Source organism: Rhinopithecus roxellana, chromosome 6 (genome assembly GCF_007565055.1).
Source record: "Rhinopithecus roxellana isolate Shanxi Qingling chromosome 6, ASM756505v1, whole genome shotgun sequence".
NCBI classification, from domain to species: domain Eukaryota; kingdom Metazoa; phylum Chordata; class Mammalia; order Primates; family Cercopithecidae; genus Rhinopithecus; species Rhinopithecus roxellana.
The window spans coordinates 30,056,739-30,127,312 of NC_044554.1; the positions used below are offsets into that span (position 1 = coordinate 30,056,739).

Below are 70,574 nucleotides of genomic sequence, written 5' to 3' on the forward strand. Positions count from 1 at the left end.
GATTACAGGAGTGGGCCACCACACCCAGCTAATTTTTGTATTTTTAAGAGAGACAGGTTTTCATCATGTTGGCCAGGCTGGTCTCAAACTCCTAACCTCAGATGATCTACCCATCTTGGCCTCCCAAAGTGCTGGGATTACAGGTGTGAGCCACTGGGCCCAGCTGAACCCAGATTTTTTTTTTTTTTTTTTTTTTTTTTTTTTTGAGGCGGAGTCTAGCTCTGTCCACCAGGCTGGAGAACAGTGGCGCCATCTTGGCTCACTACAAGCTCCGCCTCCCGGGTTCACGCCATTCTCCTGTCTCAGCCTCCCCAGTAGCTGGGACTACCGGCGCCGGCCACCCGCCCAGCTAATTCTTTGTATTTTTAGTAGAGGCGGGGTTTCACCGTGTTAGCCAGGATGGTCTCGATCTCCTGACCTCGTGATCCACCCACCTCAGCCTCCCAAAGTGCTGGGATTACAGGCATGAGCCACCACACCCAGCCCCGAACCCAGATATTTTAACTCCGTCTAGTGTTCTAACTTGACTATACTCCTGGATTTAAATTGACTCTGAGTCTAGGAAGAAAGAAAAATTGTCACATGTAAGTATTTCTTTCTTAGTTCATGAGTTTTTATTTTTTTATTATTTATTTATTTAATTTTTGTTTTTTGAGATGGAGTCTTGCTCTGTCACCAGGCTGGAGTGCAGTGCCCTGATCTCGGCTCACTGAAACCTCCACCTTCCAGGCCCAAGCAATTCCCCTGCCTCAGCCTCCCGAGTAGCTGGGACTACAGGCACGTGCCACCACACCTGGCTAATTTTTTGTATTTTAGTAAAGATGGAGTTTTACCATGTTAACCAGGATGGTCTCAATTTCCCAACCTTGTGATCTGCCCACCTCGACCTCCCAAAGTGCTGGGATTACAGGTGTGAGCCACCGTGACCAGCCTGTTTATTTTTTTGAGACGGAGTCTCACTCTGTCACCCAGGCTGGAGTGCAGTGGCACTATCTTGGCTCACTGCAACCTCTGCCTCCCAGGTTCAAGTGATCCTCCCACCTCAGTCTCCTGAGTAGTAGCTGGGATTACAGCCGCGCACCACCAAGTCCAGCTAATTTTTGTGCTTTTAATAGAGACAAGCTTTCACCATGTTGGCTAGGCTGGTCTCAAACTCCTGACCTCAGGTGATTCACCCACCTCAGCCTCCCAAAGTGCTGGGATTACAGGTATGAGCCATTGTGCCCAGCCAGTTTATGACTTTTTAATATTGGTTATCCTCTAGCATGTCCAGGTCATCCTGGTTTTCTTGGTTTTAGCATTAAAAGTCCCATGCCCTGGGAACCGCCTCTGTCCCAGGCCAACTGGGATGGTTAGTCACCTCATTATCTTCCCAGGCTCTTATTTTTAAAGTGTCTATCATCCTGGTTTCTTCACAAGTCCATGGCGTGAAAACAAAAGTCGTCAAGGAGCCGTTATAAATTAAAAGAACCTTAAAGGCCTAACAACCACCAAAACACCCCAACCAACCAAATAAGCAAATCTTTACTGAGTTCCTGCTGTCCAGGCACAGCGCTTGTGCTGTTTCTAGGGAGACTCTTGCCTCCTGGAGCTCACTCTGTGCTTCACTGTGACTTTACAGGTTCAATGAACCATTGTTTCCTTTCCTCAAGATCCACATCCCCTTCCATCTCCCGCGAGGAATCTTCTCTTTTATATAGTGGTACCGCAGGGCACAGGGACTGTCCAAAGCCTTCGTGCCTGATAACCTCACTGGTCATGGGACAAGGCTGAGTTATTTATTTATTTTTGAGACCAAGTCTCACTCTGTCACTCAGGCTGGAGTGCGGTGGTGCAGTCTCGGCTCACTGCAACCTCCTGGGTTCAAGCGATTCTCCTTCTCATCCTCCCGAGTAGCTGGATTACAAGCACCAACCACCACGCCCGGCTAATTTTTGTATTTTTAGTAGAGACAGGGTTTCACCATGTTGGCCAGGCTGGTCTGGAACTCCCGACCTCAGGTGATCCACTCGCGTCGGCCTCCCAAGGTACTGGGATTACAGGTGTGAGCCACTGTGCCCGGCTTTGTTTTTATTTTTTAACAGCCTCCCAAAGGATTAGAAGTGTAAGCCACCTCGCCAGGCCCAACTGCCAACAATTCTTGGTGTTCTTCCGCTTGTAGCGGCATCACTCCAATCCCTGCATATGTCACCACATGGCCATCTTCCCTCTGTATGTCTCTGTGTCTCCTGGTATAAAGATACCACTCAGATTGGATTAGGGACCCACTCTACTCCAGTACAACCTCATCTTAATTCATTATATCTGCAACGACCGTGTTTCCAAATAAGGTCACAGTCAGAGGTTCTGGGAAGGACATGAATTTTGGGGAACACTTTAATTCAGGTGTAGGAAAATGGCAACACAGTATTTTAAAACTCACTCAGGCCGGGTGCAGTGGCTCACACGCCTGTTATCCCAGCACACTGGGAGGCTGAGGCTGGCACATCACGAGGTCAGGAATCCAGACTGATTTGCTCCAGACGACCACCAGAGTAAGTGCCAGAGAACAGGCAAGTAGGCAGGGTAAAAGAAAACTTTATTAACTAGCCAATGTGAAGGAGGGGCGAGGTTCACCGGTCTCCGGCAGCGGAGGCCGAGGAAGTCACTCCCGCGTTCTGGGGCGAGGTTCCTAGGTCCCGCGCACAAGGAGGAGCCGAGGAAGTTCGCACTGCTCGCCCGCCGGGAGCGGCTTTTATGTCCTGGGCCTGGGAGTGGGCGGGCAGTGGGCGGGACATAGGCGGGTCGGGGGCGGGGCGGTAGGCGCAGGTAGGTAGGTTTCGATTTTCTCCTGTCAGAGGTCAGACTGCGCCTACGCAGTCGACCGGTGTCTTTCCCGGGCGTGGGAAAGTTGATAATGAAGAACCCGGAAATGCGCCATTTTAGTCCCTTTGTTCTTTTGTTCCCTCCCTCCCTCCTGTCCAGACAGAGACCACCCTGGCTAACACAGTAAAACCCTGTCTCTACTAAAAATACAAAAACAAAATTAGCCGGGCGTGGTGGCGGGCGCCTGTAGTCCCAGCTACTCAGGAGGGTGAGGCAGGAGAATGGGGTGAACCTGGGAGGCGGAGCTTGCAGTGAGCCAACATCACGCCACTGCACTCCAGCGTGGGTGACAGAGTGAGACTCTGTCTCAAAAAAACAAACAAACAAAAATCACTCCGTGAATATAATGTTTGCGGAGGAAGACAAATGTACATTAAATAAAGACCAATTACAATAGCAAATAACGAGGCCCAGCGCAGTGGCTCACAGCTGTAATCCCAGCACTTTGGGAGGCCGAGGCAAGTAGAGCATTTGAAGTCAGGAGTTCGAGACCAGCCTGGCCAACATGGTGAAACACCATCTCCACTAAAAATACAAAAAAAAGTTAGCTGGTCATGGTGGTGTGCCTGTAATCTCAGCCACTTGGGAGGCCGAGGCAGGAGAATTGCTTGAACCTGGGAGGCGGAGGTTGCAGTGAGCTGAGATCATGCCACTGCCACTCCAGTCTGGGCAGCAGAGTGAGACTGTGTCAAAAAAAGCAAATAATGAAATGCCAAACATGAAAGAATTTAATGTGGGCTGGAATAACTGGGTAAGTCTTCAGGAATAAGGTGAAACTTGGGTAGGTCATTGAAGGAAAGTGAGTGCAGGCATTTTGAGGTGGAGCACAGTGAGAGTAACACATGGAGGTGAGGATGATCAAGGGCCAAGTGGGTGAACAGGCTGGTGAAGACTGGTCCAGCACCAGAGGGAGAGATATGCTTTTGAAACTGGCCCCACAGTCCCATAGACAGTTGTTTTTGGATAAACATAGAAATTGACCCTTTTGCCGGGTGCGGTGGCTCAAGCCTGTAATCCCAGCACTTTGGGAGGCCGAGACGGGCGGATCACAAGGTCAGGAGATTGAGACCATCCTGGCTAACACGGTGAAACCCCATCTCTACTAAAAATACAAAAACTAGCCAGGCGAGGTGGCGGGCGCCTGTAGTCCCAGCTACTCGGGAGGCTGAGGCAGGAGAATGGCGTAAACCCGGGAGGCGGAGCTTGCAGTGAGCTGAGATCCGGCCACCGCACTCCAGCCCCACCGACAGAGCAAGACTCCGCCTCAAAAAAAAAAAAAAAAAAAAAAGAAATTGACCCTTTTGCCCTTAAAAGCTTGAAACTTGTTTTTGTTTTATCTGAGTTCCTTCCTCAGAAAAGGACCTTCAGGAAGTATCAAATAACTGAAACTCACCAGATCATCACACCAGATGTCTCCTTCCCCTCCCTAGCTCCTGTTTTCTTACACATTGTTACATTTTTTTTTCCCGCTTATACATCAGTTGTTTTCCTAGTCAGAGAGATGGATTTGAGACTGAGCTCCCATCTCAGCTGCAGCACCCGATTAAAGCTTTCCTCCTTTGCAATGCTAGTTGTCTCAGTGATTGGCTTTCTGTGCTGTGAGCAGCAGGACCTAGACTAAATATCTGGTGTTTTGGTAACACTTTCAGACCAAGTTTGTCTCTTTTTTTATTTGTTTTTTGATGGGAGTCTTGCTCTGTCACCCAGGCTAGCCTGCAATGGCACGATCTCTGCTCACTGTAACCTCTGCCTCCTCGGTTCAAGTGATTCTCCTGCCTCAGCCTCCCAAGTAGCTGTGATTACAGGTATGCACCACCATACCAGGCTAATTTTTTGTATTTTTAGTAGAGACAGGGTTTCACTATGTTAGCCCAGCTGGTCTTGAACTCCTGACCTCAGGTGATCTGCTCGCCTCGGCCTCCCAAATTGGTGGGATTACAAGCGTGAGCCACCATGCCTGGCCCAGACCAAGTATTTAGAAGAAGCAAACTGCACCTCTGTGTGGCTTCCCAAATCAAACTCAGTGTCTTGTCAATTTGGCCAGACCCAGTGCTAGGAGGATTTCTTCTTAGGGAACACTGTGTTGTAGACCAGGGGTGGTACTAATTTAGGTGAGTATACTTTCTTTTTGTTAATTTTAGATTGAGGGGGCAGATGTGCAGGTTTGTCACATGGGTAGATTGCATGATGCTGAGATTTCAGCTTCTAATGATCCCATCACCCTAGTAGAGAACATAGTACCCAATAAGGTACTTTTTCAACACTTGGCCCCTTCACTGCCTCCCCCTTTTGGAATCCCCAGTATTTACCATTGCCATTTTTGTGTCCATGTGTACCAAATGTTTACCACTTACAAGGGAGACCGTGCAGTATGTGGTTTTCTCTTTCTGCAGAAATTCACTTATCATAATGCCCTCCAGCTGTATTCATGGTGCTGCGAAGGACATGATTTTCTTCTTTTTTATGGCTGTACATTTATTTTCTTAGGCTCTGTTTTTTTTTTTTTTTTTTTTGAGACAGAGTTTTGCTTTTGTTGCCCAGGCTGGAGTGCAATGTCGGCTCATTGCAACCTCCGCCTCCCAGGTTCAAACAAGTCTCCTGTTTCAGCCTCCTGAGTAGCTGGGATTACAGGCGTGTGCCCCCACACCTGGCTAATTTTTTTGTATTATTAGTAGAAACAGGATTTCACCATGGTGGCCTTGCTGGTCTTGAACTCCTGACCTCAGGTGATCTGCCTGCCTTGGCCTCCTAAAGTGCTGGGATTACAGGCATGAGCCACTGCACCTGGCCGTTTTCTTAGTTTTATCCATGAACTTTTCTATTTCAAACAGGTTGGGAATTAGTATCTATGGAAGACGATTCAACTATTCAGGCTTTTAAAATTGTCCCTGTTATCCTGGCAAAAATTCAAACCTGCATTTAGAGGCATAGAGACAGGTTGTGTTTTTGTTTTGTTTTATTTTTGTTCTTAAACATTTGGGGTATCTAAGGCTGATTTCCGAGAAGGAAAAACATTTGGTAATGTGTTGCAGTATGTCACATCATAAAAGAAGAGCCTGCAATGCATTATATCGGTTTTGTTTCTGCCTTCATTTTCCAGGGAGTAAATAAACCAAGACTTTTATACACATCACTAAATTTCTAATTATACCTTGGGAAAGAATAACCTTTGGGAGTACATAGTTATCTCCCCTTGTCTAAGACTAAAAGACATTGGTTTAGTCACTGATTTCATGAGATTTCTAAAGACTCTTTAAAGTAAATTTAAAAAATTACATAAGACACAGGGAATTTTAAAAATACTGTATTTTATGAGGTTGGGTGCAGTGGCACGCCTGTAATCCCAGCACTTTGGGATGCTGAGGTGGGTGGATCACCTAAGGTCAGGAGTTGGAGACCAGCTTGGCCAATGTGGTGAAGCCCCATCTCTACTAAAAATATAAAAATTAGCCAGGCGTGGTGGCGTGCACCTGTAATCCCAGCTACTCGGGAGGCTGAGGCAGGAGAATCACTTGAACCCAGGAGGCGGAGGTTGCAGTGAGCCAAGATCATGCCACTGTACTCCAGCCTGGGTGACAGTGAGATTCTGCCTCAAAAATAAACAAATTAATAAAAATAATAAAAATAAAATACTGTATTTTAGGCCAGGCACGGTGGCTCATGCCTGTAATGCCAGTACTTTGGGACGCCGAGACAGGTGGATCACTTGAGGTCAGGAGTTCAAGACCGGCCTGGCTGATATGACAAAACCCTCTCTCTACTAAAAATACAAAAATTGGTTAGGCGCGATGGCTTATGCCTGTAATCCCAGCACTTTGAGAGGCTGAGGCGGGTGGATCACGAGGTCAGGTGTTCAGGACCAGCCTGGCCAACATAGTGAAACCTCATCTCTACTAAAAATACAAAAAATTAGCTGGGTGTGGTGGCCTGTGCCTGTAATCCCAGCTACTCTGGAGGCTGAGGCAGGAGAATCGCTTGAACCTGGGAGGCGGAGGTTGCAGTGAGCCGAGATCATGCCACTGCACTCCAGCCTGAGCGACAGTGTGAGACTCCATCTCAAAAAAAAAAAAAAAAAAAAAAAAAAAATAGCTGGTGTGGTGGTGCATGCCTGTGGTCCCAGCTACACGAGAGGCTGAGGCATGAAAACTGCTTGAACCTGGAAGGGAGAGGTTGCAGTGAGCTGAGATTGTGCCACTGCACTTTAGCCTGGGAGACAGAGTAAGACTCTGTCTCAAAAAAAGGATATTTTTTTTAACTTTAGTTTATTTTGGCCTGAGCCACATAATTTTCTGGATTTCTTTTTTTTTTTTTGAGACGGAGTCTTACTCTGTGACCAGGCTGGAGCGCAGTGGTGTGTGATCTTGACTCACTGCAACCTCTTCCTCCCGGGTTAAGCGACTCTCCTGCCTCTCAGCCTCCCAAGTAGCTGGGACTATAGGCACCCACCACCATTCCCAGCTAATTTTTGTATTTTTAGTAGAGATGGAGTTTCACCATGTTGGCCAGGATGGTCTCGATCTCTTGACTTTGTGATCTGCCCGCCTCAGCCTCCCAGAGTGCTGGAATTACTGGCGTGAGCCACCCTACCTGACCAATTCTCTGGATTTCTGAATAAAACTATAATGTCCTAAACTAGGACACAATCTTTCATGTATTGTCTAATCTTAGACAAGTTTGAACTCTGATATGGTTCCTTTTCCTGTCCTCATTGCATAGTTTTTCTCCTGAATTTAGCAGTATATAGAAGTCTGATTTGTGGGAGGACAACAGCCTTTTCTTCGGGTGCAGTGGCTCACGCCTCCAATCCCAGTACTTTGGGAGGCCAAGGTGGGCAGATCACCTGAGGTCTGGAGTTCAAGAGCGGGCTGGTCAACATGGTAAAACCCCATCTCTACTAAAAATACAAAAATTGGCTGGGCCTGGTGGCGCATACCTGTAATCTCAGCTACTCAGGAGTCTGAGGCAGGAGAATCACTTGAACCTGAGAGGCAGAGGTTTCAGTGAGCTAAGATTATGCCACTGCACTCCAGCATGGACGACAGAGTGACACACCATCTCAAAAAAAAAAAAAAAAAAAGAATATATATCTTTCTGTAAGGCTTTTTATACAATAGCAATGAAGTCAGCTTTGATGAGAATTTATTATTTGTTTATGTTAAAATATGAAACACTTCCCGAATTTGTGTGTCATCCTTGCACAGCAGCCATGCTAATCGTCTCTGTACCATTCCAATTGTTTTTTTCTTTTTAGTATAGTGCTGCCAAAGAGAGCATGTGATAACAATTTAATGTAATGCACCTAAATAGTTATGTAGTTTAAAAAAGGGCACCGTAAAATTATTCAATATTAAAATATCAAGGAATATCAGACCTTTCTTTTGTTTTTTAAGATGGGGTCTTCAGGCATGGTAGTGCCTTCTTGGTAGTCCCAGCTACTCGGGAGGCTGACATGGATCCATCGCTTGAGCCCGGGAGGCAGAGGTTGCAGTGAGCTGAGATCGCGCCACTGCACTGCAGCCTGGGTGACACAGCCAGGCCTTATCTTAAAACAAACAAACAAACAAACAAACAAACAAAAAAAAAAACAAAAAAAAAACAGCTGTCGGCTGGGCACGGTGGCTCACGCCTGTAATCACAGCACTTTGGGAGGCCAAGGCGGGCGGGCGGATCACGAGGTCGGGGAGATCGAGACCATCTGGCAAACACGATGCGAAACCCCGTCTCTACTAAAAATACAAAAACAAAATTAGCCGGGCATTGTGGCGGGCGCCTGTAGTCCCAGCTACTCGGGAGGCTGAGGCCGAATGGCATGAACCCGGGAGGCAGAGGTTGCAGTGAGCTGAGATCGCGCCACTGCACTCTAGCCTGGGCAACAGAGCAAGACTCCGTCTCAAAACAAAACAAAACAAAACAAAACAGCTGTCATCCAGGCTGAAGTTGATGTGCTGCGGTGCAATCATAGAGCTAACTGCATCCCACCCTCAAACTCCTGGCCTCGGCCAGGCACGGTGGCTCACACCTGTAATCCCAGTACTTTGGGAGGCCGAGGCAGGTGGATCACTTGAGGTCAGGAGTTCAAGACTAGCTTGGCGAACATGGTAAAACCCCATCTATACTAAAAATACAAAAACTTAGCTGGATGTGGTGGCGGGAGCCTGTAATCCCAGCTACTCGGGAGGTTGAGGCACAATTGCTTGGACCTGGGAGATGGAGCTTGCAGTGAGCCCAGATTGTGCCACATCACTCCAGCCTGGGTGACAGAGCGAGACTCTGTCTCAAAAAACAAAAAACAAAACAAAACAAAGCCCTCCTGGGCTCAAGGGATCTTCTCATCTTAGGCCACAGATGTGTGCCACCATGCAAGGCTAATTTTTAAAAGTTTGTTTGTAAAATAGAGTTTATGTAGGGTGGAGGGTAGGGTTGATGTTGCTTTGTTGCTCCGCGTGGTCTCAAACTCCTGGCCTCAAGTGATCCTCCCACATCGGCCTCCCATCAGCTTGTCCTCATCACCCAGTGACCCCAAGACTTGCCTTCACTGAAAATGATTGTATCCTCAAATGGGTTTTATTTCCTATCAGTAGATAGTTCCATCAGATATGTCACCATACTTATGAGATTAAGGGCATGGGTCTAATCTCTCAGCTGGACCAATTTAGTATGCCAAGTCTATAGCTAGATCTGGTTTCTTTATATTGTTTTTTTTTTTTTTTTTTTTTTTTTTTTTGAGACAGAGTCTCACTCTGTCACCTAGGCTGCACTGCAGTGGTGCGATCTCAGCTCACTACAGTCTCTGCCTCTTGGGTTCAAGTGATTCTCCTGCCTCTGCCAGTCGAGTAGCTAGCATTATAGGCGCCCACCACTGCGCCTGGCTAATTTTTGTATTTTTTTTTTTTTTTTTTTTTTGTTTTTTTTTTGAGGAGGAGTCTCACTTCTGTCGCCCGGAATGGAGTGCAGTGGCCAGATCTCAGCTCACTGCAAGCTCCGCCTCGGGTTTACGCCATTTCCGGCCTCAGCTCCCGAGTAGCTGGGACTACAGGCGCCCGCCCACCTCGCCCGGCTAGTTTTTGTATTTTTAGTAGATGACGGTGTTTTCACCGTGTTAGACAGGATGGTCTCGATCTCCTGACATCGTGATTCCGCCGTCTCGGCCTCCCCAAAGTTTGCTGGATTACAGGCTTGATCCACCGCCCCGCCGGCCAAATTTTTGTATTTTTATTTATTTATTATTTTTTTGAGACAGAGTCTCGCTCTGTCACCCAGGCTGGAGTGCAGTGGTATAATCTCGGCCCACTGCAGCCTCCGCCTCTCGGGTTCAAGCAATTCTCTGCCTCAGCCTCCAGAGTTGCTGGGATTACAGGCGCCCACCACCGTGCCCAGCTATTGTTTTTTTTTTTTTTTTTTTTTTTTGAGACAGAGTCTCACTTTGTCACCCAGGCTGGAGTGAAGTGGCACGATCTTGGCTCACTGCAAGCTCCGCCTCCCAGGTTCACGCCATTCTCCTGCCTCAGCCTCCCAAGTAGCTGGGACTACAGGCGCCCACCACCACGCCCGGCTGATTTTTTTGTATTTTCAGTAAAGACAGGGTTTCACTGTGTTAGCCAGGATGGTCTCGATCTCCTGACCTCGTGATCCACCTGCCTCAGCCTCCCAAAGTGCTGGCATTACAGGCGTGAGCTACCGCATCTGGCTACTTTTTTGTATTTTTAATAGAGATGGGGTTTCACCATCTTGGCCAGGCTGGTCTTGAACCCCTGACCTTGTGATCCACTCGCCTTGGCCTCCCAAAGTGCTGGGATTACAGGCATGAGCCACCGCGCCTGGCCAATTTTTGTCTTTTTAGTAGAGATGGGGTTCCGCCATGTTGGCCAGGCTGGTCTCAAACTCCTGACCTCAAGTGATCCACCTGCCTCGGCCTCCCAAAGTATTGGGATTATAGGCGTGAGCCACCACACCCAGCCTAAATTAATTCTTTATGGGTTATGTCATCTATAGAATGTCTATTAGGTTTGAGAACTAAATTGCAACATTGTAAAAAGTTTCTCCCTGGGTTTATGTCCTGGATGAGTCCTGCCCCCCCACCGCCCCCTCAAAAAATGTCTTTAATGGGCCATCTTGGTTTTCTACTTTCCTTCAAGAAATGCAGGGTGACGGCACTGTTCCGCTGTAAGGAGTGCCATTCACACCGCGTTCTCTGTGGCTGAGATCCAGGGCTGGCCATTCACTGAGATTCCAACGTGAATGGTGCTTCCTGGAGCTGGGCAACACAGTGGCCCTGTTTCTTCATGACATCTTTATACACTTTCAAGAAAAGTAAATAAGGTGTATGTATTTACAAAGTGTCAGAGTTCATAGATTAAAAACAAGCATGCTGGAGTCAGACAGAAGGTTCCTGTCCCAGCTCTGACGATTAACAGCTACACAACCCAGGACAAGATCATCAGGCTTGCCAAGTCTCCGTCTGATTTCTGTAAAATGAAGGCAGAGGTAATACTCAGGTTATAGGATTACTGTGGGGTTTCAATAGAAAAAAATGTAGGTTTACATGCTTAACCACAATGCCTGTCAAATCATGTTCTGGGGTCACTAATTTCCCAAGATTATAAATTTCACAAGAGAAACGACAGTAACTGATGGTCACCACTATGTCCCTGGGCCTAATTCCACCCCTGCCCCCACAGGTGGTATCCAATCAACATTTGTCTTAGTGTGCTTCTCCCCATATCCTCTATCAAGAACATATGTGGCTCTGATACTATCAAAGTGTCAACTAATGAATTGTACACAACCAGTTACCAGGTTCAAATGGTTCAAATCTAGCTTTGCCAGTGCCTAAGTCTTCATTTCCTTGAAGATGCGTGTGCTCTCATATGGTTTTCCTTTCTGTCCCGTCAGTGACTGCTTAACTCAGCTAGATATTCGCCACAGTAACGAGGATGAAGTTCACCTCTCATCTCTGAGTAAGTGTTACCTTTAAAAGGATTGTTTTTTCTATTTTTCTTTAAAATAGGTTTTCTGTCTTAAAAAAAATCATATTTTGTCCTTATTTTTCCACTATATATAATTACTTAATTTATTTATTTTGAGATGGAGTTTCACTCTTGTTGCCCAGGCTGGAGTCCAGTGGTGCGATCTCAGCTCACTGCAACCTCTGCCTCCCGGGTTCAAGCGATTCTTCTGCCTCAGCCTCCTGAGTAGCTGGGATTACAGGTGTCTACCACCACTCCTGGTTAATTTCTTTTTTTTTTTTTTTTTTTTGTATTTTTAGTAGAGACAGGGTTTCGTCACGTTGGCCAGGCTGGTCTCGAACTCCTGACCTCAGGTGATCCACCTGCTTCAGCCTCCCAAATTGCTGGGATTACAGGCATGAGCCACTGTGCCTGGCCTATATATAATTATTTAAAAATACTCACAAAGTAAGCTGGGTTCAGTGGCTCATGCCTGTAATCCCTGCACTTTGGGAGGCTGAGGCAGGAGCATCACTTGAGCCCAGGAGTTTGAGACCAGCCTGGGCCACATAGCGAGATCTTGTCTCTATTCTCTAAATAAAATGCTTATAAAGTAGAAAAATATTTTTGATATAATGAAAGTGGGAATTAAAAAAAAAAAAAAAAACACCCAGCACAGCACCAAAGACTGTGTACATAGTATTTCAATTTTGTGAAAGAAAATTGTCTCAGCACATTGCCCATGGGGTAGCCCTGCTGAGCAGGTGCAGTCAAAAAAATAGTAATAATTAATAAAAAAGAAAACTGTGGGTTGGGCTTGGTGGCTTATGCCCATAATCTCAGCACTCTGGGAGGCCGAGAGGAGTGGATCGCTTGAGTCCAGGAGTTCAAGACCGGCCTGGGCAACATGGCAAAACCCCGTCTCAAAAAAAAAAACCACACACACACACAAAATTAGCCGGATGTGGTAGTGCGCACCTGTGGTCCCAGCTACTTGGGAGGCTGAAGTGGGAGGATCACTTGAGCCTGGGAGGCAGAGGTTGCAGTGAGCTGACATGGTGCCACTGCCCTCTAGTCTGGGAGACAGAGCCAGACCCTGTCTCAAAAAATTATGTATGTGAATGTGTGTATTGTGTATGCATGCTGATAAGAATAAAAAAAAGGGCAGAAGGAGAGAAGGCACAACATTCACAGTAGTAATCTTTGGGTAGTGGGACTATAGATTTCTTTCCTTCTTTATCTTTTTCTTCCTGTTTGTTTTTTTTTTTTTTTTTGAGACAGAGTCTCGCTGTGTCACCCAGGCTGGAGTGCAGTGGTGCCATGCAGCTCACTGCAACCTCTGCCTCCCAGGATCAAGAGGCTAAGGTAGGAGAATTGCTTGAACCCAGGAAACAGAGGTTGCAGTGAGCCAACACGGTGCCACTGCACTCCAGCCTGGGTAACAGAGTGAGACTCCATCTCAAAAAAAAAAAAAAAGATGAGTGTGAGACCACCTTCTATTTGGTCTGACTCTAGTCACATTCGCTCCCACACGGCCCCCAGAGTGATCTTTATAAAATGCAGATATTACCATGCCACACTCACCTGCTTCACTGACACTTTACTGCCCTCAGGCTAAAGCCTTTTATCACCTGGCTCCTTCTTTCTCCATCTTTATTATCCCATGCTGCACCTCCTTTCACTATATGTCAGCTATGCCGAATAACCTACTTTTCTTCGAATTCTCCTCATTCTAATTCTTTACACAGACTCCCCTATAGCCACCATCTCCACCCACCTAATTTAAGGTCTGAAGCAGTAATCAGGAATAATTTTATAGCACAAAATGCCCATATTAAAAGAGAAGAAAAGATCACGAATCAATGATGTCAGCTTTCGCTTTAAGAAACTCCAGAGAAAAGAGTAAATACAACCTAAAATAAGCAGAAGATAATATAAATTAAAATGGAAACCAGTGAAATAGAAAATAGAAAACAATACAGAAAATCAGTGAAGCCAAAAGCTGGTTCTTTGAGAAGACCAATATAATTTATAAACCATTAGCCTGACTCATCATTAAAAAAGAGAGAAGACAAAAATTATCGATACCAGTAATGAGAGGTGACCTCACTACTGACTCTAAAGTGATTTAAAGCACGAGAAAAGAATACCCTCTTAGCACATTCTTGCTGCTATAACAACATAGACTGGGTCATTTACAAAGAACAGAAATTTATTTATTACAGTTCTGGAGACTGGGAAGTCCAAGATCAAGGTGCTGGCATTTAGTGTCTGGTAAGGTCCTTCTTGTCATTAATACATCTCCACATGGTAGAAGATGGAACATGGAAAGGCAGAGGGGGATGAACACTGTGTGCTCACATGCTGGATGAGAATGAACCCATTCCCTCAAGCCCTTTATAAAGGGCCCCAGTTCCATCCATAATGGCTCTACCCTTATGACTTTATCACCTCCTAAAAGCCCCATCTCTTATTACTATCACATTGGCAATTAAGTTTCAACATACAAATTTTGGGAGATATATTCAGACCATAGCAAATACCACCAAAAACTGTATGTCAATAAATTTGACAACTTATATGAAATGGACAAATTCCCACCAACTACTGAAACTCACTGAAGAAGAAATAACCTGAATAGCCCTATATGTATTAAAGAGATTGAACTGATAGTTAAGATTGATCTTTGATTTTTTTTTTTTTGAGAGAAGGTCTCACTTTGTCACCCAGGATGAATGCAGTGATGTGATCACTTCTCTAGGGAGTCTGTGCAGAAGCAGAGGAAAATGCATGTTCAAATTGGTCTGTAAACCCAGCACAATAATGTTAAATCACAGCTCTGGGGATAAGCCAGGGAGAAGTTCATTTACATGAATAAATTTCCAAACTAGGGTCCATTTCTATGATTCTTTTTTTTTTTTTTTTTTTTGGAGATGGAGCCTCACTCTTGTCGCCTAGGCTGGAGTGCAGTGGCGCAATCCCAGCTCACTGCAACCTCCTCTTCCTGGGTTTAAGTGATTCTCCAGCCTCCTCAGCCTCCCAAGTGGCTGGGATTACAGGCGGGCACCACCACGCCCAGCTAATTTTGTATTTTTAGTAGAGATGGGATTTCATCATGTTGGTCAGGCCGATCTGGAACTCCCCACCTCAGGTGATCTGCCTGCCTCAGTCTCCCAAAGTGCTGGGATTACAGGAGTGAGCCACTGTGCCCCGCCTCATATCTATGATTTGATAGCCAGCCTATCTACACTTACAACAACCAATTATGGAGATCTTGGATATATTCATGAAAGTATCATCTCTCACCTCTCTCCGTTCTGACCCTCAACACAGTGGTCTCCCAGCCTGTTTGTATCCGTAACACAATTGAGTGAAAAATTTAGGGATAAAGAGAAAGGAGTTTTCCAACTTGATAAAGTTCTGTTTTGTTGAATGAACTTCTCTATAGCTATACCCTAAATACTTTCAAAAAGAACATTGTTATTTTAATTTCACAAGATACATGTGTGTTTATGTTCATATACAGACAGCACTTCAAGAGCCTTCTTCCTATCTTTGTATGGACAAAAGGCCAGTGAAATTGTTTCTCCCACCACTGAGCAAATGGGGTCTTCATTCCTCTCAGTTTAACAGAGTCATAGGAAGCAAGAAGAAAGATGAGAACTCTGACTCGTCTTTTTGAATAACATGGTTATCTTTTAAAATGATATTAAGGATGGGCACGGTGGCTCACACCTGTAATCCCAGGACTTTGGGAGGCCGAGGCGGGTGGGTCACTTGAGGTCGGTTATGAGTTTGAGACCAGCCTGGCCAACATGGTGAAACCCTGTCTCTACTAAAAATATAAAAATTAGCAGGGAGTGGTGGCCGGCACCTGTAGTCCCACCTACCTGGGAGGCTGAGACAGGCGAATCACTTGAACCCAGGAGGCGGAGGTTGCAGTGAGTGGAGATGGCGCCACTGCACTCCAGCCTGGGCGACAGAGCGAGATTCTTGTCTCAAAAAATAGCACGATACCAAACTGTCTGGTAGCCAGCATTCATAGCACAATAATAATAAGTGTGTACTGTAGAGTTAGTTGCATAATGTTCTGCCCTACAAAATTGACCAGGAACCATCAGATTAATAAACATTCAACAAAAAAAATTAAATCTTTTTAATTGCTAAGGTCTGTGAGTTACCCTTTTTTCCTTCCTCACGTAATAATCTGCACCCACGAGAAAATACTCCTGAACTTCAGTTTAGGTTTTTCTTTTCCCTATTTGCCTTCTAAAACTCCCAGGTGTCAAACAAAGTCTCAGACTTAATGCACATCACGGGCTTCTTTTCTGACATACAAAAATCGTCATCGTAACCTAGTTTTCTTCTCCAAAGTGGTCAAGAGGGAAAACCTCAAGCTTATATTCAGATCTATGTAAACCACTAGATTGCCTATCTGGTATTTCCTTTTGCAGAAAATCACTAGAGGACTAAATAAGACGAGGCAAAGTTTAGACAAGAATCTGATGGCTTGTTTCCCCGAGATGAAACCTTGGAGAGAGGCTTCCCCAGATTCTAGTCCGGATTCACTTTACTGCATGCTCTTCCCCGCTTTCTAGCTCAATACTCCGGAGAGAAATGAAACTTTGATTTGCTAGAGCAGAAAAATCAAGAAGCCCACGAACATGTAGCGGACTTGGAAACCCCTTTCTCCCCTCTTTCTAGCAACAGACAGGCTCGTGCTCCTCTGCCCGCGTTGGTCTCCAACCTCCCAGAGCCCCGGCGGGTTGCGAGGACCGCCCCGTTCGCCACTGCTCCCCACCGCTCCGGTACCGACACGTGTTCTTATTGCCAAGTTCCGTCACAGAATGCTGAGCCGAACCCCGCCCCGCTCCCTATTTACCAGGCTCCGCCTCTCCTACCCCGCCCCCGACACCGAAGGCCAATAGCGCCCCGAGGCGTAGCCAGGGCCCGCCCTCCCCGTGCCCGGCCCGCCGCCTTTGTTCTCCCCCGCTCCCTCTCTTGGCCTGTGCGCTCCCAGCAAACCGAGTGGCAACCGCTGATTGGTGGTCGTGGTGCAGCCAATCAGAAGGGGGCACCTCACGTTAGGGCTCGGAGTTTTAAACGCGCAGCCGAGGGGCGCGCGCAGGAGTGAGGAGGGCCTAGGGCCGCGGAGCCAACTCTAGTCGGCCGAGGCGCACGCGGTCCGCGCCGGCGTCACTCTGGGATTGGCCGGCCCACGGGTTCCTCCGCCCCCTGCCAATCGCCGGGGCTGACTTCCCGTGGGTTTTTCCGGCTCTCCCGCGTCGCTAAGGAGCGACGGGCGGTCGGCCAGACCCGGAGTTCTCGGTACGCGCAGCGGCAGCCGACGCGAGGAGGCCGCGCTCCGCCCCCGGTACCATGAGGCCCCGGAAAGCCTACCTGTTCTTGCTGCTCCTTGGGCTGGCGCAGCTGCTGGCCGTGGCGGGTGCCGAAGGCCCGGACGAAGGTGAGCGGCAAGCGCGCCGCGGGTCGGGCCGTGCTTGCGGGGTTGCAGAGATGTGCGGGGGCCCGGGCGCTGCGACCCCGGCGGGCTGGCTTCCGCGCGGTCCGCTCCAGAACTAGCGATGGGCGCCGAGCCCGGGATAAACTTGGCGGAGTTGAAGGGGCGGGGGCGGGGGGCGGTGGCAGGATCGATTTGGGGCCCCTGGGAGAGGAAGGTGGCCGGGGTCTCTTGGGCTCCGACTCCATGGAAGCCTCCTGTCACCCGAGGCTTGGAGAGGGCTGCAGAGCGCCTTTTTTGCAGCTGGGTCCTTCGCCCTAATTTGCAGATTTTTTTCAGGTCCAGGCTGACTCCAGGTGAATGCGCCCAGGCAGTGGGAAGGGAGAGGGAGCCCCTGTAGAGAAGGGGCGAGGCGTGAAGAACGAAGTGCCAGTTCTTTGGAACAGCAAGCATTCCTTCTTAAAATGTGTGTGGATTTGGAAATGATTAATCCAAAGATTCTGGTTCAAGGGAGAAAAGGATGGCTTGGTTTGCAACTTTGAGAAACTAGAGATACCATTGCTTCTGCATTTATTCAGCGTTTACTGTGTGCCAGTCCCTGCACTGGGTTCTGGGAGGAAACCAGTGTGGTCCCTGCCCATGAAGCGCGCACTCCAGTAGGAATACTAACAACTTCTTCGTGGTTCCTGCATTTTTCTTCGAAATGAGCTAACTGCAAACATAAGAACTCTGAAGATTAGGAAGTACTAGTTAAGAAAAGGTTGTTATTTCTAGAGAATAAGGCATCCAGGTACTGGTCTTAAACTTTCTTCCTCTCTGCCCTTATTTTCAATCACTAGGTTTTTTGTTTGTTTGTTTGTTTTTTTTTTTTTTTTTTTTTTTGAGACGGAGTCTCGCTCTGTCACCCAGGCTGGAGTGCAGTGGCCAGATTTCTGCTCACTGCAAGCTCCGTCTCCCGGGTTCACGCCATTCTCCTGCCTCAGCCTCCCAAGTAGCTGGGACTACAGGCGCCCGCCACCACGCCCGGCTAGTTTTTTGTATTTTTTAGTAGAGACGGGGTTTCACCAGGTTAGCCGGGATGGTCTCGATCTCCTGACCTCGTGATCCGCCCGTCTCGGCCTCCCAAAGTGCTGGGATTACAGGCTTGAGCCACCGCGCCCGGCTTCAATCACTAGCTTTTTAACCTAAGTTTGTTCCAATATAAATATACACTCTTTTATAATGTTAGTGTGTAGGGAAATTGTGAACTTTATACTCTTTCAAACAGATTGAGTAACTTTGTGTGGGTCACTGATTCAAAGAGTCTTTGCCCAAATAGAAAAGGAAGTAAAAACCCACACTCGGCGAGAAAAACACCTGCGGAAAGGAACCAGCTAGCGGGGCTGCTTACAAATTGTGTCTTGAGACCTTTACCCAAATCACCTGAGTGTTTATTTAAATACAGTTTATTTAAATACAGATGCCCAAAATACACTGAAGCAGAATGCAGGGGTGGGCCCCGGAATCTGCGTTTTAAGTCACTTCTCCCTTGAGATGTAGAATTAACTTCTGGAGGCACAGTGAAGTTTGAGGACCAGTGTGGGTGGAAGGTGCTTTTTGGAACATAGCGGAAAAGCACTATAGCACTGCCTTGGTTTTGATCCAGTGATTCTGTTTTTGGGAGGACTCTTGAGAGGCTTGGGAGAGTGGCTTTAAGGAGGTATTATAGGACCAGCACGTTTGTCCTTTGGATCAGAGGTCTTCAACACAGTAGAGTCCCTGGGAAGCAGTTGCTCCTGGGGTGAGCCTAGGAATCCCAGGGGTCATGATGGCCAAGGGCAGGCCTCCTGGGGCTTCTAGCTCCGGTCTTTTTTTGTTTTGTTTTGTTTTTTTCCCGAGACAAGATAACACACTGTTGCCCAGGCTTGAGTGCACTGTTGCGATCATGGCTTGCTTAAGCCTCAAACTCCTGGGCTCATGGGATCCTCCTGCCTCAGCCTCCCAAGGATCTGGGACTGTAGGTGCTTGCCACCACGCCTGGCTAATTTTTTTTCTCGTTCTGTCGCCCAGGCTGGAGTGCAGTGGCGTGATCTCAGCTCACCACAACCTCTGCTTCCCGGGTTCAAGTGATTCTTCTGCTTCCGCCTCCAGAGTAGCTGGGACTACAGGCATGTGCCACCATGCCCAGCCAATTTTTTGCATTTTTTAGTAGAGATGGGATTTCACCGTCTTAGCCAGGATGGTCTCAATCTCCTGATTACAAGAGTGAGCCACCACACCCGGCTGCCTGGCTAATTTTTTTTTTTTTTTGGTAGAGATGGGGGTCTCACTATGTTGCCCAGGCTGGCCTCAAGCAGTTCTCCACCCTTAAACTCCCAGTGTTTGGGATTACAGGTGTGAGCCACAATGTGGGCTTACTTTGACCCTTTCTAATCCCTGAGGGCATCCCTCGGCCTTTTGTTGTCAAAACCTGTCATAGATTCACTGATAACTTGTCCAACAGATTTATTTCAAGTCTACACTACCTCACCCCTCAAGTGTTTCAAGTCTCGAGGCTTTTTTTTTTCTTTTTGCTTCCGTTACATTTTAGATTTAGACAGCACAGTTGTGTCTAGGAACTTAAATGCCCCAACATGGTTACTAAATACACTGTTAAGCTTTGATGGCTTAAGCCTCAGGTTGCACGACTTTCCAGTCTCAGAAGGTGCCTGCGCTCTACGCATCCTTCCTGCTAAAATAGGAAAGGAAAATACTCTGATCCTGTTTGTTGCCTGCTTTTATGTGGTATTGGTTTGTTTAGATTTAAAAGTAAGTGGAAAGTCACCTATGTTTCATGCTAAGGAAGCATTAAACTGCTCTCTTCTTTTGATTCCTGAGACATAGTTATTTTTGGAGCCATAAAAATGTGGAAAATCTAAATGATTCCACCAAAAACTTTGGGCGTATTGGGAAGAAAATCTAAGGTGACAATATAGCATAGCAGTTAAGTGGTCAGGACCCTCCACTAAGTAGCTTTGTGATCCTTGGACAGGTGACTGAAGTTCCTGCATGTCAGTTCTTCATCTGTAACATGTAATATAACCTGTAATACAGTCTCCCTTAAGGGGTGAAGTGGTGTGTTTAAGAACCCAGCACAGTGCCTGGTACATAAATAAATATCAGCTATAATGGTTACATAGCTGATAACACAGTTCTTGTTTCTGTGTTTAATATAAACTCTTCAGTATTGGCTGGATGGTAGAGTTTATGCAGCTGTTTCAGGCACTTCTCTGGTGGAGATGAGAGTGATCAGCTGAGGATGGAGAGTTGAGGACATCCTGAAAGGAGCTGCGTGCGTCTGGGCAGGGACCCAGTGTTGTCATCAGGTGTGCCCCGTGGGAGTGGACAGGGACTGTGGGAGCCTGCTTAGGTGAGAGTCCCACGTTTCAGGAGAGGCCTTAGCACATGGACTGAGCAATGTGGAGATGAACGTGGGAATTCATTTGTCTCATGCTGGGGAAGGTTGCATCTTTTCAGAAGGTACTGAAAGGCTCTGGACATATATATGTGTGTGTGTATATATATATATATATTTTTTTTTTGAGTCGGAGTCTTGCTCTGTCGCTGGAGTGCAGTGGCGCGATGTCGGCTCACTGCAAGCTCCACCTCCCGGGTTCACGCCATTCTCCTGCCTCAGCCTCCCGAGTAGCTGGGACTACAGGCGCCCGCCACTGCGTCAGGGTAATATTTTTGTATTTTCTTTTTTTTAAGTAGAGACGGGGTTTCACTGTGTTAGCCAGGATGGTCTCAATCTCCTGACGTCGTGATCCGTCCGCCTTGGCCTCCCAAAGTGCTGGGATTATAGGCGTGAGCCACTGCACCCGGCCTTTTTTTTTTTTTTTTTTTTTTTTTTTTTGAGACGGAGTTTCACTCTTGTTGCCCAGGCCGGAGTGCAGTGGCGTCATCTGAGTAGCTGAGATTACGCCTGGCTAATTTTTTTTTTTTTTTTTAGTAGAGATGGGGTTTCTCCATGTTGGTCAGGCTGATCTCGAACTCCTGACCTCAGGTGATCCGCCTGCCTCGGCCTCCCAAAGCGTTGGGATTACAGGTGTGAGCCACCATGCCTGGCCTTTTTTTTTTTTTTTTTTTTTTTTGGTGACAGAGTCTTGCTTGTTGCCAGGCTGGAGTGCTGTGGTGCGATCTCGGCTCACTGCAACCTCCACCTCCCAGGTTCAAGCAATTCCCCTGACTCAGCCTTCTGAGTGTCTGGTATTACAGGCGTGCGCCACCATGCCTGGCTAACTCTTTTTTTGTATTTTAGTAGAGATGGGGTTTCACGATGTTGGCCAGGATGGTCTTGATCTCCTGACCTCATGATTTGCCCGTCTCGGCTTCCCAGAGGAGCACTTGGATTACCGGCGTGAGCCACTGCGCCCAGCCCTGGATATATTTTCTATCCTAGAATGTCCACCTTTAAAAATGAAGCCCAGAGAAAAATGTTCTCGCACTAAAACGTGGACTCTTTTGCTTGCAGGGATGTGTGGGTTTGTGGTAGATAGGAATCTAGAGCTAGCACCTTCCCAAATTGCAGAAGAATCAATCCTGGGCTTGTCTGTGAGCTGGGGAGGAATGGAAAGGTAGGGTCCATGCAGTTGAGAGTCCTTAATTACATAGGGAATGTCCTATTTTTTGTTTATTCTTTAAAAAGATAATAGAATTCTTTTTTCTTTTGTTAGTCTCACTCTGTCGCCCAGCTGGGGTGCAGTGGCATGATCTTGGCTCACTGCATCCTCTGCCTCCTGGGTTCAAGCGATTCTCCTGCCTCAGCCTCCTCAGTAGCTAAGATTACAGGGATGCGCCACCACGCCCAGCTAATTTTTGTATTTTTAGTAGAGATGGGGTTTTGCCATGTTGGCCAGGCTGGTCTCAAACTCCTGACCTCAGGTGATCCGCCCTCCTTGGCCACCCAAAGTGCTGGGATTACAGGCGTGATCTACCAGTGTCTCGCAAAAATTTATTTTTTAAAAGGGTCAAGAAATGAGTTGCCTCTTAGGAATGCTGTGTCCAATGGTGACTAGTCAGCTCCCACTTAATCATGAGAGCTCTATCACACTGTAGTGTTGAGAGCCCATTTCAAGCCGACCATAGGTAAGAACACATCTTTATTTCTTTTTTGTAAAATTCACCCTGGAAAGGAGTTGCCTATGTGGTCATGTTTTAGGCCTCTTTACTGCAAACGTCAGTCTTCCGCTGTGCCCTGAGCCAATTATTGAGTTTCCCTTCCTCTCCTAGCTGTGATTCCTCGCTGGAAGAGTCGATTAAGTTCCCCAGTGCATTATTTCCAACCTTCCTCCAATCTTCCCATCTGCTTGCAAGTACTTTGACTCGTACTGGGCAGAGCAGCTAGGTAGTGAGAGGAGAGTGGATATAGATGGCCCAAAAGCACTACCTAACTGCCAGCCGGGGGGGCCCTGGCGGTCTCCCCAGGGACCACCCAGGATTTGAAAAAAAAAATGGCAAAAATCTCAATTACTTTCACCAACCTAGTATTTCGGCTTGGTCTTAGTTAATGACATCAGAGCAAGATGTGCATTTCAACCTCACACGGTTCTTTCAAAGACACAGGTAAATAGAGTGGGCAAGATTTTCTAAATAGCACAGAGCAGAGGATCTTTTCTTTTTTCTCCCTCTTAGGGGTCTAGAATGATCTGAAAAGGGAGACCAGAAAACCTTGGGAACATTGGATTTCCCTCTTCTCCTTGGGGAGATGTCAGCCTGGCTCCTGCCTGTACTGTCAGACACACACAGTCCCGAGACCCCAGGGGAGGTGGACCTGCACCCAGGCTGTGTTTCTCTGTGTCCTGCCCTCCGTGAACTTCTGACCGTGCCTAGGAAGTTCCCGGTGTGGAGGGAAGGGTGGCAGGCAGGAGGCTCACCTCAGATGGGTGAGTTTGCTTTTGGTGTTTTAGAGCTGTTTCTCCCTCCGCCGACAAAGGAGGAGCCTCGGCCTTAAGTTGGAACAGGAGTGTGCAAGTCAGGAAAAGTTGTGGGATGCTTAAAAGGAAAAGGACTGAGTGCGGGTAACCAGTGTGCCGGTGGGCTTTCTTGTTGGCTTTTTTGTAAAGTTTGCAGATCGGTAAATGTTGACGGTAATGAACAAAGCCGCCCCCTTCTCCCTGCTCCATGCAGACCCAAGGAGTAGGCTGGAGGAGCAGAGGGCAGGCACGGCCATGTGGGGTGGGTGCAGGCTGCCTCCGTGGCCAAACAGCCGCAGAGTCCACGCAGGGTTCCTTCATTAGAGTTGGTGAGCCCCAGGAGTTCTGGGATCCTGGGGGCAGGTTTTCAGACCCTGACCTCACCCACAGCCCCAAACAGTAACTAGCAGTGTTCATTTACCTCCTGGGACACATCTCCAGAAAAGGATATTTGGCCCCTGGAAACATTCTGGCTTTAGCGTTAATGAAATTACCATGCTTGCTGTGCCCAGTTCTGTTTGCTGGTGTGACAGTAGCCAGAGAACCTGGTTAATAAAAACGGCAACTCCATGTTCTTTGTATCTGTGGTTTGGCAAAATAATAATAATAATAATAATAAATTGAACCTTGAAAATAAAATATACACAATTTCTCGCATTCTAGGAAGAAAACTTAGCTTCCAAATAAAGGTGTGATTTTTGATGCATGTTGACCCCATCAGTTTCTGTATTTGTCATCCTGGAAATTACTCAGGGGTGCCTTTATAAGTGAAATGTGATTTCCCACCCTCTTTCCCTTCACACTTCAGCCTTTTCCTCAAGGATTATAAAACTCAAAGGGCTATTTTTTATGGGTATGAGGTAAAATGCCACCCCCTTTCAGAAATGGAATTAGTATTCCATCCTCTGCAGTAAAAAGTCAAGATTGAGTACTTGCTTCCTGTTGGTATTCTTTTGGGGCCAGGCAGATAATTTGTTCATGGGAGGTGTTACTGGGGCCCTGCCTGTGGAAACATACAGGGTGAGGAGGAGGCACATCAGTGAGCAATAACCTTGAACACAAACAAGCTAGGGGGAGATCATGAAATGCAGTGCCCCTGAAACGCAGAGTGTGGGATGTGGGTAGGGGAGCCAGAGCTACAGGAGCGAGGCCGGGGAATACTGCAGAAGGGAGTACAAGGGAGTAGGGAGGAGGTGGCCAGTGCGGAGGCTGTCTGGGTTCAGGGCAAGGTTTGCAGAGCAAGGCAGGGGGCCGAAACTCTGAAAGGGTAGCCTGTGCTGCCCTCCAACTTATGCTGTGACATTTGGACTTTATGTTCTAGAGCTGTGGTTTTCAAATATTTAGCCATGACCTCCCTCTGAATGACATTTTAAGTAGCAAACTTAGAACAGAATTGCTGGCGTGAGGGAGGCCTGATGTCACCAGCCAGTCGCGTGGTGGGCCCCCCAGGGACCACCCAGGACTCGACACTTTGAAGTGTATGAGTTTTAGGACTTTTTTTTTTTTTGAGATGGAGTGTTACTCTGTCACCCAGGGTGGAGTGCAGTGGCACAATCTCTGCTCACTGCAACCTCTGCTTCCCGGGTTCAAGCGATTCTTCTGCCTCAGCCTCCCAAGTAGCCAGACTATAGGCGCGTGCCACCATGCCTGGCTAGTTTTTGTATTTTTAATAGAGATTGGGTTTCACCATATTGGCCAGGCTGGTCTTGAACTCCTGACCTAGTGATCCGCCCACCTCAGCCTCCCAAAGTGCTGGAATTACCGGTGTGAGCCACCACATCCGGCCAGGAAAGTTTTAAGGAGAGTCACCACCAGGTTTGTAACCAGTCTGGGTGTTTTCCACTCAGATTCTTCTAACGGAGAAAATGCCATTGAGGATGAAGAGGAGGAGGAGGAAGATGATGAGGAAGAAGACGACTTGGAAGTTAAGGAAGAAAACGGTGTCTTGGTCCTAAATGATGCAAACTTTGATAATTTTGTGGCTGACAAAGATACAGTGCTGCTGGAGTTTTATGCTCCATGGTAAGGACTGCGTTCTGATTCCTGCAGGTGGACGAGCACTGTGCTGTATGCGCTCAGCCCTTCACCTGGTCATCCAGACCCTGGGGTGGGGTGGGAGTGTCTGGGTGCAGGAACTTGCACTCTAGCTTTAAGAATGCTGGGAGCTCACTCGTTCTACCACTTTGCATTGGAACTGCCAGTGAGCCAGCCCTCATGGAAGGCAATGTCCTCTTGTCTCAGTCCAGTGGGTTAAAGATGAATAAGTCCTCTGATGGTCACAGCTGGGGGACGGGCATTTAACAAGCAGCAGTGACACAGCCCCGTGTTGGTAACAGACACGTCCTTGTTACAGATTCTGCCCCGACCTGTCTGAGGCCACCCCTCCTTCCTCTTCCCTCAAAGGCTGATGCTCAGGCAGCTGCCCCAAGTGCAGGCTGTTGGCCTGTGTGGTGGATTTTTTACTACACACATCGACCCTGTGAGGGGAGCAGTCAGGCATCCCCACTTCTTTTACTGTCTTTACCCCTCCTAATGCAGTCTGTTAGAGCTCTTGGGTCCGTCTCCTCCGTTACTTCTCCTCTACTGTTTTGTATCTCGTGACCCCTGCTTTGCTTTTCTATCTCATGCCCTCCCTGTTTCACTTCTGAGACCAAATAGGATACACTCACTTTTGTGCAGTGTCTGAGGTCAAGCATAGCACAAGTGTTTTATTTAAAACATCTAAATAGGCTGGGCATGGTGGCTCACACCTATAATCTCAGCACTTTGGGAGGCCAAGGCAGGCAGATCACTTGAGATCAGGAGTTTGAGACCAGCCTTGCCAACATGGTGAAACCCCATCTCTACTAAAAATAAAAAAATTAGGTGTGGTGATGTGCACCTGTAGTCCCAGCTACTCGGGAGGCTGAGGCAGGAGAGTTGCTTGAACCTGGGAGGCGGAGGCTGCAACTAGCTGAAATCGTGCCACTGCACTCCAGCCTGGGCAATAGAGCAAGACTCTTTGAGGTTATATTATTCCTCTTACATAAATTACCAAGTTTTTGTACTTTTTAGTTCAAAGGGTCCATAACATTCTTAAGAAGTAAGAACCTCAGAGGGGGTCATGTTTATCAATATTTACCGTATTTGAAGTTAAAACAGAAATTAAAAAAAAATTTTTGGGGGGACAGATTTTTCACTCTTTTGCCCAGGCTGGAATGCAACGGCATGATCTCTGATCACTGCAACGTCCACCTTCTGGGTTCAAGCGATTCTCGTGCCTCAGCCTCCCAAGTAACTGGGATTACAGGCGCCTGCCACCACACCCAACTAATTTTTGTATTTTCAGTACAGACAGGTTTCACTATGTTGGCCAGGCTGGTCTTGAACTCCTGGTCTCAAGTGATCTGCCCGCCTTGGCCTCCCAAAGTACTTTTTGTAAAGATGGAGTTTCGTCATATTGCCCAGGCTGGTCTCAAACTCCTGGGCTCAAGTGATTTGCCCACCTCAGACCCCCAAAGTGTTGAGATTACAGGCGTGAGGTACCGTGCCCAGCCACAGACTGAGGTTTAGATATTGAAAGTATTTGCCCTAGGGCAGAGCTGGAATTTAAACCTAGACCTGTTTGACTTTGAAGCCCCTTTGGTCTTCGCCTTTATGTTTTGTTGTGTCTCTTAACCACAGGTATTTCCAAAAGTTCCCTTTTTTTTTTTTTGAGGTGGTGTCTCGCTCTCGCCCAGGCTGGAGTGCAGTGGCGCTATCTCGGCTCACTGCAAGCTCCGCCTCCCGAGTTCACGCCATTCTCCTGCCTCAGCCTCCCGAGTAGCTGGGACTACAGGTGCCTGCCACCACGCCTGGCTACTTTTTGTATTTTTAGTAGAGATGGGGTTTCACCGTGTTAGCCAGGATGGTCTTGATCTCCTGACCTCGTGGTCCACCCACCTTGGCCTCCCAAAGTGCTGGGATTACAGGTTTGAGCCACCGCGCCCGTCTAAAAGTTCCCATTTGTGTGTGTGTGTGTGTTGGTTTGTTTTGTGTTGCTATAACAGAGTACCTGAGGCTGGGTAATTTATAAAGGAAAGAGATTTATTTCTGTCACAGTTCTGCGGACTGGGAAGTACAAGAGCATGGTGCTGGCATCTGCTTAGCTTTTTGGTGAGGGCCTCATGCTGCTTCACTCCTGGCAGGAAGTGGAAGAAGAGTGGGCACGTACAGAGATAACATGGCGAGGAGGAAGCCACGCTTACTCTTTTCTTTTTGAGATGGAGTTTGGCTCTTGTCGTCCAGGCTGGAATGTAGTGGCTCAAATTTTGGCTCACGGCAACCTCCACCTCCAGGTTCAAGCAATTGTCCTGCCTCAGTCTCCTGAGTAACTGGAATTACAGGCGCCCGCTACCACACCCAGCTAATTTTTTGTATTTTTCATAGACATGGGGTTTCACCATATTGACCAGGCTGGTCTCAAACTCCTGACCTCAGGTGATCCACCTACCTCAGCCTCCCAAAGTGCTGGGATTACAGGCTTGAGCCACTGCACCTGGCCATACCAAGCTCTTTTAAACTACATTTCCTGAAAGTGCATTTACCTGTTCATGAGGGTTCCACCCTTCAGACGTAAACCCTTCCCACTAGGTCCCACCTCCCAACACTGCCACATTGGGGATCAGATTTCAACATTTTGGTGTGGACAAACCACATCCAGACCATAGCAGTATGTATTACTGGATTTAAATCTCCATAGGTACAGTATGTATTGTTGCATTTAAATCTCCATAGGTACAGTTAATGTTTTTCGCCCTCCCTAATCTGATTGTTAGGTGTGGACATTGCAAGCAGTTTGCTCCAGAATATGAAAAAATTGCCAACGTATTAAAGGATAATGATCCTCCCATTCCTGTTGCCAAGATCGATGCAACCTCAGCATCTATGCTGGCCAGCAGGTTTGATGTGAGTGGCTACCCCACCATCAAGATCCTTAAGAAGGGGCAGGCTGTAGACTACGAGGGCTCCAGAACCCAAGAAGGTGAGCTGGTACCTGAGCTGGTAGAGGAAGAACTCCTTCCTGCAGGAACAGAAAGTTAAGAGAATGGGAATTTGGATAATAGAGGAAGAAAAGCTGAGGGTACCAGGGACTGAGGAGCCTTAGGCCTCTAGAATGTTTACTTGTTCTTGGGGTGGGGGGTGGGGGTAGGGGGGCGTGCAGGCTGGGTGGGTTGGGGCATGGCCTCTTTACGTTTCAGACTCTGAAACTCAAAACATGGGCGGGAGTGTTAGGAAATGGGCCAGACACGGTGGCTCACACCTGTAACCCCAGCACTTTGGGAGGCCAAGGTGACTGGATCACTTCAGGTCAGGAATTCAAGACCAACCTGACCAACATGGTGAAACCCTGTCTCTACTAAAAATACAACAATTAGCTACTTGTAGTGGCTCATGTGTGTAATCCCAGCTACTTGGGAGGCTGAGGCAGGAAAATTGCTTGAACCTAGGAAGCAGAGGTTGTGATGAGCTGAGATTGTGCCACTTCACTCTAGCCTGGGTGACAGAGTGAGACTCTGTCTCAAAAATAAGTAAATAAATAAATAAAAACAGGAGTGTTAGGAAATGACATCAGAGGTTAGGGGTGTTGGTGGTGGTCTAGAGCAGTGGTTCTTAATGCTTAGCAAGCGTCAGTCACCTCGAGGGCTTGTTCAGATTGCTGGGCCCTAGCCCCAGAGTTTCTGATTGAGTACAATTTCAGTCTAGATACGATACAAGTCAGGCCAGATAATTTGCATTTCTTTTTTCTTTTTTTTTGGAGACAGAGTGTCACTCTGTCGCCCAGGCTGGAGTGCAGTGGCGTGATCATGGCTCACTGCAGCCTCTACCTCCTGGGTTCAAGTGATTCTCCTGCCTCAGACTCCCGAGAACCTGGTACTGCAGGTGTGTGCCACCATGCCTGGCTAATTTTTTGTATTTTTAGTAGAGACGGGGTTTCACCATGTTAGCCAGGATGGTCTTGATCTCCTGACCTCGTGATCCACCTGCCTTGGCCTCCTTTTTTTTTTTTTTTTTTTTTTTTTAATTTTTTGAGACGGAGTCTTGCTGTGTCGCCCAGGCTGGAGTGCAGTGGCATGATCTCACCTCACTGTAAGCTCCGCCTCCCAGGTTCTCACCATTCTCCTGCCTCAGCCTCCCTAGTAGCTGGGACTACAGGCACCCGCCACCACGCCTGGCTAACTTTTTGTATTTTTTTTTTAGTAGAGACAGGGTTTCACTGTGTTAGCCAGAATGGTTTCGATCTCCTGACCTCGTGATCCGCCCACCTCAGCCTCCTAAAGTGCTGGGATTACAGGCGTGAACCCCAGGCCCAGCTAATAATTTGTATTTCTTACAAGGGTGCAGGGCTCGCCATTGCTGCTAGCTCGAAGCCATGTGCTGAGAACCACAGGTGCAGAGAGCCACATCCAGGGATTCTCTGAGGATGTCTGCAATCTGGCCTGATGGATCCACTGCCTGGCTCACATTAGGCACTACATACGTTTTATTAAATGAATGAACAAATACATGATTTAAGTTTTATTTAATTTTATTTTAATAAAGTTTATTTAATTTTATTTTAATAAAGTTTATTTAATTTTATTAACATTTATTTATTTATTTTTGAGACGGGGTTTTGCTTGTGTGGCCCAAGCTGGAGTACAATGGCACAATCTCAGCTCACTGCAACCTCTGCCTCCTGGGTTCAAGCGATTCTCCTGCCTCAGCCTCCCGAGTAGCTGGGATTACAGGCACACGCCACCACGCCTGGCTAATTTTGTAGTTTTAGTAGAGACAGGGTGTCTCCATGTTGGTCAGGCTGGTCTCGAACTCCCAACTTCAGGTGATCCGCCCACCACGGCCTCCCAAAGTGCTGGGATTATAGGCATGAGTCACTGTGCCTGGCCTCTTAATTTTATTTTAATACAGTTTATTTAATTTTATTAAATGAATGCACATGGTATCCTTTAGCAAGGGCAAGTCTCTCTTAATCACTGGCGGAAAAAAAAAGAAAAAAAAAAAGATGCTGCATTTTCCATTCCCAGTGTGGAGTAGAGGAAAGAGCGTTGAATAGGTTTCCAGTCCTTACAGACATAAGATAGGCCTGTGTTCTGGACGAGCGCCTCCCCCTTGCCAGGCCTTGGCATCTCATCTGTGGAGTGTGGTGTCAGTTGGATGTGATCGGAGATCACATCTCTGAGATGGTGTAAGTCTCTCCTCTACTCTGAGATCGTATCTCTGAGATGGTGTGAGAGGCTGTCCTCTGCTCCTTTAAGCAATGGTACTCATTATGGGATATACAAAGAAAATGGAGTCACTTCTGTTGATATTTAGTGTCACAGTTTGTCTGTTGACTAGGTAATACGTTTATAAACTTAGTAATTCAGAGAGGGAGATTAATGAATAGTCTTTCCTCCCTGAACCTGGGTGATCCAGCTCCCCTCTAAGAAGGTACTAGTGTAACAAGTTTCTTGTGTGTTGTTTGGAGATATTTTGTATACATAAAAGCAAGTGTGTGTATGTGTGTGAGAGATTTTCCCATTTTTACAGTTATTAGTATATCTCAAATACTATCCTGTATCTTCATGTTTTTATTTAACAAATATGTCTTAACTATATCAGTACATAAGGAACTTAATCTAAAACAAGTTGAAAGTTGAGTACTTCTTTTTTTTTTTTTTTTAAGATGGAGTCTTCCTTTGTCCCCCAGGCTGGAGTGTGCAGTGGTGCAATCTTGGCTCACTGCAACCTCCGCCTCCAGGGTTCAAGTGGGTTCTCCTGCCTCAGCCTCCTGAGTAGCTGGGGTTATAAGCACGTGCCACCACGCAAGGCTAATTTTTGTATTTTTAGTAGAGGCAGGGTTTCACCATGTCGGCCAGGCTGGTCTTGAACTCCTGACCACCCATGATCCACCCACCTCGGCCTCCCAAAGTTCTGGGATTACAGTCAAGCCACCACTCCTGGCCTGAAAGTTGAGTACTTCTATTGTTGCAAAATAAACAGGCATATGTGTTTGGGGGTCTGTGGCCAACATTTGACTGCGAGAGAGACATGGCCATTTTGGAAACTTTAGAGCAGCATATACTATGTTTTCGTAAACAGGCCTCCTACGTGTTAAGTGCCTCAAGACCCCTGGGTGTGGGCTGGGGGGCAGGGGACAGATACTTCATGCTGTGAATGCACAGAGGAGATGCTTGTGCACCTTTCAGTTTGAAGACTGCAGCTTTGCAGGAGTGGTTCTAAATTTGGCTCCTTGGTAGATTCTACAGTAGGGAAAAAGAGTGACAGTTTGCAACCACTCGTCCTAAGAACTGCCTGGCACATTTTTGTACGAATTTGTTGTTCCACTCCAGCCCTGGAATCCATTTCTGGGGAATGAGGCTTACAGATGGGCATTTATTAAAAGCTTTCTCAGGTAATGCCACTGCATCTTGAGCAATGGGAGCTCCTCTTGAAAATTTTTCCTTTTTTTTTTCTTTTTTGCATACATCTTATGATATATGTAATACAGTAACATTAGATGTGAATGAGATGCCCCAAAATGATATCCCTAGGCATATATAATCAAAAGTTTGCATGAAGTTAGTACCATAGCAGTGATGGTAAAGGAAGTCTCAATCATCAGTAAGTCTTCGGCCTCATCTGGAGAAGTCTGCAGGCTGTGGAAATGTGATGGACAATTGTTGGGAAACAGCGAACCTTCTGACTCTTGGCTGTGTCCCCAAAACTGCAGAGATGCAGCCAGGTTTCAGGAAATCAGACACCTCCGGTTCTTGTGGGCCCTGACGCTTGCTTGCTTCTCCCTCCCCGTCTGCTTCTGGAGGGAGGTGAAGTGCCTGCCAGTTTGGGCCTTGTTTGCTCAGTCTTCCTTGGTTTCTTTCAGAAATTGTTGCCAAGGTCAGAGAAGTCTCCCAGCCTGACTGGACGCCTCCACCAGAAGTCACACTTGTGTTGACCAAAGAGAACTTTGATGAAGTTGTGAATGATGCAGATATCATTCTGGTGGAGTTTTATGCCCCATGGTAAGGTGGTGTCAGGCCCTTCCCATATTCGGTACCGTGCTGTGCACTAGGTGCAGGGTGGCGGGCGCAGACGGCAGGTCCCTGCCCGTGAGGCAGGAACAGCAGAGGAGCAAGGTGGGCACAAGTTGTAGGCCAGGGTTGAGGTCCAGGTGTTCTGGAAGAAGCGTGGATATAAGGGAGCTGTTGGGAGTGGATGTGGAAGGAGCTGCCAAGTAGTCCATTCTTGGGTGGGAGAAGGGGCCCAAAGGAAAGAAGATAACAGAAAGAAAGGTGGTTGGAGTGGGAGCAAGTACAGTGGCTGGTCTGAGCTGCCCAGCTTGGGGAACTGAGGTGGCTGCTCCGCGGGGAGGGGAGAGGAGGGATGCACAACCAGGTGCATGGATGAGCCGGGAGCAGTCAGTACAGAGCAGAGCAGAAGAAAGACAGCTCTCAAGGCAGAGGGGAGCCTAGCTCCAGGAGAGACCATCTGCCTTCCCAGGAGACGGCCCAGAGTACCGTCTGTCTGGATGATTTTGTGGTGGGTCAGCTGGGATTCTGATTCTTGAGCAGTGCTGGTATGTCCGGCTATCAGGCCAGCAAGAACCGCCTCAGATGGGTGTGTTCTGTAGTGAGTCCTGGAGAGTCTCCATAAGCAGAGGAAGCTTTTGGGCCTAGAACCAGCAAGTGGAGGCCATGGCTGATGCACAGGCAGGGGGCAGGTCACACCTTCTGCACAGTGGGCTCAGGTTTGGGACCAGGACACCGTTGTTCCAGGCAATGCCTGGATAAGCCCAACCCCGAGGCCACTGGATTCTGCAGCAGAAACCTGGGAGTTGTTGGATGTGCAGATGAAAAGTGAAGTCAGGTGGGTGGTTAGAGAAGGAAATGATCTGCGAGAGAAGGAGGGAAGCGTCTGGGACACGTGGGGCACCCTCCTAACCCTCCTGCGATGCTGGAGAGACACAGACCCTTATTTTGTTACACATGAGGCCCTGACCGACCTGATGGGTGGGAGGATTAAGAGGGAGAGTGGCAGCTGCCTATGTAACTTGCGGGTTGCTTTGTGGCTCGCTCAGGAGCCAGGTTGAGCCGACTGCTGCACAGCTCACACTCAGCGAGTGTAGTGCGATCTCCCTGATCTGGATGATGATGCCTCAGAAGATAATTATCCATTTATTCACAAACAGTTTTTTGGTCTTTTGATGTGTTTTTGTGTTTGTGGCGGGAGGTTGTTTGTTTTTTGTTTTGTTTTCTGAGGTTTCTTTTGGGATAAGGCCTTGCTTTGTCACCTGGGCTGGAGTACAGTGGCGTCATCATAGTTCACTACAGCCTTGAACTCCTGGGCTCAGTTGTCTTGCCTCAGCCTCCCTAGTAGCTGGGACCACAGGTGCATGCCACCATGCCTGGCTAATATACAAAATATTTTTAGAGATGAAGTCTCGCTATGTTGCCCCAGCTGGTCTTGAACTCCTGGCCTCAAGCAGCCCTCGCGCCTCATCTTCGGAAGCACTGGGATTACAGGAGTGAGCCACTGTGCCGGCCAGCAAATGGTTTTGAAGTTGCAGGATGCACCGTTTAATTCATTTGGGTGTCCTAAGGACTTCGATAGGATAGTGTTTTATCTTAACTCAGGACTGAGAGCCTCCTAAGTGCCAGGCCCCAGCCAGTTGTGGGATGCTGGTTCTTTTTTGAGACGGAGTCTTACTCTGTCACTCAGGCTGGAGTGCAGTAGTGCGATCTTGGCTCACTGCAACCTCCGCCTCCTGGGTTCAAGTGATACTCCTATCTCAGCCTCCCGAGTAGCTGGGATTACAGGTGTCCACCACCACGCCCGGCTAATTTCTGTATTTTTAGTAGCAATGGGGTTTTGCCATGTTGGCCAGGCTGGTCTCGACCTCCTGACTTCAGGTGATCTGCCCGCCTCGGCCTCCCAAAGTGCTGGATTTACAGGAGTGAGCCTCTGTGCCTGGCCAGTTCTTGTGGGCAATGGGCTAGGTGACACAATACTGACTCCAGGGGACTCTCCCTCATCTCCTCCCTGGGTGGTCTGTGTCAGTGAGAGTTTGTGACGCCCTTCTGTCCTCCATGCCTCTGTTCCTGTTAGCCTGGACCTGCCGACCCTCTCTTCGCCCCACCTCCCGTGGACTCCTGGCTAATTCCTCGCTGTCCCTTGGATCCCAGCTCCACTGCTACTCATTCTCTGAAGCCATCTGTGACTTACATCTTTGCTGACCCCCAACTCCCCAGCCAAGAAAGTCCTCTTCCTCAGGACAGTGTTTCTCTTGGCCTTTCCCATGTTTTCCCCTGTGCCGCAGTTCCTAACAGCCTGAGTGTGTCCTGTGCGTGTGTGCGCGTGCCCCACCCCCGTGTGTGAATGCCATGGGATGAAGTTTGTGTCTGTCTGTCGGTAGCGCCTGAGGGGCCCGAGGGTCTAGGAGGCACTCAGAGGCTTACTGGGTGTGGCCACTTTACCAGGGAGCACAGGATGGGTTTCTGCAGCTGATTTAGCTAGAAAGTGAGTCCACACTAGAATGAGCCCCTGACAAACCAGTTTCCTCTTGGCAGGTGTGGACACTGCAAGAAACTTGCCCCTGAGTATGAAAAGGCCGCCAAGGAGCTCAACAAGCGTTCTCCTCCAATTCCGCTGGCAAAGGTCGATGCCACCGCCGAAACAGACCTGGCCAAGAGGTTTGATGTCTCTGGATATCCCACTCTGAAAATTTTCCGCAAAGGAAGGCCTTTTGACTACAACGGCCCACGAGAAAAATACGGTATGGCCACTCCCTTCTCTCCCACTACAGTGGGGAAGGGAAACTCCCTAACAGGAAGCTGCCCTTGAAGGTGCTGGGAGCTGGCAGGCATGGGCCATGGGAGGTGGGCAGTTCTGAGGGCCCCTGCTCAGGTGTGTGCCCTGCTCCCAGGAATCGTTGACTACATGATCGAGCAGTCCGGGCCTCCCTCCAAGGAGATTCTGACCCTGAAGCAAGTCCAGGAGTTCCTGAAGGATGGAGACGATGTCATCATCATTGGGGTCTTTAAGGGAGAGAGTGACCCAGCCTACCAGCAGTACCAGGATGCTGGTGAGTTGTGGCCCTTTGGGCTGAACAAAATGTGTGTGTCCTGGGTGGTCTGCGGTTGGCCTAATTTTTCAGAAAGCTCCTGGGACATCCGTTAGGGGGTGGTTTGATGAGCCATCTCTGGGAACAAGCTTTCCATTCTGGGGTTGGAGATGGGTGCCCTGTGGCCTTCCTGGCCTCGGTGCAGGGGAGGGGCACAGTCAGACCGGTCCCAGCTCCATGTCTGCCTTCCAGAGCCCGAGCCCTTCTGCTGGAGGGAAGGTCTGTGGGCCATAAAGTGCGAGACTCTGAATCAAACCAGCTTTCAAGGCCTGGCTCTTGCAGTTGTTATCACTGTGACCACAGGCTTAGCCTAGTGGTCTCTTGCCCAAGGTGGTAGTCTTTTCTGAGAGGTTATTAAATTGAGGTAATGTAGATGAAGTGCTTAGCAACGTGCCTGATAATGCTAAGTGCATAATAAATGCTCGTCTTACTAGCCTGAGGAGTGAAATGCCTGTGAACAGCTGTCGGCAATAGTGTTCTGCGGGGGTAGGGGCAGGTGGCAGTTGCCCTATCCTGAAATCCATCATCTGCCTTGGTCTGGCTCCTGATGCCTGGGGACAGGTATACTCAGGGTCCTTACCATCCTCATCAGTGTCTTCTGAGTGCCACCCTCTTCCCCCTCTACCAAAACCAGCTTGGCTAAGTGCTAATTATAATTTTTCAAACGCACAGCTTGCTACTCAGTGCTAATTCTGTGCTGCACAATAACAATTGTGCATACGTCAAATGCAGATTAATGTATAAAACCAGTAGAGCTCAGTTCCCTTCGTCTGTTAATTAGGTGGCCTTGTTATTCATGCCTAACTAGTCAGGAAGAAAATTCCAGAAGGAAACCCCAATCCACCCAGGGTTATGGGCAGCAGGGGAGTCCCTAGCCCCAAGTCTGACTGTAAGTTGTATGCATTGATGTGCACTCACATCCCCAGGGAATTTGTTAAAATGCAGGTTCCGGTGCAGTGGGTCCCAGGCGGGCCTGGCACCACATTCCTAGGAGTCAGCGTCTGTGATTGGCTTGGGCAGGGTTAGGGCTGCAGATGGGGCAAGAGTCACTGGGCCTGCTGTGTCTGCCTGCTTATGAGAGAGAGGGTAGCCCCAGGGACACAAGATGTTCTACAGACAGATTGGCGGGGCTGGAGCAGTGAGGGGCGGCTGTGGGATGAAAGGGTCTGTGGTCCTGGGGTGGGCAGGAAGTGAAGTTCTTGATGCGAGTCTGTGTCTGCCTGAAGCCAACTGACAGCAAATCCCTGGGACACCTGGAGGCTTAGAACAGATGCCATCTAGATATTTATTTATTCATTTTGAGACCGGGGTCTGTCTCTGGTTGCCCAGGCTGGACTGCAGTGGTGTGATCTCAGCTCACTGCAGGCTTGACCTCCCCAGGCTCAGGTGATTTTCCCACCTCAGCCTCCCAAGTAGCTGGGACTACTGGTGAGCGCCACCACATCCAGCTAATTTTTTTTTTTGTGGAGACAAGGTTTTGCCATGTTGCCCAGCTGGTCTCGAACTCCTGGGCTCAAGTGATCCTCCTGCCTTGGCCTCCCACAGTGTTGGGATTACAGATGTGAACCACAGCACCCAGCCCATGTGGCCTTATTTAGTGGATTTTAATGCCCCTGTTTTACAGAGAAGGACCTGTGGCTCAGAAGGCTAATAACTAACAAGCCTAAAGCTACACAGTTAGTAGGTCACAAAACTATCATTATCTAAGTCTATGTGACTCTTGAAAGCCACAAGCTTATCCAGGCTGCTCCCATCCCCTGCCCTCCCAAAAACATGGTTTACCATCTCAGCCACATGTGTCTTACAACCCAGTTGGGAGTCACAAACCTCTAGAGCAAGAGCTCAAGGGTAGGGTGACACCCAATGTTTAAATCTCAAGATCAGTTCAGGATGAGTTTGGATGCCTTGGGGAGGAGAATGGGGAGGGACTGAAGGTGCGTTTACCTGTAGGATCTAGGGTAGGGGTTGACACTGTGGCCCACACACCCATTCTGGCCATGGCTTGTCTTTGCAGGTGACATCTCATTGGAACACTGCTGTGTTCACACCCTGTCTGGCTGCTTTCAGCAACCAGCAGTGGAGTTAAGCAGTTGGGACAGGCTATGTGGTCCTTAGAGCTGAAACTACTCACTCTAGTCCTTCTCAGAAAGTTTGCCCAGATCTGTGGAAGGGTGCCCTCAGACCGTGGGGTTTCATCATGCATTTTCACAGATTTAAGTAAAAGTATCTTTAGCCAAAGAACTTCATTCGGAGCTCCAGCCCACCAACTTGAGGAAGGGAGATTTAAACCTCCATGAAGGGTGCTGGAGGTGAAAACTCAACATAAGGATATAGGACTGTGTGCTGCTTATGTAGGCTCCAGAACATTCCGCCTGCCAAAGAATCCGTGCTGCTTACAGACATCAGTCAACAGCAGCTCCTGGCCAATTAGCTGTTTTTCAGTGAACTTGACCGGCTTTTGTTGTTGTTGTTATTTTATCTTTATAGAGATGGGGTCTCACCATGTTGCCCAGACTGGTCTTAAACTCTTGGGCTTGGCCGAGCACGGTTGCTCATGCCTATAATCCCAGCAGTGTGGGAGGCCAAGACAGGCGGATCAATTGAGGTCAGGAGTTCGAGATCAGCCTGGCCAACATGGCGAAACCCTGTCTCTACTAAAATTACATAACATAGCCAGGCATGGTGGCATATGACTGTAGTCCCAGCTACCCAGGAGAATTGGCTTGAATCTGGGAGACGGAGATTGCAGTGAACTGAAATCACGCCACTTCACTCCATCCTGGGCGACAGAGCAAGACCCTGTCTCAGATAAATAATAAATGAACTAATTCCTGGGCTTAAGCAGTCCTCCTGCCTCAACCTCACAAAGTGCTGAGATTACAGGCATGAGCCACCGTGCCCAGCCAGGATTTAGACATTATACCTGTACCGAGTTTTTAAAAACCTCCTTTCAAGTGTTTAAGTTATAGGAATCCACACAAATTTTGGTGGTGATTTTTTTTTTCTTTTCTTTTTTTTTTTTTTTTTTTTGAGACAGTCTCGCTCTGTCACCCAGGCTAAAAGTACAGTGGCGTGATCTCAGCTCACTACAACCTCCACCTCACCTCCCCAGTTCAAGCAATTCTTGTGCCTCAGCCTCCCAAGTAGTTGGGACTACAGGCTTGCATCACCACACCTGGCTAATGTTTGTATTTTTGGTAGAGACAGGGTGTCACCATGTTGGCCAGGCTGGTCTTGAACTGCTAACCTCAAATGGTCCACCTGCCTGGGCCTCCCAAAGTGTGCTAGGATTACAGGTGTGAGCCACCACGCCCAGCCTCCAGTGGTCATTTTCAGAACATTTGCTTTGGCTGACGTGGGTAACGAATTAAAACTCAGACATTTAGGCAATTTTCAAAATTACATCTTACTCTGTTAACGTTTCAGCTAACAACCTGAGAGAAGATTACAAATTTCACCATGCTTTCAGCACAGAAATTGCAAAGTTCTTGAAAGTCTCCCAGGGGCAGTTGGTTGTAATGCAGCCTGAGAAATTCCAGTCCAAGTATGAGCCCCGGAGCCACGTGATGGACGTCCAGGTAAGCAGACCCCTCTACCATGCCAGCCCCGGGCACCCAGCAGGCGTGAGGACTCTGCTTTGAGCCGCCTCTGAGGTTTCTGTTGTGGAGGTTTCGCTCTTGTCTGCAGGGTCTGGAACTCCTTTTCCAGCCCCTTCTCCCCACCCCACAGGTTTTCTGCAGGCAGCCTGTGGTCTGCGTTTGCCGGAGGGACAGGGCTGGGGCTCCCGCACACCTGGCAGGTCCTGGGGCCTGGCAGAACTGCTCTTGGTTTTGCCAGAACAGTTGCTGCCACCCTTCGTCCCTCCTGGCAGGCAATCACCAGTCTCCCTCCAGCACCTGTTCCACTGTGGGTTTGGCCTGGGCCAGCAGGTGGTGCTCTGTTGAGGCCAAGTCGTGTTTTTTGGGGCTGCTCAGGTTGGGGGCTACAAAGGGACAGCAGCCCTTTCTGTTCACCAGAGGGAGCTGTTGAACTTGGCGGGTGGATTTTGCCTTTTTTTCCCATTACTGCACCCCTGCACTTCAGTGTGTAGATCTCAGATTTGGAAGGATCCTAGATGTCGAGTTTGAAGCTTTTGTTTAACAGAGATTGGGCTGCAGAGAAGTGAGCTCTGTCCCCCACCCTGGACCTCACAGCTCCTGGTGGGAAGCAGAGCTGAGATTAGGGTACAGGGGCCTTTCCAGGTCCTACTGGCCCATAGTGTCAGGACCCTGGCTGTTTGGGCTGTGGGCTGTCATGGGACCTGGAGGAAGGGGCGTGGCGGGACAGGAATCCCAGGGACCTGCACCAGAACCTGGCAGTACCTTGGAGAGAACCACCCTGAATCTTTCTGGTCTCCACATCCTCTGTCTCCTTCTTCAGTCTTTAGTCCTGTCGCTCCTTCTCAAGGTCTATGTGTCCATCCCATCTGTTTCTCTACCAACTTGAAGCTCAGGACAGCTCCTCTTCCCTGGACTCACTGTGGCGTCTGTGACCCCTCTCCCCCAGCTTCACTTCCTTCCATCCGGAGATAAGATCCGGGGCCCAAAGAGGGGTCCTGATGAGCTTGTGGGGCCATGGATCCCGAGAATCAGACACAGCTCTGTGTGTGAGTGCATGTTCCAGGAAAGGGGTCTGTGACTTTCAGTAGACGCTTCAAGATCTGTGCCGTCTTGTCTGTCGGGCACATTGCTGCTGCTCCCAGTTCCTCTGGCGTTTCCCTGCAGAGTGAAGTGCATGCAGCGCAGTGTCAATCGTTAAAGACTCCATGGCCTCCTGCCACTTGGGAGACAGTCGGATTATCTGTGCTTTAGCATGGCCTCCCAGGCCCTCCTTGCCCACCTTTTCAGCACATCCCACCCTCCAGCGTTGTCACGCCAGACCCTCTTTGTGTCTCGTGCCCTGCCTCAGTCTCTGCCGCCTCCTCCCTGGGTGCCTTCTGCTCCCTTCTCACCAGTGGGGCCCTCCTGCCCTTCAGTGCCACACAAGGCCCCCTCCCTGAGTGCCCCATCCCCACGGGAGCCCTTGGGCTCACAGGTCCACCCACCACTTGCTGCCTGTACAGCCTCTGGCGGGTGGCTGACCTTGCTGTGCCCACCCCTGGAGGGCGATGTCTGTGAGGGACTCAAGTCCTTGTGAAGTGTGAGCCCTCAGGACACCCTGCATGAAGATCACACAAGCTGAAGGTGGAAAGTTCCACACAGCCCAGTCTGTGATAACCCTTCCTGTCCACCAAGCGCCAGGCCTGCCTTGAGTGGTCTCTTTTTGGGGTTAGTGAGCCTACACGCCCAAGGAAAGGGCCAAGGTGTTTGTTTGCCTTTTCCTAAGAAGCCACCTACTGTTCAGTGGAGGGAAGGGAGCCCCAAAAGACAGTAGGGAATGACTGGGCTGCGCTTGAGTGGGGTCAAGCCTCCTGGTGTTTTGCCTCCTGAGACTCATCCCTTCAAAGTTTCCATTCCCCCGAAGTCACTCAAACATTATACTCAAGAACAATGGCAGAGAGATGGTGGGCCCTCTAACCTGTTCCCTCTTTGAATCAGGGCTCCACCCAGGACTCGGCCATCAAGGACTTCGTGCTGAAGTACGCCCTGCCCCTGGTTGGCCACCGCAAGGCATCAAATGAGGCTAAGCGCTACACCAGGCGCCCCCTGGTGGTTGTCTACTACAGTGTGGACTTCAGCTTTGATTACAGAGCTGGTGAGGGACCCCAGGACCTGCGGGGCTGGGGGATGGGGGGGGACTCGTTCTTTCAGGCAAGATGGAGTGTTGAGGGAGGTGTGGCTGTATGTACATGGCTCACTCAGAAATCCCAACCTGGGGCCCTTGCACATTGGTGGCTCAGGAGTATTTTTTAATTGATGGCTTCCCTTTTAAGCAAGATGGGAGCTTAGATTCAGGTCAAGAACCCTCTTAGAGTTGAGGTAGCTGAGACTTGGAGGAGTTCAGAGGCTGCAGAGCTGGGACTAGACCAGCCCCTGACCCAGGCAGGCATGGCCATGCCAGCTGGGCACAGGTCTTACGGGCCTGTTGGGCTTGCAGCCGTGGCCCCCCATTATAAGTGGGGCTCTTCCAGAAATGCGTTTCCCTCCAATTGAGGTAAATCCAGAGCTTTAGCAATGTCAGAATATTAGTGACAGGACCTGAAGCCTGACCTTAGAGTCTGAGCTGAGACTTGATCTGTGTTGGCCACCTGGCTTACGGCCTTTGGTCCCTTTCAGCAACTCAGTTTTGGCGGAGCAAAGTCCTAGAGGTGGCCAAGGACTTCCCTGAGTACACCTTTGCCATTGCGGACGAGGAGGACTATGCTGGGGAGGTGAAGGACCTGGGGCTCAGCGAGAGCGGGGAGGATGTCAACGCCGCCATCCTGGACGAGAGCGGGAAGAAGTTCGCCATGGAGCCAGAGGAGTTTGACTCCGACACCCTCCGCGAGTTTGTCACTGCTTTCAAAAAAGGTGAGCCTGTGGCTGGGGTCTCCCATCAGCTGCTGTGCTCGTCATACAGAATGCAGACAGGTCATGGGGCGTCTGGTGCTCTGGCCACGGGCATGACACCCCCCTAAGTCAGCCAGCAGCCCCCTCTCATCCCCGAGGGACCCTCTGACTTATCGTCCAGAGAAAGGTCAACTGTGACCCCAAACTCCAAGGCACCAGAACAGCTTAGGAGAAGGAACATTTGCAAGTATTATTATTTTCTTCTCGGCAGTTCTCCCAGTGTTTACTTTGAAAGTAAAAGCAAGATTTGGGGTCCATCTCAGGGCTTATCTAGCATCACTCAGCAGCCTTATCACATTTTCGGCGCCAATGTGCTAAAATTCCGGACTAAGGCCGGGGTGTGCAGAGAGGGCATCTGAACATGGAGTCTAGACAGGGCAAAGTCTGGGTGCGCTGAACACCCCTTGTGGCTTCAGAGCCTGACTCAGAGCCTCTTCACCCTCAGCCACCTTGCTGTGCGGCTTTAAATAGAGCCTATTGATCTTGGCTGAGCATATGGCCCCGGGTCCCCAGCGCTGGCCACGTTGTGGGCAGACCGTGCTGGTCCGATGTCTGTGAGTTGTCCTGGCGCTTCTCCACCATGGCTCCTGGGCCCTCAGTGGCAGTGCTCACAGGAACCCTCTGCTTGGGCAGCGACTCTTGTGATGGTCTCCCGACAGGACCCAGTGGCCCATTAGGCCTGGGCTGGAGCCACCTGCAGCCTCTCTGGCCTTTGCAGGGACAGAGAGAGTAGAGGAGTAGAGAGTAGAACGTAGTGGCTCGCCAGAGAAATAAACTGCCCTTTGGGGGATGGGGCATTTGGAGACGAGGCTCTTGTTGTGTGACTGGCCCCTCTGGTGGTCACACGAGCCTCACTTCCTGGTCCAGAGAGAGCCCCCAGAATCTTTGGCCTTTTCAGCAGTGACGCCCCCTCCCCGCCTTGCTTTTCCTTGTCAGGAAAACTGAAGCCAGTCATCAAATCCCAGCCAGTGCCCAAGAACAACAAGGGACTCGTCAAGGTTGTTGTGGGAAAGACTTTCGACTCTATTGTGATGGACCCCAAGAAGGACGTCCTCATCGAGTTCTACGCGCCATGGTGCGGGCATTGCAAGCAGCTGGAGCCCGTGTACAGCAGCCTGGCCAAGAAGTACAAGGGCCAGAAGGGCCTGGTCATTGCCAAGATGGACGCCACTGCCAACGACGTCCCCAGCGACCGCTATAAGGTGGAGGGCTTCCCCACCATCTACTTTGCCCCCAGTGGGGACAAAAAGAACCCAGTTAAATTTGAGGGTGGAGACAGAGATCTGGAGCATTTGAGCAAGTTTATAGAAGAACATGCCACAAAACTGAGCAGGACCAAGGAAGAGCTTTGAAGGCCTGAGGTCTGCGGAGGGTGGGAGGAAGCAGAGGCCCTGCGTGGCCCGTGGTCAGGGCGCCCACGCCGAGGCTGGCAACAAACGGCAGTATGTCGGATTCCTTTTTTTTTTCTTTAGTTTTTTATACTTTGGTATTTCACCTCATGCTCTGAATACTGAATAACCATGAATGACTGAATAGTTTAGTCCAGATTTTTATAGATACATCTATTTTTATCATTATTTGGGGTTCGAAATTTTTTTTTACACCTTCTAATTTCTTTATTTCTCAAAGCAGATAATTCTGTGTGAAAATGTTTTCTTTTTTAATTTAAGGTTTAAAATTCCTTTGTCAAATCATGTTGATTTTGCTCTTTGCTTTTTCGTTGTCTGAGAAATTGTCAGCGTAGGAGATTTGACTTCCGGTATGTGTTTCTGATCGCTTCCTGTTTCAGCACAAAGTGAGAGCTGCCACTGAGCGACCCTGCCAGGGGTGCCATTTCAGGCTGGGCATCGCCAGGTGGCCTCCCTGCAAACCAAGGGCCGGGGGCAAAGGGGCATGGTCCAAGGTCCCCCAGGGTGGGCTCAGCTCCAGGGGGGAGGCCCCCCATGTGGCAGCTCCACCTCTTGAGAGCCACAGTGTTGGAGCAGAAAGGACCCCAGACCCAAATGCAGATACGGTGGGGTGGTAGAAAGGATAGAGTAGTCTGTCGCAGTGGAATAAAACGATTAAAAATGAACATTAAGAACCACATAAGAAAACATCTGGTCTCTGCTGGGAGCCTCAGGGTGGGGCACGAGCCGGGTGTAGCTAAAACTGGGCAGAGGCCTGGCAGGTAGCCCCCCCGATCCTGGCGGACACAGATGGGTCTGGTTGTCCTGATATAGGCTGAGGGGCTTCAGAGGCCTCCCTTGAGCACTTCTGCTGGGGTGGGTGCTCCTCTGGACTGGCCCTTGTGTAGAGGTGGTTCTGTGCCATAAGGGTTGCAGGGCGTTGGAGTGAGACCTGAGCATTTCATCGCGGGGGCTTAAGATGAGCCATCACCGTCCTCACCCCACACCTCCCCCGTCACTCAGCTGCTCCTAATTGTGGCTGAAAAGTGGCAAGGGTGAAAATCCTTGTGCTGATGGCAGCTTTTGTAGCAATGACAAGTGTGTGTTGCTGAGGTTGGTGGGGGCAGGAAGCGTTGGGTCTCCCAGGAAGGGACAGCCTTGGTGAACTTACCCAATTATCTGCTGTCAAGTTAAGCCTGGCCAGGGTAGGCTGGGCGTTGTGGATGGGCCATGCTCTGCAAGTCCTCAGAGTGCTCTGTGTGATGAGAAGTCTGCACACAGCCCCACCCCGCCCCCATGACCTCCCTCCCATCAGGAGAACAGGTGGCCCTCAGTCCTGGGGCCTGAGGATAGGCTTGCTCTTCAAGGCCCTTCCCTTAACACTGGCAAAAAGCTTGGAGTTGTGACCTGGGGTAGGGCAGTGGTTAAGGCTGTTTCCCGAAGCAGAAGTCCCATTCATTCAGCGCTGTACCATGAAAACAAAGTGGTTCCTGTCCTGGTAGGGCTCCCAGGGATTCAAAGGGCCCTGAAAAAGACAGGCCCTCTCCGGGGAGGCGCAGCAGTGTGGCCTTCCTTCTGTGTAGGTGTCAGGGAAGCCCTGCTCTGAAGTGACATCTAAGCCAAGACCCTCAGGAGGAGTTGGCTTGAGCCGGGCAAAGTATAGCAGTGTCCAGGGACCTGCAGCTTTGGTATCACTGGCATGTTTGTCAGAAATGCAGAGTCTTAGGCAGGGCCCGGTCCTACTGAATTACTCTGTGTTTAAGCAGATGCCAGGAGGGGCAGGCATATTGAAGTCTGGGAAATACCAGAAGTAAATGTTCCAGGCTTGGGGCCAGCATGTGCAAAGGCTCTGAGGCAGAAATCAAAATGTTTCCGCTTTGGAAATACAGCCTAGAAGTCAGGTAGCCCAAGAGTGTCTTAACTGAGTCAACTCCCGCTGTATTGCCTGCAAAAGGCAGGACCTTGGAAGGAATTTACCCTGGACCTGTGAGGGACCTCAGAAAGGAGATGGCAAGCAGGTTGATGACAGCCCAGCATGATCGGTGCCACAGTGAAGGTATGTACGGGGCCTTGGGAACCCAAGAGGGGACACTGTCCCTGGTGCAGACCTGGAGCTGGGAGGAGGAGGAGGTGGCGAACTTCCCTCCTTCCCCTTCACCAGCGGCGCGGCTTCACCAGCGGCGCGGAGTGCTGTGCAAGGAGGCTGGGTTGCTGAGGTTGGGAGGCAGGGCCAGGTTGGGGGCCTGCATTCAGGAGCTTGACCTTTATCTTAGTTTACAGGGAACCGTTGATGGTTTTAAGCAGGGAGGTGATGTGATGAGATTGAGATCGATAACAAGTAATAGTTAACATTTATTTCACCTTGAGCAAAAGCCAGAACCTGTGTTGAGCATTGCCAGATTGTGTCATTTAAGTGACCTGTGAGGTAGGTTCTTGCAGTCATTTTACAGCTAGAAAGGAGGGGGTTGTGGGGCTGAGTAGCAAACAGAGCCGGGATGTGAGCGCAGGCCACCCACTGCTGTGGCACCTTCCGCTCAGGAGCAAGGGAGCGAGGGCAGGCTCCGGCGTGGGTGGCCAGTGGGTCTCAGGGATAAGGGGGCGGGATCTCCAAGGCTCTGAGACTGATCAGATGCTGAGGGTGGGTGAGTGCACCTGAGAAGACAGATAAGACACCCAGATTTCTGAATGAAGGGTTTTGTCACGAAACTTCAGCATATGCAAAAGAGACTTGGATAACACACCCTTTATTCATCACCCACCTAAAACAAAATGTTGCTGCATATTTAAACGTGCTTATCCCACCCCACCCCACCTTTTTTTTTTTTTTTTTTTTTTTTGACGACGTAATGGAGGCAGGATGGGTCTTGCCTGCCTAGGTCGTATCACCTCTGCCTCATAGAAAAGGAAGCAGAGGTCAGATATTAAAGAATTTCCCCCAGAGCCACAGGGTGGGTAAATCGGGAAGCCGGAACAGAACTCAAAACGGGTGTCCTTCATGGCACCAGCAGCTAGTCCTAGAACGTGTTGAAGCCTTTTCAAGGAGGTTAATATGCACTGCACTAAAGTAGAATCTGAGTTACTTGGCTTGGGAAATAATGGAGCTCAAACAAAACTTCCGTGGGGTTCTCGGGTGAAGAAGCTCTCAGAGCCTGTAGCCCTGGCAGGCCGGGCCTCCCTCCAGGAGATGGATAGGACCTTTAACTTCAAGGCCCCTGACTTTGACTACACATCCCACGGATCCATGAGCTCCTGACTGACCAGCTCTCCTAGCACTAAGTCTCATCAGCTGACTCTGTCTTCTGAGCACACACCTGCCTTGGAAGGACCAAGGCATCCCCTGTCAAGTTGGGCCAGCCCTAAGGTGAGGGCTGTGAGCTAGGAAGGACTCCAGGAGCCCCACGGACAAATCTGACCCTCGAGGCCACCAGGTGCACAACCTCAGACCCTACCAGGTGCAGCAAAGGGATTGAACCCAGGTGGACATGACTGATTTCTTTGATTCCTACTATAATGAACTAAAGAGTTATATTCATGCACTGAGAATGACATTTCTGTCAATGAGGGACCACATTTATGACAGTGGTCCCATAAAATTGTAGTGGAATTGAAAAATTTCTTTCACTTAGTGGTGATGTAGCCTTCATAATGTCATAGCAAAATTACTGTATTTTATTTAATTTATGTATTTATTTTTCTTTGAGACGGAGACTCCCTCTGTCGCCTAGGCTGGAGTGCAGTGGTACATTCTCAGCTCACTGCAACTTCTGCCTCCCAGGTTCAAGCAATTATTCTGCCTCAGCCTCCTGAGTAGCTGGGACTGCAGGTGCATGCCACCATGCCCGGCTAATTTTTGTTTTTATTAGAGACGGGGTTTCACCAAATTGGCCAGGCTGGTCTTGAACTCTTGACCTCAGGTGATCCTCCCGCTTCAGCCTCCCAAAGTGCTGGGATTACAGGCATGAACCACCGCACCTGGCCGCTACCATATTTTAAAAATAAATTTAGTGTGGCCTAAGCTTGCGGTGTTTATCAAGTCTACAGTAGTGGACAGTAAAGTCCCGGGCCTTCACATTCACTCACCACTCACTGACTCACCCAGAACAACTTCCAGTCTTACAAGCTCCATTCATAGAAAGTACTCTTTACGGGCATGCTGTTTTAATGTTTTATACCGTGTTCTTATTGTACATTTTCTATGCATAGATACACAAATGCTTACAATAGCGCAGGAGCATGCTGTACAGGTTTGTAGCCTACGAGTGATACACTATACCGTACAGCCAGGGTGTGCAGCGGGCTGTACCATCAGAGTCTGTGGAAGTGCGCTCTGATGTTCACACGATGCCAGAGTCACCTCACAATGCATTTCTCAGTACATGTTCCTGTTATTAAGTGACATGACTGTATTTAATATTTATTCAGTATTCAGCATAGTTTTTAGTACTTAGTATTTTTAAATCTTGCAGAAGGCTTGGGAAGCAAAAGTGAGAGGTGGGACTAGTCGCGGTGGTTCATGCCTTTAATCCCAGCACTTTGGGTGGCTGAGGTAGGCGGATCACCTCAGGCCAGTAGTTCGAGACCAGCCTGGCTAACATGGTGAAACCCTGTCTCTATTAAAAATAAAAAAGTTAGCCAGGTGAGGTGACGGGCACCTGTAATCTCAGCTACCCAGGAGGCTGAGGCAGGAGAATCACTGGAACCTGGGAGGCAGAGGCTGCAGTGAGCCAAGATTGACCCACTGCACTCCAGCCTGGGTGATAGAGTGAGGTTCCGTCTCAAAAAAAAAAAAAAAAAAAAAAAAAAATAGAGGTAGAACTGGGAGGCTGCCCAGGACCAGCGCATAGTAACAGTAACTGAACACCTTTTGAATGAGTAAATGGAGAACTGTAGATTCTTGGGAAACCCAGGCTTAAGGGGCCAGACAGGGAAGGGGCTCTCTTGCCTAAGTCAGAGCCTCCCCTCAGCCACACCACTCGCTCCACACTCTTTTCACTCGGGTCAGCACAAGGCAAGATGAGCACAGCTCTTGAATTCAACGTGTCCCCATCTTAGATTGCAGAGAGACTGTGGAAGAGGGAGGAGGACAAAGGACCTCTAGTTCAAAAGTAAAAACTGAGCAGTTTTTTTTAAGACAGAGTCTCGCTCTGTTATCCAGGCTGGAGTGCAGTGACATGATTTCGGGTCACTGCAACTTCCGTTTTCCCAGGTTAAAGCAATTCTCGTGCCTCAGAGTAGCCGGGATTATAGGCATGTACCACCACGCCTGACCAATTTTTTTTGTATTCTTAGTAGAGAGGGGGGGGTTTCACTATGTTGGCCAGGCTGGTCTCGAACTCCTGACCTCAAATGATCTGCCTGCCTCGGCCTCCCAAAGTGCTGGGGTTACAGGCATGAGCCAGAAGGGGTTTTTTTAGAAAGCAGCTTGGAGAAGAAGTCGTGGGAAAGGAGTTTATTTATTATTATTATTTTTAAATTTCTTGAGACAGGGTCTCACTCCGTCCCCCTGGCTGGAGTGCAGTGGCACAGTCACGGCTCACTGCAGCCTCTGCCTCTCAGGCTCAGGTAATCCTCCCACTTCAGCCTCCCAAGTAAGCTGGGACTACAGGCGTGCACTACCACACCCGGCTAAATTTTTGTGGGTTTTTTGTAGAGATGAGATCTCACTATGTTTCCCAGACTGGTCTCAAACACCTGGGCTCAAGTGATCCGCCTGCCTTGGCCTCCCAAAGTGCTGAGATTACAAATGGGAGCCACCATTCCCATTCCCATCTGTCTAGTCTTTCTGGCTTTTCTTATCTATTAACATCAAGTATAGGCTCAGGTCAGGCTGGATTGAAAACATGCCTTTGAATCCTCCCTCCCCAATCTGCTACAAAAGTCTCCTACTTGGAACTCATGGACAGTTGGGTTCGCTGGAGGCCAGAGGTTGAAAACTCCAGTGTTCAAGGGACCTGGCAGGCAAGGTTAAGTGCGGCAAGGAGTGATGGGGAGTGGTGGCGACCAGGGTGCACTTGAGATCCTCTGTCCTGCCTGAAGTGGGTGCTGCTGCTTGGCCCCAGGCGCTTGTTGCTGGTAGGATTCTGAGCCTTCTGTTACTCTTCTGGTTTTTCAAGAAAAGCCAGACATTTTTATGTGAAATCACCCAATTTTTAAGTGTCAAATCTAATTCAAACGGTCTTATCAACACTGGATAGGCCAAAGAAAGGCCCTTCAGGGCTGCATTTAGTTAGAAACGTCTGATCTAAGTGAACATCCCCCTTTTTTTCCCTCATGGTATTATAACCCCAAGAAACACACCAGCACGCAGGATGTCCCGATTGTAACAAAGGTTTAAAAATGGAGTAGTTCCCTTAGAAAGGCTGAAGATTCCAGTCTGGAGCTGCAGTTGAGGCTGCAGTCAGGGTTGTTTGGATTACTGAGTGCACGGCATAAATGCTTCAATCGCACTGGAACACAAGAATGGTCCCTTGCCCAGGGTTCAGGGCTCACGCCATGGGTCGCCTTGACACAGTGCCTGGAGGAGCTGTCCTCAGAAGCCTCCCCATTCTCTGACCTCTTAGTAGCATACCCCATAGAGACCATAGAGACCTGCTACACCTTGTGCTTGGTGGCCACTTTTTTTTTTTTTAAGATGAAGTCTCACTCTGTCACCCAGGCTGGAGTACAGTGGTGTGATCTTGGCTCACTGCAACCTCTGCCTCCCAGGTTCAAACGATTCTACTACCTCAGCCTCCTGAGTAGCTGGGATTACAGTGCCCACCACCATGCCCAGCTAATCTTTGTATTTTTAGTAGAGACAGGATTTTGCCATGTTGGCCAGGCTGGTCTCGAACTCCTGACCTCAGGTAATCCACCCATCTTGGCCTTCCAAAGTGCTGGGATTACAGATGTGAGCCACCACGCCCGGCCAGTGGCCACTTTTTAATCACTGCCTTTTGGTCACCCCAAAACTAATTTGGGTCATGGAAGCAGCAACAGTCCTCTGGTGGCAGGCAGGGCTGGTCAGGCTCAAGCCCACCAGAATCTGCTGCTCCTTCCAAAGACTTGACACTTCCAACTCCCTCTTTTTTTTTTTTTTTTTTTTTTTTTTGAGACAGAGTCTCACTCTGTCTCCTAGATTGGAGTGCACTGGCGCGATCTCAGCTCACTGCAACCTCTGGCTCAAGCAATTCTCGTGCCTCAGCCTCCAGAGTAGCTGGGACTGCAGGCACCGGCCACCACGCCCAGCTAATTTTTGTATTTTTAGTAGAGATGGGGTTTCGCCATGTTGACCAGGCTGGTCTTGAACTCCTGGCCTCAAGTGATCCACCCACCTTGGCCTCCCAAAGTGCTGGGATTAAAGGCATGAGCCACCGCACCTGGCCAAACTCTCTCCTTTTAAGGAAACTGAGAATTGGAGAGGAGATGGCCTTGCCCAAAGCCACAGAGCTGGGCAGGATACTTCCAAGTATTCAAAACTGCATGAGAGGTCAGGTGCAGTGGCTTATGCCTGTAATCCCAGAGCTTTGGTTGGCTGAGGCAGGAGGATCACTTGAGCCCAGGAGTTTGAGTCCAGCATGGGCAACATAGCAAGACCCCAGTCTCTAATAATAAAACTAATTTGAAAACCCAAACTGCACAGGGTTGAATGCTTGCCGAGTATGTTCCATTTCGATGCCTTGAGAGTTCAAGGCTCTCTGCTGAGTTAGAACAAGGCGTAGACTCTACCTGTTCCCTTTGCTGCTACCAGCCCAGGTGCCTAAATGCTGTGACCTTGTGGCTGCCAGGCTCCTGCCCCTAGTCATGTGGCCCGGAAACAATCCCTCTACTCTGATCACAGGCCACAGTAGCTCTACCTCCTCAGCCCCTCTTTCCAGATCCCCTCCTCTTTGTGAAAACTAAACCAGCTAAAGCGGGGGCCTGTGCTGCTCTCCAGAGGGGCTGTTTGCAGTACACACTTGTCCCATAAGAGTTCAGGTAAAGAACTGGATCTTCAGAAATGCTATTTAGAAAACTTTCCCAACTGAGGCAAGGTGGCTGGCCCAGGACCAGGCTGGGGGTGAGGGGAATGTCCCTTGACCCTGCCAAAGGGGACCGAGCTGGTACCTGTGAGCCTTCTCTCTGACCCTAGGAGGCTCTACTTGTAAGGAAGATAGAGACAGGGACAGAGGAGGCAGCCTCCTTTTGAAAAGGATGAAATCTGTAAGGGAAAACCCAGACGCTGAAGCCATGAAAAGGAGGTGGTCAGGCCAGGCCAAGGCTATTCAAATTCCAGAGAAGGCTGAGGATGGATGTTTTTATAGTTTCAGTTACTTGTGACTTAGTGCTGCCTGAGACAAAGTCGTTTCTATAACCAGGGGAACACCTGGGAGTCACCCTGAGGTCTGAAAAGGCCCATCCCCACACCCAGCAACGTGCAGAATGGCAGATGGCAGCACCCGGGGGGGACAGTGGGGAAGGGCACGTGGGCAGACGCTTCGTGTTTTCAGGGATTGAAAGGAAAGTAGCCAAACCATCAACCAAGGTCGTCAGGGAGGGAGGGGCCGTGGGCTTCAGCATCTCTTGGGTGCTGATGTGAGACTCCGTGCCCAAGCCTGGCTGTGCTAAGGGGTGTCAGTTACATGACCCACAGGGGCCGAGAGCTGCAATCTCGGGGGCCTGAGCAGGAAGCACCCGAGTGCGCCCATTTTCACTTTGAAGACCACTCCAGCGTGTGCAGTGACCTGGATCAGGAAAAGCAGATCAAGCAGGGACCGGCACCACAGGTCTGACTGCACAGGGTGTAGTTTCGGCACAAGCCTGGTAAAGCCCCGGCTGCAGGGGGCCACTCAGACCCCAGGCCCTTTCCAGCCGGGTGTGAAGGTCAGAGGGACCCCAGCTCCCCCATGGGACCCTGGAAGCTCTGGGACACTTCTTGTTTTGTTTTTTATTGTTACTTTGTTTTATTTATTTATTTTTGAGACATCTCCATCTGTCGCCCAGACTGCAGTGCAGTGGCTCGTTGTTCGCTCACTGCAACCTCTGCCTCCTGGGTTCAAGTGATTTTCCTGCCTCAGTCTCCCAAGTAGCTGGGACTACAGGCATGAGCCACTACACCTGGCTAATTTTTGTATTTTTAGTAGAGATGGGGTTTTGCCATGTTGGCTAGGCTGGTCTCGAACTCCTGACCTCAAGTGATTCACCCGTCTTGGCCCCCCAAAGTGCTGGGATTACAGGCATGAGCCACTGCACCTGGCCTATTGTTAGTTTTATTTTCACAAGTTAAAGGCTAGATTACTGTCAGTTAGCACTTAAATAAAAATAAAAAATAAAAATAAAGGCTGGAGGGTCTCAATCAGGGAGACACTCGATTTCCAGCTCACTCTCCAGATGGACATTCACATGGGGCAGAAGGAAAAGCCGTGACTTCCTTCCAGGTTTTGGTATTTGGACAGTTTTAAATGTCGTTTCCCCAGGTTTTTATTTTTGTCCGCTGTTTATTTCCCTCTGATCCAAGGCAGTAACAGACGAGGAGGCAAAGAGCAGCTCACACATGGGAGAGTCAGAGTGGTGCCAGTCCCGTGCCCCACACCCTACGAGTGAGACCACCTTTCTGTGGGTGCCCCGGGAGCCTCACTGGCACAGCCCCATGATGCCAAGGTGCGAGCCACCACACCCAGGTAATTTTCGTATTTTTAGTAGAGATGGTATTTTGCCATGTTAGCCAGGCTGGTCTCAAACTACTGACCTCAGGTGATCTGCCTGCCTTAGCCTCCCAAAGTGTTGGGGTTACAGGCATGAGCCACCGCACCCAGCCAAGATTTTCAACATTACCTCCATTGTCTATTGAAGGTAACATTCAGAAGCATCTCCACGTCACCCACACCAGCCTCAGCCTCTGTAGCGCGTCCTAGCTGGCTCAGCCAGTGGATGCGGCTCTGGCCCTGGCCTGGGAGGAAGCAGCCCCATGTTCCGCACTGCGTGCCTGCTGCAGTTGACCAGAAGAGCAAGTCCAAGGGTCAAGGCAGCATGAACCTCACAGATGGCCCCAAAGCCCCTTCAGGCTCCTCTGCAGGGCGGATCACAAGGGCTGTGGGACCGCACCCTCACCCCACCCTGCGCCCTGGGAAGTGTTGCGCCAATGGAGTGGGGTAAAAGGAATGGAGAGGGGAATGGCGGAGACCACACTTGTCCTGGAATCAGAGACTGCTTGAGACCCCATCTGCCATCACTTAGCTTACTAACTGGGCAAACCTCCCAGCCTCATTTTTCTCAACCAGAAAACTAGAAAAAATATCACCAGTCCTACTCACTTCACAAGACTGTCAACAGGACCAGATCAAATGGGATACTATTAGTTGAAAGCATTTTAAAAAACTGAGGTGAGGGCTGGGCATAGTAGCTCACGCCTGTAATCCCTGCACTTTGGGAGGCTGAGGCAGATGGATCATTTGAGGTCAGGAGTTCGAGACCAGCCTAACCAACATGGTGAAACCCCATCTCTACTAAAAAAAAAAAAAAATTAGCTGGGCGTAGTGGCATATGCCTGTAGTCACAGCTACTCAGGAGACTGAGGCAGGAGAATCACTTGAACCCGGGAGGCAGAGGTTGCAGTGAGCTGAGATCACGCCGCTGCACTCCAGCCTGGGTGACAGAGCAAGACTCCATCTCAAAAACAAACAAAAACAAAAAACACAAAACTGGGGTGGAATTCACATAACATAAAATTAACCATTTTTAAGGGTACAGTTCAGGGGTGTTTAGTACATTCTCACTGTTGTGCAAAACTAGTTCCAAAACATTAATAGCCCCAAAGGAAATCCTGTATTCATTAAACAGTCACGCCCTCCAGCTCCTGACCAATCTTCATTCTGTCTCTATGGATTTGCCTCTTCTGAACATTTCATATAAATGGAATCCTACAATATGTGACCTTTTATGTCTGGCTTCTTTCACTTAGAATAATACTTTCAAGGCTCCCCCATGTAGGATGTGTCAGAACGTGCTTCCTTTTTGTGGATGGATAACAGTCCATTATACATGCACACCACCATCGTTTATCCATTCTTGCTTCAGCGGACACTCAGGTTGTCTCCACATTTTGGCCATTGTGAATAGTGCTGCTGTGAACATTTGTGCTCAGACTTGTGTGTGGACATGTTTTCTGCTCTTTGGGATATATACTTAGGAGTGGAAATTTGGGGTCATATGGTAGTTCTGTATTTAACTTTTTGAGGAACCGCCCAACTGTTGGTTGAGAGCATTTTTGCAAAGTCAAGAATCACTCACCTGGAGGAAGTGTGTGTCACCATCTTGCTCACCTTGTCCTGGGCAACTCTCCTTTGTTGACATCTTTTTTAAAATATGGGACCCCAAACTGACCCCTGGGCCCTGGGTTCCACCCAGTGAGAACAGACTTCCGGGACAATGACAGCCTACTGTGAAACTGCACAAGTATTTGCATTTTTAGTACTGTGTGGGATTCTCTTATCTGGTACTTGGTCAGATCTGTTGTTGTTTTTTAACAGAAAAGGAAAACTTCAGCACTGATAATTTGTGTCTGTTACCTTGTTTGTTTATGTCTGTTAGTTTCTTGTTAGCTTGTGTCCTGTCAACCATGAAAAATGATTCTGAACCCTGAGAGCTAACATTCTTTAAAAATTTTTTTTTTTTTTTTTGAAATGGAGTCTCACTCTGTCTCTCAGGCTGGAGTGCAGTGGCATGATGTTGACTCACTGCAATCTCCACCTCCTGGGTTCAAGCGATTCTCCTACCTCAGCCTCCCAAGTAGCTGGGATTACAGGCGTGCACCACCACACCCAGCTACTTTTTGTATTTTTAGTAGAGACGGTTTTGCCACTTTGGCCAAGCTGGTCTTGAACTCCTGACCTCAGGTTATCAGCCCGCCTCGACTTCCCAAAGTGCAGAGATTAGAGACCTGAGCCACTGTACCCAGCCTTTAATTTTTTAAAATCTTCTATTTCCATAGGTTTTTGGGGGAACAGATGGTATTTGGTTACATGAGTAAGTTTTTTTTTTTTTTTTTTTTTTTTTTTTTTTTTTTTTTGTTGTTGTTGTTGTTGTTGAGATGGAGTCTTGCTCTGTCACCCAGGCTGGAGTGTAACTGGGACTACAGGCACCCACCACCATGCCCAGCTAATTTTTTTTTTTTTTTTTTTTTTTTTGTATTTTTAGTAGAGACGGGGTTTTGCGCTGTTAGCCAGGATGGTCTCGATCTCCTGACCTCGTGATCTGCCCGCCTCAGCCTCCCAAAGTGTTGAGATTACAGGCGTGAGCCACTGCGCCCGGCCATGAGTAAGTTCTTTAGTGGCGATTTGTGAGATTTTGGTGTGCACCCGTCACCAGAGCAATATACACTGAAATCAATTTTTAGCCTTTTTTTTTTTTTTTTTTTTTTTTTGAGGCGGAGTCTCGCTCTGTCGCCCGGACTGGAGTGCAGTGGCCGGATCTCAGCTCACTGCAAACTCCGCCTCCCGGGTTTGCGCCATTCTCCCGCCTCAGCCTCCCGAGTAGCTGGGACTACAGGCGCCCGCCACCTCGCCCGGCTAGTTTTTGTATTTTTAGTAGAGACGGAGTTTCACTGTGTTAGCCAGGATGGTCTCGATCTCCTGACCTCGTGATCCGCCCATCTCGGCCTCCCAAAGTGCTGGGATTACAGGCTTGAGCCACCGCGCCCGGCCTAATTGCCTTTTATCCCTCACCCCCTTCCTACCCTTTCCCCAACAAGGTCCCAAAGTCCATTGTATCATTCTTGTACCTTTGCATCCTCAGAGCTTAGTTCCCACTATGAGTGAGAACATACAATGTTTGGTTTCCCAATCCTGAGTTGCTTCACTTACAATTATAGTCTTCAATCCCATCCAGGTTGCGGCAAATGCCATTAATTCATTCCTTTTTATGGCTGAGTAGTATTCCATTGTATATATATGCCACAGTTTCTTTTTTCTCTTTTTTTGTTTTTTGAGACAGAGTCTCGCTCTGTTGCCGGGCTGGAGTGCAGTGATGTGATCTTGGCTCACTGCAACCTCCGCCTCCCAGGTTCAAGTGATTCTCCTGCCTCAGCCTCTTAAGTAGCTGAGACTACAGGCACACGCCACCACACCCAGCTAATTTTTGTATTTTTAGTTGAGACAGGCTTTCAGCATGTTGGCCAGGATGGTCTCAAACTCTTGACCTAGTGATCTGCCTGCCTCGGCCTCCCAAAGTGCTGGGATTACAGGCATGAGCCACCACGCCCAGCCCTATGCCACAGTTTCTCTATCCATTCGTTGGTTGATGGGCATATGGGCTGGTTCCGTATTTTTGCAATTGCAAATTGTGCTGCTATAAACATGCATGTGCAAGTATCTTTTCCGTATAATGATTTTTTTCCCCCTCTGGGTAAAAAAATCCCAGTAGTGGGATTGCTGGATCAAATGGTAGTTCTACTTTTAGTTCTTTAAGGAATCTCCACACTGTTTTCCATAGTGGTTGTACTAGTTTGCATTCCCACCAGCAGTGCAGAAGTGTTCCCTTTTCACCATATCCATACCAACATCTATTATTTTTTGATTGTTGGATTATGGCCATTCTTGCAGGAGTAAGGTGTTACCGCACTGCGGTTTTGATTTGCATTTCCCTGATCATTAGTGATGCTGAGCATTTTTTCATATGTTTATTGCCCATTTGTATATCTTCTTTTGAGAATTGTCTATTCATATCCTTAGCCCAATTTTTGATGGGATTTTTTTTTTCTTGCTAATTTGAGTTCCTTGTAGATTGTGGATATTAGTCCTTTGTTGGATGTATAAATTGGGAAGATTTTCTCCCACTCTGTGGGTTGTCTGTTTACTCTGCTGACTGTTCCTTCTGCTGTGCAAAAGGACAGCTAACATTCTTATAGGGTTTTTGTTTAGTGTTCCAGTAAACTCTATGTGGCTTCTCATTTAATCTTCCCAATACCCTATAAGATAGATACCTTGATTAGGACCATTTTCTAAATAGAGAAACTGAGGCTCAAGCAAGGTCAGCGACTTGACCAGAGATAGCTAGCTAGTAGCTGGTGGAAACTAGGACTCAAGCCAAGATATTGTGGCTACAGTCCGTGCTGTTCATCTCTAGTGCCTGCTGGATTCTCACTGCATTTGACACCTATTGGGTCATCAGTCAATTTGATTAATCAGCTTCAGTATCTTCATTTGTGGGGTTGTTGGAAACAGATGAGACGGGATCTGGCCAAGAAACAACCCCAGAAACCCCGTCTCCTAGAATGGCACCAACCCCCATTCACTGCCTCTGAGCCTGGCCACTGAGTGGACTTCCAGTCCGCATAGCGCATACCCAGGCACAAAGGACTTCCAGTCTCCCCCAGCGCATGCAAAGGCAGAGTGAGAGGTATAAACAACTTAGTCAAATCAAGCTGTACAATGAAAAACAAAAGAAATAAAACCATTCTGGTGTACACCTTTCTCTTACTAATTTCAAGTTGACTGCCAATGTATACCTGCTTTGTTCTTAAAATAATCCATTCTAGAATTTTGCTAGACAGCACCATCGTTTAGAGATTGTCATTTATGAAACTCTCACTCTCATTTTCCCCTTTTGAAATTAGGACAGCATCTACCCATGTCTAGTTTTCTGGGGTTATTCATTCTCCTCAATTGCATTCATTCATTCATTCATTCATTCATTCACTCAACACATTTACGTAGCACCTGCTGTGTCCCAGGTACTGTGCTAGGTACCAGAAGGAGTCAAACGCAGTCAATAATTCTGCTTTTCCATTGGCTTGGGGCATCCAGGGACACATTTTCTCAGGCCTTGGAGATGTGAACTCCAATGGGCAGCAGCCTGCCGTTCCCCTCCCCTTGCCTGCACCTTTACAGTAGTGTCTGCTCGTCGCTGCAGGAGGAAGATCCTCTATTAGGAGTAAAACAGAGCTGTGAATTCTGCTGCCCCAGGAACAGCCCGATCCTTGTTGTTCCAGACACATCCCTACTGTGTTTTTGCTGTTCTTGGCTTTCGGCATGAGTTTCAGGTCTTTCAGAGCTTTGCCTCTGATACTTTCACAGAAATCTTTTCCGCTCGCCTTTTCTTAGTCATCTTTACTTCGGACTTTCTGCTTCTGCCTTTTGTCCCTGTAGATTCTGAAGTCCTCAGGAGCAATCCAAGATCTTTGGGTGTTTCAGATGCTTCCCTTTCACGTTCCTTAGGTGGTGGTTTCTGTTCTATCAGTTGGGGTTTAGGGAGGAAGCAGGGATCTTGGGCAATGGGGGAAGCATCTCTGTAGGGAGCTGACTCCGCCAAGATGGGAAAGCGTCAGCCTCCAGGTAGTGGCGCTTGCTGGGATTTACTGAGGCAGGAAGCACAGACTTTATCTGTAGGGCTCACAGTTTCCTCCAGGTCCCACAGAGCTGTCCTGAGGGTCACACAGCAAACAAAGGAGGCCAGCGCAGATTGGGTGGCTCTCCCGTACCCTGTGGTGGCTGAGCCACTCAAGACAAACCAGAGGAGAGATGCCCTGATGACGAGATGCTAATTTTGCATATCTCTTTCCCAGGATGCTTAGCAACACGTCTGATTCTTGTTGTGCAGTAAGTTTTTCCATCTATTGATAAACAGATGTGCCAGGGAATTCTTGGAGGATGTGTATCATTGATATTGTAAATATAGTTATCAATAAACTGAAACTAAAATGTCACTGTAAGGGAAAAATGAACAAATTTGGGAGCTTTAAATACTTCAGACAGTAGGCAAAGTTACTGGCTGGTCCGAAGGTAGTGAGTTATCTCAATTGATTGTTCACAGTCAGTTACAGATCGAACTCCTTGTTCTACTCTTTCCCCCCTTCTCACTACTGCACTTGACTAGTCTTTTACAGAGTTGCCACCCTCCCAGCATCCCTCGTTTCTTGTTTTCATCTCAATTTTAAAATGTTGAAAGTATCATCGAATAAAGCATGGAATACAGGGGGAAAACAAAGGAAATACTATCCTTTTCTTCCAGAAATGAACAGTAAATTTGAGAAAACCCAACACAGACAAAAAGAAAAAAGAAAACAAAAATCAAATAAATGGTAATAGACACTAAGGATCAATTATTGGTAAGGATGGCATAGTATGTGTCCTAAGAGATCAAAGACAGGAAATGGGATGAGGGTGATGGGGTTTTTATTTTTCTTGTACTTTTTCTTTTCTTTTCTTTTCTTTTTTTTTTTTTTTTTTTTTGAGACAGAGTCTCATTCTGTCACCCAGGCTGGAGTGCAGTGGTGTGATCTCAGCTCACTGCAACCTCCTGGGTCCAAGGAATTATCTTGCCTTAGCCTCCTGAGTAGCTGGGACTATAGCCGCGCGCCACCATGCCTGGCTGATTTTTCTATTTTTGTAAAGACCGAGGTTTTGCCATGTTGGCCAGGGTGGTCTTGAACTCCTAACCTCAACTCCGCCTCAAGCCTCCCAAAGTGCTGGGATTACAGGTGTGAGCCACCGTGCCCAGCCAGGATTTTTTAATGTTTTAATATCAGTAGGATTAAAGACTGGTATTTGATGATACAACACTCAATGGACAAAATTAAGAAAGAGGCATTTCAAAGTCGACAATCCTGTTAGTTTTGAAGCTAAGAGATGTGAACATTCTCAGAGAGAAAGTGTTTTGGTGGAAGACAAACCACGTCCAAGAGTTTGAAAACAGAGAAGAAGGCAGAAGAGGGCAGAGTACATTGTGGGATGCCCACCACGTGAGGCACCAAAGCCACTTTCTAATCCTGGTTCAGCCCTTAGGTTCTTGTGTAACCTTTAGAAAGCCACGCAGCTGCCTCCTCATCAGAAACAAGGGGTCGTAAGTTACACTGATTTTTCCTTCCGCTCTGCTACATGGAAGTATAGCTTCCTAACAGCCTCGAGGCAAAGTGTTGTTTGATAAGATTGTGGTGGTGTTGCAGTACAGTGTGACTGCCACAAATGTGTATATAACAAAAGAATAGTTTGTTCTTACAGCTGCAAGTAACCCAAGGCACCTTGAGGGCACATGTGGGTTTCCCAAGAGCTTCTATGTGTTTTTGTTTGTTTGTTTGTTTGTTTTCTTTCTGAGACAGAGTTTCGCTCTTGTTGCCCAGGCTGGAGTGCAATGGCACGATCTTGCCTCACTTGCCTCATGATCTTGCCTGGGAGGCAACCTCCGCCTCCCAGGTTCAAGGGATTCTCCTGCTTCAGCCTCTTGAGTAGCAGGGATTGCAGGCATGTGCCACCACGCCCAGCTAATTTTTTTTGTATTTTCATAGAGACGAGTGCTGGAGCGGGGGGGGGGGTTCTTCATGTTGGTCAGGCTGGTCTCAAACTCCCGACCTCAGGAGGTCTGCCCACCTCGACCTCCAAAGTGCTGGGAATACAGGCATAAACCACCACACCCGGCCTTGAGTTGTAATTCTCAGGTGTTGAGGGACGAACTTGGTGAGAGGTAATTGAATCAGGAAGTCAAGACAGAGAGATCAAGGGCTCCCTGTGAGTCTCTTCAATCTAAGTCCTGAGACTTTTCCTGTACAGCTAGCTTGCTGCTTCTTTAGTAATAGATATGCCTTAATTACAGTGATTGTTCAAGTCAACTGATGTTGCTATGTTTCACGCACCAGCTGTGAACACAGGACTGTCACTGTATCTCAGGAATAATGGCAATTAAATGATACTGCAAGAGAGTAACAGTCTATTGGCCATAGTCACCATTTTATATTTGCAAAGGAATACATTTGTATTTTATAAGGTACAGGGTATTTTCATATGACTTATTTCATTTAATATTCTTTGCAGTCCAGTTAGGTTAGTATGACAGACATTACCATTTTACAAATGAAGAAACTGAGGTTCTGAGAGAGATCACTTAAGCAGCTGAGAGCCAGCCACTGAGTTCATTGCTTGCAGAGCCAGAATAACCTTTCTTCCCCAAGAGTATTCTCTCTGCTACCCTGGAAAGAAAAACCAGCAATCAAACAATGGCAACAAAGCCATGAAACCAATTGCTGTACTATTCCATTCAGTGGAAACATTGCTAAAAACTAAAAGATAGATGGATGGATAGTTAGGAGGGAGGAAGGGAGAGAGAGAGAAAAAAGTACGTAATTGATGGTGGAACAACTGTTAATATGGACACTACGAAACTAACACGAGAGCAGAATCAGTTTCTCTGACTTTAGGCAGATTTCATTCCATAGATAGGAGACTGCGCAATTGTATCAGTCTTGATGACATATGTACCCTATCACCAGAAGCTTCCTAACCAGATAATATCTGCAAAACAATAATGAATGCCAAGTGCAACTATAAGGCCAGCTCAGAGTAATATGATAACTTGAGGAAGAAAAGAGTTTGACATTAGTTCTTTCCTAAGATATATTTGAATAAGATAGGGTTGTCAGGTAAAATACAGGATGCCTGGTCAAATTTGAACAATAGTGTAAATAGATTTTTAGTATAAGTATGTCCCAAATATCACACACTATATCCAACTATCATTGCACAGACAGTAGTGTGAAGCCAAAATAATTCTGATTTGCAAAAGCACGACATTGCGAAGAGAAAGGGGATATTTTCCAATACCAAAATCTTTATAGGGTTTTACAAGAAAAGCAAAGCTTGGTGGATCCAAGTCTCAGAGACAATACTGTGTACCATGGTGTCTGAGGTGAGCAGTTCCCCACCACACAGTAAAGAGGAAAGCTTCGTATCTGCATCATTTCTAGGTTAACAGCTTGAGATTTTCTTCATCTTTGATCTTGCTAATACTGTATTAACACAGACAAGCTTACACACAGATGTGCAGTTTTACTTTTCAGTGTGAAATAGAATCATGCTATGTACATTACTTTGCAACTTGCAAAGCTTGCTCTCTTACTGCACTCTGGGGACTTTTGGCCTGTCCTGGATCCCTGTTCTTCATGCCTGACACCGTGGATAAGGAGGTGCATGAGACATGGTTCATTCCTTAGGTCACCAAAACCTATGGTTCTCCTTGTTCTCAAGGTACAATTCAGAGACAAGGGGACCTCCCTTTCCAACATGGAGCATGCCAGGCTCCTGAAAACACTCAATGTGCTCTGTCCACTAGTCATCTTCACTGGCAAGTAGTGGTGTGTTTAAGAAAAACCGTCAGGCAGGATCTTGGCTGTTTCATATTGGGGAACACAAAATGCTTTCCCTCCCCAAAGCCGCAGCAAAAGGCTGGTCAAGTGAAGCAGTGGGAGTGGAGAAGGAACAAAGAAATCTGTAACTGGTTGTGATCAATTAGTTGTAAACACCACTGCACTCGGACCAGCCAAAGCACAAAACCGCACTGCTCCTTATATAAGCCTCAAAAGTTTCATCTCTTCCTTAGTTATGGTGACTATTTATGGGCGTTAAAAAAAAAGAAGAGTATAAATACACCCCAAGTAGAAAGTATATGTTTAAAAAATAAAATTGTTAAACACATTGACTTTGTGAGAAAAAGGTCCTTCTCTCTTCAATGACATTAAAGGAACTCGGGCAACCCTGCTCAAAGCATTGTGGGTGATTTGCATGGAAACCCAGCATCAGCCGCATCCATCAAAGACTCCCACGGTGCACCCGGAGGGGCCTCAGTCTCACAGGGCCAGGGCGTCCTCTTAGGAAGGAAGAAGCAACCCAGCGCGGTGCGGGGGGGGGAGGGGATTGGGGGCACCTCGGAATTCAGTGGCCCCCCGGGATCAGGGGTCCCCGGGGTTCGGTGGTCCCCGGGGTTCGGTGATCCCAGACCCCCCGCAGCGCTGGCGCGCCTCCCCCCCACCACCGCCCGGTTCCCTGTGGAGGGGCGCGCGTGTCCTGCGAGGAGCCCAGTGGCCCGGCATCCCCTCCCCTTTTCCTTCCCAAAGACCCTCTTTATGAATGAATGAATGAATGAATGAATGAATGAATGAATGAATGAAGTCCCCAGATCCTGGTGTCACCCACGATGCTTTTCTTGATCTTTCCAAGCTTTGTTTTGTTTTGTTTTGTTTGACCTCTTTAGGAAGCTTTCCTGGCGGTTTCACCATAGTCCTGCCCTCCTGTTATCAAGTGGTTTTGTTGCAAAGCGCGTTGGGGACCTTGAGCTATTCTGGAAGGAGGTAGGAACCACACTCTAAACAGAAAGGGAAACATTCTGTCCATGGAAGCTAAAATTTTAAAATACGTAATTAGCAATTATCTTTTTTAAAAGCGACGCCGTGGAGGAATGAGGCGCACAGAGCCTCGGAGAGACGCCCGGGGGCTGAACGCTTGCCTGGCTTCTCAGCAGGGGCAGCCCGGGACCCCAGCCCTGGGCCGCACAGCAGGGCCCAGGCCTGCCGGGTGGAGCCGGACCCGACGTGAAGGACGAGGGGAGCGCAGCCTCGGGGGTCTTTGCCTTTCCAGGCTCAGCAGTGGGGGCCCAAGCCCTTGACCCCCAGAGTGGGTCATTTTGAACAATCCTCTTACGACAAAATTATTTTCAGTAAAACGCATGAAATAATCAGTATGTATCACTGTTTTTTTGATTAGTCCATTAATTTTAAAAGAAGCAATTAACAATTTAAAAAAGAGGATATGTCCATTTTAAAGATTTTTTTTTTCAAATTTAGGAAAAGATTTCATGTTATGAAATGAACTTTCCACCTACCAAGGATTACATCTTGTGGTGTTCCCTGCGTAAAGGCTGTGTGTTTTCACTTTTACATTAAACACATTTAAATTTTCTTTCCTTTTTTTCTTTTTTTGAGACATGGTCTCTTCGGTCTGTCGCCCGGGCTGGAGTGCAATGGCGTGATCTCGACTCACTACAACAACCTCCGCCTCCCGGGTTCAAGCAAATCTCCCGTCTCAGCCTCCAGAGTAGCTGGGAATACAGGCACACGCCACCATGCCCGGCTAATTTTTTGGTAATTTTAGTAGAGACGGGATTTCTTCATGTTAGCCAGGCTGGTCTGGAACTCCTGACCTCAGATGATCCACCCGCTTCGACCTCCCAAAGTTCTGAGATTACAGGTGTGAGCCACCATGCCCGGCATTAAATTAATTTTTTAAATACAATCACTCTCTTTTTTTTTCTCTCTCTCTCTCTCTCACACACACACAACCAATTTAAATCTCATTGTTCCAGAGCCGTTTGTTAATCTGTTCTCTGCTGTGCTGCCATTGCCTCTTTGTGAAACATCAGTTGCTAGACTTATGTGTGCCAGTTTGTGGGTTCCCTATTCTGTGGCATTGACCTATCAGAATCGATACCACACTGTCTTGATTACTGTAGCTTTATACAGTCCATCTTGAGGTTGGCTAGGGTCAGTCCTGTGACTTCATTCCGCTTCAACGTTGTTGGCTGTTCTGGGTCTTTCAGTTGGTCCATGGCATCTGTTTCATTTCAGTTCTCTTTCTGATATTAGTGATTTGTGTATTCTCTCTTTTTTGTCTTTGTCAGCCTGGCCAGAGGCTGATCCTCTCTACTGATTTCCTGTTTTTTTAAGTTAATTGATTTCTGCTCTAATTTTTATTAGTTCTTTTCTTCTGCTTACTTTGGATTTGATTTGCTTTTCTTTTTCTAGTTTCCTAAGGTGGGAACCTAGAATACTGACTATAGATCTTTCTTCGTTACTAATGTATGCATTTAATGCTATCAGTTTTCCTCTAAACACTCTTTTTGTTGCACCCCATGAATGGGATGTATTTTCATTTTTTATTTAGTTCTAAATATGTTATTTAGAAGTGTTGGCTGGGCACAGTGGCTCACGCCTGTAATCCCAGCACTTTGGGAGGCTGAGGTGGGTGGATCACGAGGTCAGGGGTTCAAGATCAGCCTGGCCAAGATGGTGAAACCCCATCTATACTAAAAATACAAAAAGCCAGGCGCGGTGGCAGGCGCCTGTAATCTCAGCTACTTAGGAGGCTGAGGCAGGAGAATCGCTGGAACTCGGAGGGTGGAGGTTGCAGTGAGCTGATAGCATGCCATTGCACTCCAGCCTGGTGACAGAGTGAGACTTCATATCAAAAAAAAAAAAAAAAAAAAGAAGAAGAAGTGTTAATATGGGCTAGGCTCGGTGACTCACACTTATAATCCCAGCACTCTGGGAGACGGAGGTGGGCAGATCACCTGAGGTCAGGAGTTCGAGACTAGCCTGGCCAACATGGCGAAAGCCCATCTCTACTAAAAATACAAAAATTAGCCAGGCGTGGTGGTGGCTGGGAGACTGAGGCACCAGAATCGCTCCAACTGGGAAGTGGAGATTGCAGTGATCTGAGATGGATCCACTGCACTCCAGCCTGGGTGACAGAGCAAGACTTTCTCAAAAAAATAAAAATAAAAATAAAAAATAAAGTGTTGATATGGTTTGGCTTTGCGTTCCCACCCAAATTTAATCTTGAATTTTTTTTTTTTTTTTGAGACGGAGTTTTGCTCTTGTTGCCCGGGCTGGAGTGCAATGGTGTGATCCGCAACCTCTGCCTCCCGGGTTCAAGCAATTCTCCTGTCCCAGCCTCCCAAGTAACTAGGATTACAGGCATGCGCCACCATGACCAGCTAATTTTTGTATTTTTAGTAGAGATAGGGTTTCACCACGTTGGTCAGGAACTCCTGACCTCCAGTGATCTACCTGTCTCAGCCTCCCAAAGTGCTGGGATTACAGGTGTGAGCCACAGTACCTGGCCTTTTTATTTTTATTTTTTTTTTGAGATGGAGTTTCGCTCTTGTTGCCCAAGCTGGAGTGCAATGTCACGGTCTCGGCTCACTGCAGCGTCCATCTCCCAAGTTCAAATGATTCTCCTGCCTCAGCCTCCCAAGTAGCTGGGATTACAGGTGCCTGCCACCACACATGGCTAATTTTTTGTAATTTTTAGTAGAAATGGGGTTTCACCGTGTTGGCCAGGTTGGTCTCGAACTCCTGACCTCAGGTAATCCGCCTGCCTCGGCATCCCAAAGTGCTGGGATTACAGGCTTGAGCCACTGCACCTGGTCAGGAAGTTCATTATAGCAGTGTGAGAATGGACTAATACAAGTGTGTTGTTTAATCCTCAAATATTTGGGGATTTTCCAGATATTGTTCTGTTATTGATGTATAGTTTAATTCCATGTGGTCTGAGAGCAGATATTGTATGATTTCTACTTTTTTAGATTTGTTGAGGCATAAACATGCCTTTTATGGCCCAGAATATGGCCTGTCTTGGTGAGCGTTCCGTGTGAACCTGAGAAGAAAGTACATTCTGCTGTTGTTGGATGAAGTAGTCTACAGATGTCAAAGGGTGGTTTATTATTAATCATGTGAGTCCTGGGGAACCTAAAGGAACTCACTGTTCAAACAAATGTTTTAACTGAGTCTGCATGTCGTGTTGGCTTGAGAGTTCTCCAAATTAACTCTCATGTAGTATATGATGCGTAGTAAAGGGAAGACTTAAAATGTACTCATTCCAATGCTACATGTATATGACTGAAATCCAGGAGCAACTGCAGCAACATTTTTGAATTTAGACCAATAGAGGCTTTGGGGGAGGAGCATTTTCTTATTGGCATTGTTTAAAATTGCCGGGGCATCGCCGTGAAAATCATGAAAAGCAAGCCACCTTCTAGTTGGTTTCTGATTGTTTTAGGGCTTCTCTGACGGCTCCGTGCCCTGCGCGGGGTGATGATAAGCCCGACACCCCAGCAACTTCCCTCCTGGCATGATTATTACTCTCTCTTGGGATGCCCAGGCCCCAGGGAGAGCTGTTTGTTCTGTTGTTTTTCAGTCTGAGCCTGAGGTCTGAATGATGCTGCTCACAGCCGCCTGGGCCCTGTGGGGACAAGTCCCTCTCCCCTCCTCAGGTGGCTGTTAATGGGACACTTCATCTCGTCCTCTTTCTGCTGTCCGATCCCAGTAGTTCCCCAGCAGCTGCAAGGCTGCTCTTCCCCGCCTCTCCACATCCTCTAATCTCCAAATTTTCCTACAAATCCCTGAAGTTTCCCTCCCGCAGAAGCGCATGTCCTCATTCCTCAGCAGTGCTGTACCCACCTCCTGTAACTCCACTGGTTGTATTTTTAGTAGAAACGGGGTTTCACCATGTCGGCCAGTTTAGTCTCAATCCCTTGACCTCGTGATCTGCCCGCAAAGTGCTGGGATTATAAGCGTGAGCCAGCAGGGGTTTCATTTTTCACCTGGATAAATGCAACTTCCCTTTCTCTGCATCTCAACGCCTGGCCCTCCGCACTGCAGACATTGCTCCTGGAGCCTCTCCACACTGCAGGGCCATGACAAAGGCAGGGGGGCAGTCCCTCTGCTCAAGTACCAGAGGCTGAACCTGTGTGATGGTGAGGCCCACGCTTCTCCAGGATGATGCACTCCAGTTAGAGATGACAGGGTGACCTCCCAGCCTCTAGACCAGGGTTCCTAACCTGGTACTTGGAGGGGCTTAGAAGATCCTGGCACTCCTTGTATTTTACAAACGATCTTCTGTCTCCTCCACATGTGCATGTGTTTTGCTGGAAAGAAGATCCACAGCTGTCATCAGATTCCTAAAGGAGCCTCTGAGTTGGTCATGAACTTCACTCTAGCTAATGTAAGCAGAAAGGATCAGTGCCACCCAAAGCCCGGCGCAGGTCTGGGCCTTTAAGAGAGCTCACGCCTCTGCCCAGCTTCAGGAGATCCTCGGCTGCCAGGAGGCAGTTGTGGCCATGAGTCTCTGCTCTCTGTTCCAGTCTGTCCCAACAAAATGTAAGCCTCATCCTGCCTGCCCCCACCCCATAGGGTTAGAAATTCAAGTCTTGCAGTGAGTGAGTGCACCTAGGAGGCTGAACCTACATCACCTCCAGACCCAGCTGCAGAGGCTTCTGGGAAATGTGGTTTTTATTTTTATTTTTTATTTATTTATTTATTTATTTATTTATTTATTTTTTTTTTTTTTTTTTTGAGGCGGAGTCTCGCTCTGTCGCCCGGGCTGGAGTGCAGTGGCCAGATCTCAGCTCACTGCAAGCTCCGCCTCCCGGGTTTACGCCATTCTCCTGCCTCAGCCTCCCCAGTAGCTGGGACTACAGGCGCCCGCCACCTCGCCCGGCTAGTTTTTTAATAGAGACGGGGTTTCACCCGGTTAGCCAGGATGGTCTGGATCTCCTGACCTCGTGATCCGCCCGTCTTGGCCTCCCAAAGTGCTGGGATTACAGGCTTGAGCCACCACGCCCGGCCTATTTTATTTTTCATTTATTTATTTTTTTGAGACGGAGTCTCACTCTGTCGCCCAGACTGGAGTGCAGTGGCCGGATCTCAGCTCACTGCAAGCTCCACCTCTCGGGTTTACGCCATTCTCCTGCCTCAGCCTCCCGAGTAGCTGGGACTACAGGCTCCCGCCACCTCGCCCCGCTAGTTTTTTGTATTTTTTAGTGGAGACGGGGTTTCACCGTTTTAGCCAGGATGGTCTCGATCTCCTGACCTCGTGATCCGCCCGTCTCAGCCTCCCAAAGTGCTGGGATTACAGGCTTGAGCCACCGCGCCCGGCCGGAAATGTGGTTTTTAGCTTTATCTGTCTCTTTGGTACTGGAAACAAAGCTGGATGCTGAAAAGCATAACCATGGCATCTGTCACCTGCTGTCAGTAACAGTTTTTAACCACTTAAAAATTAACCCCAGTCAGGCACCATGGCTCACTCCTGTAATCCCAACACTTTGGGAGGCCGAGGTGGGCAGATCACCTGAGGTCAGGAGTTCAAGACCAGCCTGACCAACATAGTGAAATCCCATCTCTACTAAAAATACAAAAATTTGCTAGGCGTGATGGCGCATGCCTGGAATCCCAGATACTTGGGAGGCTGAGGCAGGAGAATCGCTTGAACCCAGGAGGCGGAGGTTGCAGTGAGCTGAGATTGCGCCACTGTACTCCAGTCTGGAGTGAGACTCTGTCTCAAAAAAAAAAAAAAAAAAAAAGAAAAAGAAAGAAATTACCTCCACTGTTCCCCGGTATCCGTTGCTATCCCTCTCTAATGGTAGAGCTGCTACATCACTGACTTTAAAGTGATTGTTTCACTGACACCTCCATTCAATGATCCTGCAAATCTGGGATGTGGCGTGAAGTATTCCATGGCTGAGCTACGATCACATGCAGGTCTGTCCAATTCCAAAAAGCCTGTGCTAAGCCCACTAGAGCTTCCTTGTGTGCTGCAGAGAATGTGCCCAAAATACCTTCACCACTTCAGCTTGACCGCTCGAATCAGCCATGCCCTGCCACCCCCACTTTGGCATGAAATAAACTCTTTAGCTTGCTACAAATCTATTATTCGAGCAATAGTTAGCTAGCAAAGACGAGAGGGAGCGCCCATAGCTTCTGCCAGCCTCTTCTCTAGGCACAGAAATTGCCACCTAAGTTGTCCTGAAACAAGAAACCATTTTAACTAAGTATAAAGAATGTATGTAGAGTGAGACTCTGTCTCAAAAAAAAAAAAAAAAAAAAGGTTTTTTCCAGCTTGAATTTTGAATTTGAATCAAAAATGAAACCCATCCACTGTAATTGGTTAATGTGTTTCCTTTTTGTTTGTTTGTTTGAGATGGAGTCTCACTCTGTCACCCAGACTGGAGTGCAGTGGTGCGATCTTGGCTCACTGCAACCTCTGCCTCCTGGGTTCAAGTGATTCTCGTGCCTCAGCCTCCCTAATAGCTGGGACTACAGGTGGGTGCCACCACACCCAGCTAATTTTTGTGTCTTTAGTGGAGACAGAGTTTCACCAAGTTGCCCAGGTTGGTCTTGAACTCCTGGGCTCAAGCGATCCACCCACCTTGGCCTCCCAAAGTTTGGGATTACAGGCGTGAGCCACCATGCCTGGCCTGGTTAATATGTTTCTTAAAACCTTTTTTCAGTTAAGATATATCTCACAAACCTTGATGAGACTATTTTAAAACATACTAGTCTTCTGATAGAAAGCACTATACATCCTATTGTTTCTTTCCAAAATCAGCCTTCTGTCTGTAACAAAAATATACTTTATAGAGATGGAGGAAAAGGCCTAATACTACATAGCCTTAAGTGTTTCTGTCATTGTTCAAGTGTATTTTCTGTAACAGAAACATATTTGGAATGTTTTTCTTTTCCCCTTATAAATTGTAATTCCTGAAATACTGCTGCTTTAAAAAGTTTCACTGTCAGATTATATTATCTAACAATTGAATATTATAAATATACTTGTCTTACCTCTCAATAAAAGAGTACTTTTCTATTAAAAAAAAAAAGATATATCTCACAGATAAAAGTCACCCTTAAAAGTATACAATTCAGCCAGGTGCAGTGGCTCACACCTGTAATTCCAGCACGTTGGGAGGCCACGGTGGGTGGATCACCTGAGGTTAGGAGTTCGAGACCAGCCTGGCCAACATGGTGAAACCCCATCTTTTTTTTTTTTTTTTTTGAGACGGAGTC

General features: G+C 48.2%; 1 protein-coding gene and 1 non-coding gene across 3 annotated transcripts; one reads left to right on the forward strand and one right to left on the reverse strand.

Annotated features, from left to right (window-relative positions):
• Positions 1-8,021: 8,021 nt before the first annotated feature.
• LOC115898421 lies at positions 8,022-8,133 on the reverse strand. The gene has a single exon (XR_004058158.1). It is a non-coding gene; the product is annotated as a U6 spliceosomal RNA (small nuclear RNA).
• An 8,777-nt stretch (positions 8,134-16,910) lies between these two features.
• PDIA4 (protein disulfide isomerase family A member 4) lies at positions 16,911-43,919 on the forward strand. Of its 2 annotated transcripts, none has more exons than XM_030932731.1 (10): positions 16,911-17,277; positions 25,052-25,226; positions 28,001-28,206; positions 32,086-32,224; positions 34,755-34,891; positions 35,125-35,283; positions 38,749-38,900; positions 40,899-41,055; positions 41,577-41,810; positions 42,786-43,919. In XM_030932731.1, the coding sequence occupies exons 1-10, from the start codon at positions 17,190-17,192 to the stop codon at positions 43,199-43,201; spliced, it is 1,863 nt and encodes a 620-aa protein (XP_030788591.1). In that variant the 5' UTR covers positions 16,911-17,189; the 3' UTR covers positions 43,202-43,919. The 2 variants fall into 2 exon arrangements, with proteins under 2 accessions (XP_030788591.1, XP_010367479.2); XM_010369177.2 differs by having other exon boundaries at positions 34,769-34,974.
• The last annotated feature ends 26,655 nt before the right edge of the window (positions 43,920-70,574 follow it).

Excerpts from the sequence above, each read along its gene's own strand:
- PDIA4 (XM_010369177.2), top strand. The coding sequence starts at position 17,190 with ATGAGGCCCCGGAAAGCCTACCTGTTCTTGCTGCTCCTTGGGCTGGCG. Across the intron at positions 34,975-35,124 it reads CGGCCCACGAGAAAAATACG|GAATCGTTGACTACATGATC; the intron begins GTATGGCCACTC and ends CCCTGCTCCCAG. Across the intron at positions 38,901-40,898 it reads GCCACGTGATGGACGTCCAG|GGCTCCACCCAGGACTCGGC; the intron begins GTAAGCAGACCC and ends TCTTTGAATCAG.